The following is a 72,089-nucleotide window of genomic DNA, read 5'->3' on the forward strand; positions in this document are numbered from 1 at the left end:
GTGCCACATGTCAAGATAATGTCACGTGTCATGCACGCATGTGACACCTCTCCTTTTTTTCAAAAACATATTTTTGAAAAAGTTAATTTAGTAATTTAGAGAAATAGAATATAGAATTTTAAATAATCAAATATATATAACTTATTAAATAAAAGAATTTAAAATCTCTAATTTTAAAGGATTATATTTTGGAATTAGATCAATAATATTATTATTAAAGTTCATATTATTCAATTTTAAAAAATAAGTTTTTAAGTTTAATATTTCTTGAAAATATTTTATGTAGAATAAACCTTTGAATAAAATTTAAAAAAAATACATTATTAAAAAAAGCAATTATATAATTATAAAATAAAAGATATATTTATATATCTAGTAATGATAAATATTTAGACTTGTTAATAAATATTATTAATAATATTGATTTTTAAGTGGATAATAGATTATCTTTAATTATATTTATATTTATCTTAATTATCCAATCAATGTTAGATAGGAAATCTAATGAGATTTGAAGTGGATAACCTATTTTTCCTATATAATCTTTGAGATCCTCTAATTGTTGAGACCGTTGATAAGCCAAAAGTAGGAGCTCTACTCAATTGGCAAAGTATTCAACCTTTCTCGAATAATTCTTGGGACAACTCCTCAAGTGATTGATTGACTAAACTCTTGGACAAATAGAGATCTTTGCTTTCTATTGAAGGCAGTTTTCACATTCGAGTCTCTTGAGGATGCAAAGATTGGTAGAATACATTATCAAGCTTTAAAAGTTATGCCATGGATAACCTAGGAATCAATCTAGGAAGCAAGCTACAAAAGATAAAAACTTATAAGAGCAAGACATTAGCTCAAGGTGGATGATGGACAACAAATGATGGTTTGCTCATTAAGATGCCTTGCACCTCTCTACTAACATGTCTATTTGTCCATCTGTCTCAATGAAACTTTCCTTCAACGGCAATGCCTTACCGGTTTGGTATGAAGAGGCATCATATACAAGGAAGTCAACTTGCCCTTAACTCAATTGAGTGTAAATTAAGATGGTAAAGAAAGTTGAGTATCTAGATCAATCAACTAATTCAATAACTAATTAGGCAACCTAAATCAATAGGTTAGAGCTCGATTTAATAGGTTAAGATTAATTAGGTTAATCAATGCAATTGATTAGTTGCACTAACTAACCTTGATACCCTTTGTATTTTGAATTAAAGTGGGGATTGTTTGCAAGCCATTGTTTTTGCTATGGGGAGATGGGTCATTTTATTTCAGAGTGCCCAGAGGAGGTGAATGCTTAGCCACAACCAAATGTGTCCCAGGGTCCGACTCATAAGGATACATTAGCTCCTGTTTTACCATCTGGTTTGAATATAGAGAACAAGTAGCAAAACAAAGTGAGCAAGTGGTAGATAAAGGTAAACAAGTTTTGGCAGTTACACAAGTTAGAGCTTGGCTTGTGATGGCGAAGAGAGGCGCTCGCCAGATAGCTACTTCTAGTGGCAATCAAAATGTGGGTGCTGGTCATGGTGCCTCTTCATCATTTCGTCTTAGTGCCACAAGATGGACTTGAGAGAAAGATAACCAAGGAAGGGTATCACACTCTTGATATAATTTGAGACCTCAAGTTACGAAAGAAAATCAAGTGAATTTTCCTCTTCTATTTGATAAAAAAGGGGGGCTATGGTCTTAGCTTGGGACAAGAAGTATTCGGACTAGTGGACAAGAAGTATCCGGATGTCAAGGGGAGATAGGATACATCACCTAGTGATGCCCGTACTTTAGGTGAGAAGGAATGGGTGGATGTTTTTCTACGAAGAGTATGGGAATAGATGGAGAGAAGGAATTGAGGATCCTGTGCATAGGAAAGAGAGGTCGATGGCAGCACCTCTCATTAATTGGCTTTCTATTTTGATGGATTATGGAGATTGCTCTTTGGAATGTAAAATGTGTGTGTTCACCATCGAAGAATTATCACATGTGGTGTACTGTGTTTCAAGGTCGATGGGATATATTTTGTGCTATGGAGCATAAGCAACATTCCATTGCTGGACAAGTATATGATTACAAGGAATTTCGTGTGTTTTATAGTGGGCACCCCACTACACAATCAGGGGTCATGATTGCAATAGTTCCAAAGTCCGAAACCATTTAGTTGCACCTTGTTCAAGTGTGAAGCCAAATGCTTTGATCTTTGTAGGATTGTCATTTACACTCAATGGTTCACTTACTTACTTGAAAGTTTCAATATGATCGTGGGCATCACCCGTGCCATTGAACTTTGTCATTGCTTTTGACACACTCCAAACCTTGGTTGTTGTCCTATCTTGCTCACGTTCTCGAACTAAAGGAGCACACAAGTGAAGTTTGGTAGATATTTTTCCCTACTTCCTACTACTACCCTAGCAATAGCTTCGACCATTCTTATGGCATCATCGGTTGATAGCATCCGTGCTCTGAAGGAGCTGCATTGCCTCTAGAAACTGGTGCATCTATTCCCTCTCACGCATGTACATCCACAATTTGAAAACCACATGTTTGAGCAACGTGGACTCTTTTGATAGCGTATAATGGGTGTACGTTCCCAATTCTAAGGCACCAATCTACTCAACTCATGTCCTCTACCCTCTAGCTGATTATTCTAGACACCTCTACAATCCTCAACACCCTCTTGACCTCCCTAATTGGTACTAGTTGTCACCTCCAGTTGTCCTCCCAGGTTAGCTCCTCACCTTTAGAAGATCTGACCATTCACCTTTTAGCCTCACCTGACCACAGTTGACACCCAGGTGACCAAAACAGCTCTTGACTGACGCATAACATTTTGATTCTGCCTCTGAAATCCTCCACTTGTCCTGATTCAGAATCCTATTTTCCAAGGTCCTCAATTGTCCTCTTGCATTAGCTGACCACACATACACTATCCCAACAACTCCCAATATGATCGTGGGCATCACCTGTGCCATTGAACTTTGTCATTGCTTTTGACACACTCCAAACCTTGGTTGTTGTCCTATCTTGCTCACGTTCTCGAGCTAAAGGAGCACACAGTGAAGTTTGGTAGATATTTTTCCCTACTTCCTACTACTATCCTAGCAATAGCTTCGACCATTCTTATGGCATCATCGGTTGATAGCATCCGTGCTCTAAAGGAGCTGCATTGCCTCTAGAAACTGGTGCATCTATTCCCTCTCATGCATGTAAATCCACAATTTGAAAACCACCTGTTTTAGCAATGTGGACTCTTTTGGTAGCGTATAATTAGTCCCAATGTGGTAGGTAGTCCCATCGTGTGGTGGCTAGGTGATAGCCTCTATACACCACTACTAGGCACACACGAAGAGAATGTAAGAGGAACAAAACTAGGGGGCTCTCAAATCCTAGCTCCAGCCATCATTGGTTATGCAGGATGTCCGAGGGAGTTCATTATTGTGAAGTGGAGTTTATGGATGAAACATTATGACTTGTGGGGCTATATGCGCCTAATGGTGTTGCACAACGTTGTCAGTTATGGGACGATTTATTGTGTTTGTGCAATGCTAAGCCTAGCTTTGTGTTGGTCAATTTTAATGTATGTGAATTGGTGGAGCATGCTTCTACACCTCACTCTATCATGGATGGGCCGGAGAGGCTCAGCTGGAATGTGTTTGCCAATCAAGTTTTGAAACAATATATGTGGTCATGGCTGCACCCGCATGAGAGAGGATTTACATATGCATCTCAACAGTACATGGGTACAAGAGCTTGTCTGGACCGAATGTATATTTGTCAGCATGATTTGTTTCTACCAAAGATATTGTCCATGCAAGCATAATCATATTTTGTCAAATCATTTCCCTTTGGTATTGGAGATGCATAGCCATTCTGTGGATGCTTATAGGCCATTATTGGGAAAGACTCCTCTTAAGGTTAACCAAACTTTCTTGGAGCATACTATTTTCCATCAGTTTCTGTTGGGGTGTCAGCTTGGGAGTGCTGTATGTTACATATTCAAAAGCTTGCTTGCCAGTATGGGATTCATAATGCATCATATTTTAGGGAGAAGTTGCAGAACCTAGAATCGTTATTGGTTGATTTGAACCAAGTGTTTCAAGAGGAAGATTCTTGCCCTCACACTAGATGGCTATTGATTGGTTGTCCCATAATGGATTCTGATTGTCAGCAGTCACATACGTTCTTTGCTCGTTTGCAGCAAAAGCATGCACGTGAGAATATTGTCATGACACAAGACAGGCAAGGAGTATTGATAACTAATCCTTCTTGTGTTCTAGATGCGTGTATGTACTTTTATCTCCATTTGTTGGGTCCGCAAGAGGTCATAACTCCTGATGTCATTGTAGCTAGAGAGTCTTTGTTTCACTTGGTTCATCACCAGGTATCAGATGTTTCTACGAATGAATTGGAAAGATATATTTCTGAGGATGAGGTGGAAGTTGTGTTAACGCATTTACCTAAAAGGAAAAGTCCTGGATGGGATGGGCTCCCCAATGAGCTTTTCACGAAGTATGTTGATGAGCTGAAGGCCCCTCTCGCTTCTATTTTTAAGAAGTGTGGAATGCAGGTATCATCCTTGCGAGTTGGAAGATTGGGCTTGTACATTTATTGCCGAAAGTTCCATCCCCAGTTAATCTACATCAATGGAGACCAATCACATTGATGGGGGCTATGTATAAGATATTTGCAAAGGACTTGGCTAACAGGTTGCAGTGTTTTCTTCCTACTTTGATTCATCCAAGGAAATATGGATTTATTAAAGGTCGGAATATTTTGCATAATATACTGAATGTACAAATTGGAATTGATTATGCAAGGGCTTCGAGGCAAGAGGTGATTATGATTCAACTAGATATTTAAAAGGCTTATGATCACATTAGTTGGTATTCTCTTTCACAGCTTATGCAGGCGATGGGATTTGCCTCACGTCTTCTTTGATTTATACTATTAGCCAACATGCAGTGTCTAGGCTTATGATTAATGGTGGGGTGACTGAGCCCATTCATTTGACAAGATCGATCAGGCAGGGATGCCCACTTAGCCCTCTTTTGTTTGCAATTGTTACATATCCGATCTTATCTTGACTAAATAAGCTAGTGGAGGACGGTGAAGTTGCAGGGCACAATATGATTCTTTCATGTTCCTCAAGGCTCAAAGAGATAATGTTCAGAAGGCTATGGTTTTTTGGGATACTTTGGTTTTACTTCAAGATTATGCATTAATATGCAAAAATCTGCTCTGATAAGCTGTACCGAGAGCGATTTTCTTGGTTTGGGATGGAATGGGCAGGTCATACAAAGGGGATGCATCACACAAAGGGGATGCATCACATGCCACTTGGGTTATCCGATTGGAGTTGATGTTGATTCACAGGCTTTGTTGGTATGGATTTCTGTAAGGATAAATGATAAGTTTGTGTATTGGAAATCTCAGGGTTGGCCTATGCATGTTCAGCTCAAAGTGACACAATCCATTATGATTAGCATGGTATCTTTTTTATTGCCTTTATTGCCATGGGCAAAGCTTTCAGATATAACAACCAGTTCGATTTATGCTATGAAAAAGAGCAGGAAATAAGCTAGGACAAACATGGATTTCTTGGAAACATGTTACTACTCCAAAGAGGAGTGGAGCGGCAGCCCTATTAGATGTCAGAATACATATGGTCGCCTAGGAGATGGCTTTTATTGCAAGATATGTGTGTATCTCAAGAACCATGGGTGGTAAAGGCTAAGGCCCTCATAGAGAAGGTGTTAACCCATGGCGGACATTGCGACGTACTATATTTTACGTCATTAATTTAAATATTCTGAGTCATGGGCTGGGCTTGTCGGCACCATATGTTAAGGATGAAGGGATTGGGTGATCGCCGATGAGAGGCGCACCTTGGATATCAGTAGGATAAGGGTTAGGGTCGGCCGGCCATGTATGGGGGCCCAAGTGTGAACGACCAAGTCACCTATAAGAGTCAAATGTAACCCTAAAATCCTCATTCTCATGTGTTGTGAATACAAGAGTGCTCTTGCCTTATCTCTTTGGTTTCCTTCTCCTGCGTGTGTGTGTGTGTGTGTGTGTGTGTGTGTGTGAGAGAGAGAGAGAGAGAGAGAGAGAGCGATCGAGCGCACTGTGTCGCGGCACGGCGACGGCGGTGAGGCGGTAGAGCGACGACGGCGGCTCCTCCTTCACGGCTGCGACGCGGGAATCCTTCAAGGCAGCAGTTAAGCGGTGAGTGACACACCTTTTGCATTCTGTTTTGAGCTTGCCTTCCTGGTTGTATGCTTGCAGCCATTTGTGGCTCGCATACGGTGTCCGGCAAGTCCCCAGCTACGACCTGTGCGGCAAAAGCGCACATTTTTGGCGCCGCTGCTGGGGAGTTGCCCTGCACCAAGCTCCAGTTTGTAGCTCGAGCTGCTGCGTGAAGATTAATTTACACTGTAGGAAAGGCATCTGTGTTGCTGTTGAGGTGTTTCTGTGGTTTTCAATCTCTGTTTCTGCAATTTGTCTTATGTATTCCTGTTTCTTTTGTTATATTTTCGCTCTGCGTGTGGGCGTGCGTTCTGTTATCTGGTTTCTGCGTGTGAGAGGGATTTTTGAATCCCCAGATCTGTGCTGTGTGCGCAAACTGCGCCGCGGCCAAGGCTGAACCCCAAGGAAACCCTAGAAAACTTATCTCACAAAAAAAAAACAGAAAACAAAAAATAAAAAAATTATAAAAAATAAAAAAGAAAAAATTAAATTTTATTTTCAAAGAAAGAACCGAACGTGTGGAGAGGAAAGATTTTCTAATTGGAGAAAAAAAATTTGAAAAGAAAGAACCCCAATTGACCCACGACCCTGGCCCCGGCTCTCGGTCTCGGTCTTTTGATATATATATATAGGAGAGTGAGCCTCCATAGCTTTCTTTCAAGTGAGAGCTTATGGGAAGTTGTGCCCTATATGTAGCCCACTCCCCAAGGAGTAAAGTGAGCATGTGGGATAAAGCCCTCACCCTTTCCTCCACAAGCAAATAGGCTTTTGCCCCTTCCCCCCAAGGGAAACGGACTGTTTTGAGGACTACAGGAGCTCTAGATAGGTGAACACAGTGCTGTAAAGCACACTAGGACCCTTTGAACGATACGCTCGTTTCGAGCTATCATACGCCCTAGTCCAAGTTCGACCGTAGGTAAGGGGGTCAAAAACGGGTTAAAAACAACACAAAAACAAGTAAAAACGGGGTGCGAAACACCTAAGAAACCACTTGTGTGAGTTTCAAGGGTAGTTACCAACGCACGTAGGGTACCCACGTCACATGCATCTACGCTCTGGTCGGGTGCTAGAGCCTGAACCACTAGAAAGCGTTTCAGTCTACGCAGGCTCACACCATCCCTCCACGTTGGCATCTTGGCCTTCGGCTGGAACCCAAGGGAGTGCAACCCAAGATCCATGAATAGTGGATAGTGACTCATCCTCTAACTCAGAAGCCATGGAAGGGCACCCTACCAAGAACCCTAAGGAGACAAGCCAAAACATGCCAATGTGGGCCCCACAACCCGGATCTAGCATGTTTAGTCGTCTAATAGAGACCTTTAGTAGAGCTACACGCTCTGAACATGCGACAAGCGAAGTAAATGAGGAAGGAGGGGTAGTAGATTCGCCATTCACATCTTATCTAGACCCTACCCTCCCAAAGAGTGTCCATGCGGATATTCTACCCACTTCGTTTAATGAGGGCCCTACTGAGCTACCACATTCCGATGCTCTTCCTAAAGTAGAGGTCCCTAGAAGCCAATCCATAAGAAGTGACATTGCGTCCACTTCAAGAGAACCATTTGGCACACCAAGTCTAGATGGGATATTTCTCAATGAAAATTGGGAATATGATCTACACACAGAGACTCTAACGGACCTATACACGGGTTACACATACCATGTAGGTTGGTTAGAAGTCCTACGATCCACATCTAGCGCCACTAATCTAGAGGAGCAACAGCAAATGATATGTGATGTTATTCATAGAATTCTCCAAATTGAGAGGCAAAATAGGGGAGTGGACCTAGTTTCCACTGGCCCTATGAGGTTTTTGGATACGGGCAAGGCCAAACAACCAACCCTATCACAATCGGTGAGTCCCATAGACCCTTCATATGTTGTTTCGCCTGGAGTCTCAATGCAGGTTGAGCCCACGAGCAGTAACTTTACCTTTCCAACCTTGGCTCAACTTTCCATTAGGGAATCCACAATGCCTACCCCAATGATGAGCATGACAGAAAGTGCACCTGTTACCACTGTAGTTAGTACGACACCACTACCTAGTGGAACAGTACCTACAACAGTGCATGGTAGTGCCTATCGGCCTTATGTACCTATTGCTACTCATGCCCATGTAGCTCCTACGCCTCCTAGTATGCCAATGGCGTATGCTCCAAGACTGCCTTATCACAACCCTTATCCAAGAGGAGCTAGGCCTAGCTACATATCATATCCTACGTCATTTGCCAACATACTCAGACCAACGCCAACTCCTATCAGCTAGGCTATCCCAGAAGTGCCTCCACCAACTATGCCTGCTCACTTAGGTGATCTCACAGCATTTGCTCAGACGATCGGACGATCCATTGCAGAAAACATGCGGGGCATGCCTGAGAGAGAACCTAGAAGCAAGGCAGTACAAGTGGCTAAGCTCACTCAAAACTTCAGTGGTAACGAGGATGTTAGGAAGCACATTGAAGTCTTTGAACACGTGTGTGATTCCTTGGAAGAGCACAATGAGCTGCATAAGTGTAAAGCCTTAGGCTTAACCTTAAGTGGGAAGGCCGGAGATTGGTATCGAACCTTAAGGGTTGAAGAGCGCACTCACTACCCCACTCTCAAGAGATTGTTCTTGAAAGAATACATACGTGAGGGTGTGCTTTGGGGAGTAGCATCTCAACTCCAAAAAGCTGAACGCGAGGAAGGGGAGTCAGTGAGAGACTTTATAAGTCGATTGAAGCATCTAAATTCTCGCTGCACTCCCGATGAACGCTTCAATAACAACCAACTCCTCGATAGATTCATCCGAGGATTGCGCCACGAGGACATTTACAATGGCCTAGTCATTAGAGGTCTTACAACGTGGGAAGCAATCACTGCCAATGCAATCCAGTTAGAAGACAACTTGATGATTGCAGGTAAAAAGGTGTCTTCAGAAACAAAATCCGTTAGTTCGCAAGTATCTGGGCACGAGCCAATGACAGTAAAACCTATTGCCAAGGAGCCCAAGATATCTGAAATGTCTGTGACCGACCTTACTAAGGCTCTCCAAGAATACTTTAGGGGTAATCGAGCTCCTCAGAATAGCCATATGTACCCAAGGAGAGAGCAACAATGGTGTTCGGTGTGCTTAGGACCACATAGCACGAGTGAATGTCCCACATTTAGAGTCAAATTCAATGGAAATTGCAATGCATGTGGTAAGTATGGCCATCAATCTAGAGATTGCCTAACACTTAAGCGAATGTTGGCAAACCAGGCACCATTAGCTTGGTCAAACACACCTCAAGTACCCGTGCTAATGCCTGCACAACCTATCGAGCAACCGTCACAGCACATAGTTCCAAGGAACCCGAATGTAGTCCAGTCTGTGCCGTTACCACCGCCAGTGCTAGGACCACAACCTCCACATCCAAGGATTACCCCTGTAAACCAGATGGGTTGTGAGTCACATAGTGCATGTGGGGATTATGAAGAGGAGATAGACCCCACTGCTCCATACGGGATTGATACATTTGAAATGATTCCCCAGTACTACATGGAGGATCATTTCGGGCAAGTTAAGCCTGTATATCAAGCGGCTGCTCTCGCCACAAGAGGGCAAAACCTTAATACCATGGCGAGGAGACCACCTCTTCAATGCTACGATTGTGGTGGACCGCATCGTGTAGCGGAGTGCCCTAATAGGCTACAGAAGATCGCCACTCAAATGCAACCAAATCAAGGGAGCACATCGGGAATGCCGGTACTTACATGTAATCGTTGTGGCATAGATCATTTGATCGCTCAATGTCCACATAATCCTAATGCACCCAAGATTACGCCATTGAATTTGGTTGAGGTCACCAACCAAGCACGAGGAACCACACCTGTTGTACCCGCGAATGTAGTTACACGGTCAATGCTTCAAAATCAAAACTACATTCTTGAAGAGAGGGATACTGCATCAATCGCTCAGACAAAGAAAAAGAAAACACGACGAAAGAGATCGCTTAATGCCACGAGCTCCAAGCCCAGTTCAAAGACCAACATAGGGACAGGAGACGACCCCGTGTATATGAATGATCCTAAAGATGATTCTGATTCAATAGAAACCATGGGGACCAAAGCCACTACCTTAAGGGAGGAACCCACTCGGGAGCTCAATGAAGGAGAATCAAGCGAGTACATAAATAAGGGAAAACAGAAGGAAACTTCCTTGGCCCCACAACCAAGTCAGTTAATGCCCTCTCGACCACCCAAACTGACTGAGACTCCCCAAGACAAGCCACGTGGGCCAAAAACCCTCAAGAAAAAGATTGGAACTTACCCAAACCCAGTTGAGGAGATTGAACAAGTGCAACACTTAAGGGATTTGGTGGAAGAAACACAAAGAGAACTGGAGTCAAACCCGAGAAAAATCAAAATTCCAGACACAGTGTTTCCTACGCAAGTTCAGCCTCACAGGAACCATAAACCGTTAGCTATACCGAGTATCATTCGAGAAGAAAGTGAGGATAGAACATCAGGAAGTGGGCAAACACCCTTTTTGCTTGAAAGAATGTTTAGTGAGGGAATACCTGACCCCATCGAAGAGGAAGTGATTCCATCTTCACCAGTCCCTAGTCAAGGGGCGACGTCTCGAAAAGTACCATTGAATGTGTCTAAGCTAATGGATTTCATGTCCTCTGAGATCAGAACCACGATCATATCCAAATTATACGGAGATCCTGAGCTATTCTTAGCTCTTCGGGCATTTCTCAATGGAGAACTAAAGGCGGGGCTACCACAATTTGCACATATGGATAGACCCGACACGCTTCAAGATGAAGGGGAGCATTGGGATCTACAACCCAACTTTGATGAAGATTCGGTCGTGGAAATACCTGTGAACAAGTTGGGACAGTACTTTGAAGGTGACGAATCTAATGCCACCCTCCCCATTACTACCAAGGGATTAACTCTATAGGGAATCCTTGATGGTGGTGCTGGAGTGAGCATTGTGACTAAAAACTGTTGGGAATCTATGGGAAGCTTCGTGTTGCTACTCAAGAGGGTTGGGATGGTAATCCCTTAGCAGAGCGTCTGTATATCCTTGAGCGACTAAATGAAGAAAGACAATTGGCTGTATACAATGCCCTTGTGGAGAAGGATAGAAGGAAAAAATGGTTTGATCGCCATCTAAAGGACAAGGACATCAAGGTTGGGGATAAAGTCCTGATGTATGGAGTGCGAAACGAAAAGAAGAAGCTCAAATATGCTGGTAAGGGACCATATAGAGTATGTGAAATTACCCCGCAAGGTACCATCAGAGTGGAGACTCTCGACGGAGTTGAAACCATTGGATTCCTTAATGGGAGTAAATTCAAACGATACTATGACCCCCTGAGCCAAGAGGAGTTACATGCAATCCATCAAAAGAAGGTAGCTAAAGAACAAGCTGAGCTTAAAAAGATACAAGCGAGAGTTGAAGCCAAAGAACGTCAACAGCGTGCTAGGCGAGAACGAGAAGCCAACTTGGGAATTACGGAAGTATTTTTCGAGGAAGCAGAGGAGGATGCACTGGAATCTGACCCACCTCTAAGATACCCAATTGAGTTACAGAGTCCTTACGGGGAGGTGCTGTATAATGCATTATTGGATACATGAGCTCAACACAATTTGCTATCATATGGCGTGTGGTGTCAACTGGGAAAACCACCTTTAACCAAGAGTTCTATCCAAGTTCAAGGAATCAACAAGAAGAAAACCCCTGTCTCAGGAATTCTGCACACTCCGATTGCCTATGACAAGGGAACCATAATTCAAAGCTTTTTGGTTATGCCTGCTGGTACCATGGAAGGGACTGTAATCTTAGGGCGCAAATGGATGATGGCCACCAAGTGCAATATCGATTGGGCAACCAGACAAGTCACAATGCAAGAACCAACACTAGGTCTGACCGCTCAAAATCCCGCACCTAAGTCATCCACTCAAATATTAGATAACGAAAAATCACAAAGTCCAGTGGCAAAACCATCTTCGATTGTTGGCCACCCCTCTAACGCTTCAATGCCAAGACAGGCAAGGTGGTCCCTAAAGCTTCACTTACTATGCCAAAGAGTACATACAAATGGGTCCCCAAAGCTTCGTTAACAGCTACTTCCCCTGCTCAATCTCGTTCAGCCACCAAGAAGCCTCGTAAAAGGAAAGCAGCTACCTACCCGAGAAAGGGCAATGTAACATCGCGATGGATCCCTAAAAAATTATTAGTAGCCCAAGGGTACTACGAGGGGAATGACCAGATTTGGGTCCCTAAACATAAGCTGAATCCCTCTACATCACCTGTAAAACCTTGCAAACCAATTGTTGCCACCCCAACGATAATTCAAGATCGTGGTAAGGGAAAGGTAACAGAGTGCTCCACACCACTTCTTCCAGAGTTAGTTTGGATTCCCAAACGATATCGATCATTACCACCTAGCTCAGGAAGGGGGGAGCCACATGAAGCTTCTAGCTCCTCATGCCAGGCACACGCTGATATAGAAGTTTCTACATGCTCTACACCTACTCTTGCCAACACCCAACAAAAAACCGATGAGTCTACGTCTCCCCTTGTAATAGTATCATCGGAAACCATTTTCTCCATTCGTCAATGGGAGCGTACACTACCATCTCTGCAATTGGATGTGGCCACAAGGGTCATAAAAAGCTATCTGCCCACATCACAACCTATGACCCGCTGGACAAATCGGTTCCAAGAGGCTGCAACATCATTGCAAATAATATGATCTACCCAAGGAAAGGGGGAACATGTACTCACGCTCGACATTCTAATGCTTCCTCCTTATAACCTTCTCCCCTGACCATGTAATTGCCAAATTCAAGGGGATGTATATATATAGCTTCATACATTTTTTTTTTTAAAAAACAAACAAACAAAGAAAAGAAAAACCAAAAATAGTAAAAAGAGCAAGAGCACAAAAACAAGAGAAATATCCGTATACAATCAAGAACTAGATTGTCCTGTCATAAACCTACTGATGCTATATCTGTGTTTGCAGATATGGCAGATGCCCGATCATCATACACTTCATCCACTCCTACCTTTGGTGAGAGGTATCATTTGTACCTTTCTCAGATATTCCACATGTGCTATCCTGTAATTGAAACTAAATGGGATCATATAGATATACTAGCCAGAGAGGAAAATGTTGAGGAATTAGAATGGCTAATTCGCCTATTGACCATGACTGACCCCTACTCCGTAGAGGACATATCCCCGATAGCCCAATACTTTCCTTTTCCACAAGATGACTATCCTCGCATGGTTACATTTTTGATGAGTTTATGTGGATGGGAAAATGAAAAGGAAATATCTGACAATGATGAATGGACGGATGAAACTCATGGCACTACTGAGGTTGACTTTATTTGTTTGGATGATGCGGATAGAGGCTTAGCCTTAGGGCTAGAGCCAGGACTCTACAACATCCTCTTACCGTATCCTCAGTAGTAGTGTGGTGACTGGTAGTTAGGTTAGCGTTTTCAAGTTTTTCACACTAATGTGCCTCTCGAGGTATAGTGCTTGTTAGTTGATTGAACAGGTTGAAAAGTTTGAGGTGGGTTCGCTTTCAAGTCCTGAGACTGCCGCAACGTTCATCAAAATATATCTACATCAAATTGCAAGCTGTCTCGTCAAATCAAGGAGATCTCCAATTACAGGTGTAATTCTTCCATACCCACTCTCTTTCGTTTTTACTATTCAATTAATTCATAAACTATAAGGCATGACCACATGGAAATTGTCAATGTACTACTTAGTTTTTGAAGTTGCTTGCATGCTAGTGTAAATCATTAATGAGCTTAACTTTATTGGAAATATTCCTAGGCAGCATGATATCTTTAGTTAACCTTGGAATACGATTGTCTTAGGTCTAGGGTCAAACCATCTTAATGTTTGACACTTGGCCATGTGTGTGTTGACCTCTAGGACATAGCTATTACCCCTTTGTCGAAAGGATACAAGACAAATTATAATTCAGGAGCAAAGATCAAAAGAAATAGATTTTAAAAAAAAAGCCTACAATAAATGGCAATACAAGTCTATGATGTGCTTTAATGTTGGCCTATCGCCTTATTGATACTTGGTAGGCGAGGAGTATTCTACTCCAGACCGATGCCTTGGTTGGTAGGGGGTAGCCTTGCCTAAAGTGAGCTAATAGATTCCTGGATAATACCTTGTGTTAAACATGGTACCAGGATCGATGTTAGTCTTGCCTTAGGAAGGTCGCCATTGTATGTAAAAATTGTCACGTGCATTTAAAAAAAAAAAAAAAGCAAAAGGCTCCTGTAACTCTGATGTTTCTTGTGTCCCTAGACGCGTGGTATTAACTTGTTCTTAGAGTAGACACAGTGTGGTCATCTGTTTATTTATTAAGCTTGGTTATTTTCCTTGACTTAGGCCAGTTATAAACCTTGATTAACCTTTGACACCTTGCTAACTCTTGAATTCCTTTCAATAATTTTAAACTCCTATTAATTTACTACACTAGCTCACTCATGTGACCCTTAAACTAAGTTCTCATAGCAACATCCATTGTGGTCTCACATGCTTAAATTTATCAGTTTATATCTTTTGAATTCCAGCATACATTCACTCTACTTCCCTGTTTTGCAGACGGTCTACCACAACAACCCTCTCGAGCTTACCATACCATAGCTTCCGAGGACGGAATCTACATCAGGAAGGGGGGCATGTTAACCCATGGTGGCGGACATTGTGACGTACTATATTTTACGTCATTAATTTAAATATTCTGAGTCATGGGCCGGGCTTGTCGGCACCATATGTTAAGGATGAAGGGATTGGGTGATCGCCGATGAGAGGCGCACCTTGGATATCAGTAGGATAAGGGTTAGGGTCGGCCGGCCATGTATGGGCGCCCAAGTGTGAACGGCCAAGTCACCTATAAGAGTCAAATGTAACCCTAAAATCCTTATTCTCATGTGTTGTGAATACAAGAGTGCTCTTGCCTTATCTCTTTGGTTTCCTTCTCCTGCGTGTGTGTGTGTGAGAGAGAGAGAGAGAGAGTGAGAGAGCGATCGAGCACACTGTGTAGCGGCACGGCAGCGGCGGTGAGGCGGTAGAGCGGCGACGGCGGCTCCTCCTTCACGGCTGCCACGCGGGAATCCTTCAAGGCGGCAGTTAAGCGGTGAGTGACACACCTTTTGCATTCTGTTTTGAGCTTGCCTTCCTGGTTGTATGCTTGCAGCCATTTGTGGCTCGCATACGGTGTCCGGCAAGTCCCCAGCTACGACCTGTGCGGCAAAAGTGCACAGAAGGTTGCACTTGTGCATGGTAATACCAGGATTGATGGTACATGGTGGGATGTAGTGAATGGTTCCCAACAGGTTCGAGTGGTGGCTTCACCTCTCCTTTCTCATTTGATTATCTCATGAAAGGAGGTGTTGGCACACACTAAATGGAAGTTGCAGTTGAATTCTATGGCAAGTGAGGTGTTGGCTACTTCACGACTTTTGGAGTGGCTTGACAAACTTGTTGAGCGGCCAAAATTCAATAGAATGGCTCAATTGGGACTAGTGAGAATTCTGGATGCTTTGTTGTCACATAGAGGCCGCTTATTGGACATACTCGGTTCTTGAGGTCACCCTAGCCAAATTGTGCATACAAGGTTCTACCTCTGGACATCTCTTCTGCGCAGAAACAATATGAGCATGAAATCAAAAGTGAATCTTATGACAGTACCCCACCGTGCACTCAAACGTGTGCATTTTAATTTGACATAGCATGCAACACATCACAATTTCCCCTAGGGGTTTGTTGACATTCCACATCAAGTATTGCTTCACAGACTTTCAGATAGCAATGCTGGATGTAGACACTATATGAGCAACCATTTAAAAGTGAAAATGGTGAAGGGTACCACCTCTTTCCAGGGAAAAGAGCGCTTGTGTACACTCATGCCGGACAAACTCCACAAGGTTATCCCATAAAGACATATCCACGTCATAGTTTGCCAATCCCAATGGTGATAAATACCTCTAGCATCTTGAGATTAGCCCGACTTGGAGAGTTGAACATGCAGTCGCTACATCAGGCGCATGAGAAGGACATGAAACCAACTAGTTATCTACCTTCTTCTTCTTCTTCTTCATAGTGCAGGAGGTCTTAGAGTTGCCTACAATCAACAAATATCAATTAGCATAAACAAGAACAAATTCTATAAAAACAACATGAAACATATTACTTGAAGAATGAGCTCGTCGCTTGACTCCCTTTAGATTCTCCAAACTAGCCAGACCTTCTGGAGGCATGAGGATGTGAGGAGGGATTTTCTCTTAGATTCAAATACCACGCTTCTACAAGGCACACCTGCAGGATTTACAAGCATCGACACGACAACACTCACAGGAGGTCTGTGAGGTAAACCAAGGAGGGACGTAACCACACATGCAGGAACAGACTTCACTCTTCTACGAGTACACTAGCATGCAACTACAGAAGGAGAGGACTCTGACATGGTGAAAATGGCATGCAAACCAACGATCAACAGTTCTATATATATGGTAGTGAAATGGACAGCTGCCCCCCAAAGATAGCAACATAAGAGCGAGGCACTGACAGTCGAGGGAAAGAAACCACATCATAAACATAAAATTCACGAAGAGCCCAGAAGAAAACCATGCATAGTGTATTCCATACAAAAATTGGCAAGCCACAACATCGACCATACACACGACTGCATATCCAGAGAGCTCCAAACGAAAGCCGACGGCCATCTAGCAGCATCAAACGCTTCGCCAAGTGGGCATGGTGAACAACACACACCACCCATGTCAAAAGAACATGCAGACGACATGACCATGACGGCCTCGACAGCATCGAGCACACACAATGAGGTGATATCCAGAGAGCTCCGAGCAAAAGCTAACAACCATGTAGCAGGATCAGACACTTCTCCAAGGCGATATGGCAAATAACACGGACCACCGACGATGCAGTTAGCCTTCTCTGTGATCCAACGCTTATCTTCTACCATCATATGGTACACTTGATTTGTCATACGTTCGACAAGTCCTGAGGCTTTCTAAATACCCAATCTAACCAAGGTTCCTGATCCTCTAACTGAGGAATATCACCAAACGGTGTAAGTGCTACCCTCACCTTCTCCCATAACTGTATATATCCATCTGGAACCCGAAAATATTGGCGGATTTTTCAAAAAGATGACGCCAGTGAATATGTTTGAGTGCTTTCATACACATGGAGAATTATATTCTCAACAAGTGGTCAATAACACGTGGAGTTACCCTGCTCAAAATGATGACGCCAGTGAATATGTTTGAGTGCTTTCATACACATGGAGAATTATATTCTCAACAAGTGGTCAATAACACGTGGAGTTACCCTGCTCAAAATGATGAGAAGTGAGAAGTTTTTTCAAAGTGCACAGTGGATAATCCCAAAAGCTTGTAACAATATGGATTTTGACAGAGCTCGCGCCGTTTGGAAATGTCTAAAGACTCCAGAGTTTATTGACATCTCGGACATAAGAAAAGTTTTCTTTCGAGATCACTATATAGAAGATGAATCCGCAAGGTACTTTCTGAGGACATCTGAAGAGAAACACGAGGAGCCAGAGCAAGAAGAGGGATTGTTGGAGGAGCAAAATGATGAACTTGCAACCCAACCAAAAAGGTGATGAGGCCAATCCAATACTCATTGAAGAAAGCCCACATGTAGATCCAAATGAGCCCTACATAAATTCGTCCAAGGAGAAAGCTGCAGAATTTTCTGAGAGCCGTCAATCGAAGGTGATGATTTCACAAGTGTGCCTCCACAACACGATCTCGGTGACTAGGCCTTCATGTAGTTGTTGCGTCTATGCAAGATGATGGTGTCAATAAATAAAATGAGTGTGTAAGAAATAAATGTCTTCCAAGTGCGTGGCTGACAACCTTGTAATATATTGCAATGAAATATAGTTTTTTTTTGCTGTAATACATTGCAATGAAATATATAAAAAATTTTTATGACGTTCAAGATTTGTGAGTCAGCAACCTTAGCTTTAGCGTGCGTGCGTGCGCACGAATTAATATATGCACAGAACGAATTTTGTCAATATATATGCACAGATCCTTTAAATTGTTTTCCTATTTCCTTTACTTCCTCCTTTTCTCCCTCCATAAATCAAAAAGCTAATCTATTCGACATCCTAACGTTGGCAAAGAAAAAAGCTACGATTCTGCAAATCGATAACGAAAATTTCCCTGAAATTCGAGCACCACCTGTCCTCCAAAAGTTCCAAAAAGACATTTTACAAAAACGACCTTGAAATTTGATGACAGCCATTAGTAGTCATACTTCTATTTATTGAAATATGTTAAAAACACACACGTACGCGCGCGCAGTGTCAGAAATAAACTTTTTTTCCAAACCAGTGAGAAGAAGCATGGATGACCTTCGAGCAATGTCACAAATAAACTTTTTTCCTAACCTTCAAGTCCAACCAGTTTTTATTCAAAAAAATGCATAGATTAATCAGTTTTATAACTAAAACTTCAAAATTTGGAATCTTTAAATTTAAAGTTAGGCAAAATTATAACCGTTTTTTTTAAGCCCTAAAAATTACACTAAAGGATGTTTTTTTTCTGACACTGCCTTCAAGCTCAACCGGTTAAAATAATGTGAAATAACTAAAATTTCAGATTTTGAATCTTCAAAATTACAATCAGTTTTGCCATGAGAATTACACTAAAGGACGTTTTTTTTTTTCTGACACTGCATGTGCACACGCGACACACACAGGGGGCTACAATAGCCTCATGCAAGGGCTTACCAACCAAAAAAAAACTCACAATTAAAATGAATTATGAATGTCTAATGGAAAGGTAGTATGTGAGTTCAAGGCTCTGAGCAAAGCACATCATCAAAGCTTTGTGTCTTTTGACTTTGCAGTGAGATTTAATTTAATATACAGCAGCCAAAGAGTGTTCTTTTTTCAACATTCACCTACATATCCAAGTTCTCTTTGTGTGATCTGTCTTTTCAATATTCACCTACATATCCAAGTTCTCTCTGTGTGAGCATTGCCTTCAACTTACCTATCTCTCTGTTGTGCATGTATTGGATGGGTCTTGTATGTTGCCATGGCCAAAGTTGCCGTCTTGAATGAAGTAATAACTTAGGATAGAATTCGGTTCTAAGTAGATTCCACCAGCATACATAACCATGGCACATGCCAACAGTGTATAAACTGCCACAGCATTCTGTTGGTGTATTGTAAAACAGAAAACCCTCAAAGGTTTCCCACGATTTCGAGCTACTCATAGCATCGCAAGCATGGAAGGATATGCAATATCAAGCAGAATATGCCTTATGTCTGCTTTTGGTGTTGTGACAGAGAAAGCAAGCGTGATATGCCTTCTGTCCATAGCCGGTGGTCAGTCTCATTTTTACACTCTAGTTCCATCACTCCATGGTCTGTCTTTATACCAAAATACCATCTTCTCTCTCCATTACCTTGAGTATCTCTTTCCGGCCAAGAAGGGATGTTACTGTCAACATCTAGAACCAAACCTGCTTGCCAAATTTTAAAAAAAAGGTTTTTTTTTAAATTAGCACACCTTGCCTCTTTTTTAATTACACCAAGAGACAACAAGCTGCCAGCATCATCCCCCAATTCACCATAAAAGAAGACCCATTTTGCCTTATCTCATTAATCATCTTACAACAAGCTTCCACACTTTATACCTTCATCTGCAGGTAAGCAATTTTATGCACTAGGCACAACTTGGGTTTGTACTATTCACTTTAAATCATTCGCAACCCCAACTGAGAAAATCAAATCTTAGCTCCTTCCAGAATGTGAGTTGAGTCCAGGTTTTAGACTCAGTAAGTTTTTCCTAGCATGTATGAGCTACTCCTGCTTATAAAATGGTGAACCACAAACCTCAAAAATAGATCTCCAGTCTCTCCCAGAATCTCCTCTGAATGGGGGGTGTAATGTCATATGCCTCCCAGTGAGGCCTAAGAGTGGGAACTCTGTGGGTGTGTCTAAGCATGAGCAAACTGGCATTAGGCAGTGTAGCCAAAGAAATCGGGTTAGTCACATCAGTCCATTCCCACTCACCAAGGTCCCTCTATGATATTCGTACAGTGGTGGGAGAAACTCTGGCAGTCGTAGAGGAGAGCCAGATACTTCTTCTGGCTGTTTCACACAGTAGGTTGCCCACCAACCAGTGGAGATCTATTTTTGTCGTGGACCTCTCTTCTCCTAGATGCCTAGCTCCATCCGACACAATGTATCATTGCTTATGGGAGTGCAGAGGATCATAGAGGATATTTTTTATCTATAGCCCAGCTCTTGGGTAGATTGAGGAGTGATCCATTACTTGGAGTGCTATTGCATGGTTGATTCAGTCTGGCCCATATCTTCTTTTTGAGGGCAGGGGAGAAGAGCCTATTGTACTTGTCATTGCTCAAAGATGTTTGCTTCTGGATATTGTAACTATTTGGCCCTCCTAACTCTATTCACATGATGAAACCCTTGCCCGGACACCAGACAGGTGGAAGAAGGCATGGGGACAGGGAACATAAGGTTTGCTCAAGAAAAAGCACTAGTCTTGGTCAAAAAGCAAAGAAAAGAAAAAAGTCAAACTGGGTTGACCGCGAGCCTTGACCGCGAGCCAGGAGCAACACTAGTAGCAAGAGGAGACTGAGCTGGACCAAAAAGCTCAAAGCCGCTTTTTCAAAAAGCAAGGACCTAAATTCAGAAAAGCAAAACAAAAGAACTTTGACAAAAGATGAGTAATATTTTATCATAAAAAGCAAAAGGGAAAAGCAAAGGCAAAAAGGTAAAAGCAACAGCCTGGCTAAGCTTTTTTACAAAAAGCAAGGCTTCCCTAAGGTAAAAAAGAAGCATGTAACATCATCATTGAAGGGTGGTAGCTATCATCAAAGCTTGAAGGTCATCTTCTTCATCGTCATCCTCAAGATCGTGGAAGTGTGCAAGTAGATCATCATCATCCTTATCAACACCATCATCACCGGCTGCTGGTCGTATTCCTGAATACTTGACCTATATGGTCCTACTATTGCAGCCGCCATCAACTGCTACTTCCACCATCAACTGCCACTTCCGCCGCCTGTAGCCTGTCTGTACTAGTCACGCTAGCACGCTGCCCTGCTGCGCATGTGCACTTGAGTGCTGTAGTCTAGGTCGTTGATCCATCACTCATGAGACCGCAGCCATGTCATCAGAAGAGTACCATGATTTTTAGCAATTCAGACGTTTCCTACAGGATGAGGAATTCCTAGCTTGGAGAACCAAGAGGGAGCAAGACAAATGAAGGGCTCAAATGTTTGAAGATTTCATCAAAGATAGAGCCGCCGAAGCCAAAGGAGTTGAAGCTGCCAAAGCCTATCTTTGTGCCAAAGGAGTAACCATTGCGGAAGGATCTAGAGCCACAAGGTCTGTTTCTCGTGGAGGAGACAAGGAGGCTACTCATAGGCCTGCTATCTCAGATGCCGCTTCATCAGGACAAGCAAAAGAAAGGAAGGCTAGGGAGCCTATATCTACCAGCAAAGTGGACTTCAAGCCGGGAGAGAGGAGCGTGAAGTTCGATGCTTTTTATGGAAAGTGGGACACTCAAAAAACTTATCTTTTCTCAAACAATTCAATGACACTTTTGGAGGTGAGGACGTTTCTGAAAAGTCCAAACTTCGAATGGTTCACATGCATTTGAAGGATGCCACCTTGAATTGGTGGCTAAAAGTGGTACAAGAAGGGACCGAGCCAAAGGCATGGCCCGACTTCGAGGTTATGTTCAACAAGAAGCTTCTACCCGCAAATTTTGAAGCAGATGTGCAGAAAGAGTGGGATGAGGTAAAGCAGAAAGTTGGTGAGAATGTGGCATCTTACCTTAACAACTTTTCAGTAGTTTCTTTGAAGTTTACTTCATATACTCCTACTCCACCGCTAATGGAAATGCGAAAGTTTGTGAATGGATTACAACTAAAGCTTATGCAAGCAGTTTATATGGCTAGTCCGAAAACTTTGGAGAAGGCTCAAGACAAAGCTTTGCAAGCCGAGGCTCTATACATGCCTTGGATGGACGGCACGACAAAGAACGACAATCGGGATCCACCTCAAAAGAAGTTTAAAGACCGATCCCCATCAAGAGCCGAGTCTCAAGAGAAGAAGGATATGAGTGGGGACAAACCTCCACTCTTTTGAAGAAGATTGTCCCTCAAGCAACGTGAGGAGTACTCCAAAGAAGGGAAGTAAGTGTTTCCAATGTGGAAAGAAGGGACATATGGCTGTAAATTGTCCCAACCTACCAGAGCAAGAAGCCAAACAGAGAGGAAGATCATCAGATTGACATCATGCCAGGAAGATCGTCTAGAGGTTGGCAGTGGATGCTAGTTCATTGCAAGTTTTGACAAGCCGTGGGATCTTTATGGACCAAAGCTGAAATAGAACCCTTTGAAGCATTGAGATTTTGTGTAACAAAGGATTTGAGGCCAAAAGTGATGAAACAATGCCATGCTCTACTTTAAATGGGGCATAGAGGCAAATCGTTTACAACTTAAGCTTTGGAGAGCTTTTTATTGGCCTAGCATGAGAGAGGACATCGAGTTTTATGTTCAAGAATGTTTGGTTTGTTAGAAGATCAAGTTTAATCGACAAAAGCCAACAGGATTGCTGCACCCATTGAATGTTCTATGGGAGGGTATTGTTATGGATTTTATCTATGGATTACCAAAGTCAAGATATGGGAATAATGATATATGGACCTTTACCAAGAAGATCAACCATGTATGTCATCGGTTGGACCTTTCAGATCATTGGAGGATACAAAATGCCCTCCATGTCAATTTATGGATACCTTACATAGGATTACCCCTAGAGGAGCCTGTATTGGAGGATCCAGTAGGGGTGGAAGAGCCAAAACAGATTGTGTTTTATTCTATGAGAACTATTCACTATTGGATGTGAAATGGATACTAGAAGAGTACTTCAAGGACTATGCAGATATACTTCAAGCTTATGAGGAAGTGGTTCAAGAGGGAGGGATTGTACCTCTAGCCCTCTTCATTGTATATATATTGGAATGGAATTGATCATTATCTTGCTTATACAATGGTTACTTGGACATGTTCTAGTTTGGGTGGAAACGATGCCAGATAGCCCAAGGAGCAAGACCCGTATTTGGGTGGCAACGATGCCAAATGACCCATTGGACAGGCTTTTGTGCCAGATATCTTGGACTTCATAGTCAGGCGTTCGTTCCGACCAGATAGCCCAGATGAGTATTGATGAACAGTTAGGCGGTCATTGCGACCAAATAGCCTAGGTGACTATATTGGACTTCACAGTCAAGAGGTCATTGCAACTAGATAGCCCAAATGATTGTATTGGATTTCGTAGTTGGGCGGTTAATGCGACCATATGGCCCAAATGACTATTGATAACTCTCGGGCAGTCCTAGTGACCAGATGGCCTTGAGAATAACACCGGTTTCCAATGACACCAGATAGGACAATCCATGAACAAGAGGATCTTTACTTGTGCACTGCATATTCATGTATGTTTGAATTTCTTTGACTCTGTGTGCTATTTTTGATGTGTGGACAATGCTTGGATTTATGGCATGTGATGGTCCACTAGGCTCTAGACTACTTGGCTAATACTTGGAATACCCAGTAGACATGAATGATGCATAGCTTCTCTCTAGTTTTTGCAGGAGGTAAGTATGCGTCTATTTTATCTAACACATCTGACAGGCCCTGAAGAAGTACCATCAAGAACAAAGCCATTGGTCAAATATAAGACATAGAGATGTTGCCAGATGAGCAAATGACACCACAGATATGGGGAAAGACCAAATGCACAAGCTCACCAAACAGGGCTAGTACTTGGAATATATGGATATACTTGGAATATGCTTTGCTGCTATTGCTGAGACACCTGAGTATGCTGCCTTATAAACCTTTGGATTGTTGGCCAAAAGCAAGCAAGGGGCATTACACTATTGCTGAGGCACCTCAGTATGCTGCCTTATAAATCCTTGGATTGTTGGCCAAAAGGAGGGTGCATCACATCCTTTCTCTTTGGTATGGTATGCCGGACTTATCAACTACACGTGTGCCTGTTTCACAATGGCTTCCTAGCTTTGCCATGCTACTTGTTGCCTGCCCTCGAGCTCCATCCTTACCTCTGCTCCTGCGTTACCTTGCCCAGTCCTGAAAGTCAGCAATCATCTTACCTTCTCTCTCCAGCTCCTTTTTATGTAACTTCTGGGCAGCTGAGAGAGTGTTTTTTTGCGCTTTATGAGTCTATCTTGTAGTTGGTTGGTTTTGGTTACTTATCTCCTTTTTGAGTGTTTTGCTGGTTTCATTGTCCTCTCGCTTTCTACACTTTCGCAATGACCATCAGGCATTACAGTGGATTCAGACAATGCCAAGTGCACAGTGGAGTGACCGTCAACACCGCTGGAGTCAAATCTTCCAGCAATTTGATGGTATAATCGAGTACCTTCCAAGAAAGGCCAACCCAGTGGCCAATGCTTTGAGCAAGAAGGGACAAGTGACTTTGATTCAGACAACTAGACTCGACCTCGATGGTACGGGACTAGATGACATGAAGCATACGTACACGGATTCCGAGGAATTCGATACACAGTGGGAATAGGCATTGGATGCCACAGGACCATGCCACTTATTGATACACAATGGTTGGCTTTTCTACAAAGGCTAACTTTGTGTCATGAAGTCGTTCAAGGCAACTCTTCTCCATGATGCCCATGATGCCATCACTGGTGGTCATCGGGGCATGAATTCGACTCTGGAGAAGTTAGGAAGACAATATTATTGGCCAAGAATGAGGCGAGATGTGTTTGCACATGTGCAATAGTGTGACATTTGTCAGAAAGTGAAAGCTCCTCGTGGAAAGAAGATGGGTTGTTACAGCCTTTTGCCAATTCCCAAAGGACCTTTTCAAGATATATCGATGGACTTTGTCACGAATCTGCCTCCCAGTCCGGGTAAGCATAATACTCAATGCTTGACTATTGTTGATAGATTTAGCAAATTCGTTATGCTTATCCCACGCAGGGCCAATGTGGCTGCCGAAGATGTTGCCCATCTGTTCATTCGGCATTGGTACCCAATTGGCGGGATCCCTAGGACCATAGTGTCAGACCAAGATGCCAAGTTTACCAGTCATTTTTGGAGGACATTGTTTAACAACTTTGGTACTAAATTGAATTTTTCCAGTGCATTTCACCCACAGACTGATGGCCAGACAGAAATCTACAACCAGTTGGCCTTTGATGTGCTGAAGAGTTATGTCCACGATCAACAAGGTAAATGGGAATCATATTTGCCTTTAGTTCAAGCTGTCTTGAATGATTCCTTTTCTTCAGCTATTGGCAACACTCCATATGAAGCAGCATTTGGAAGACCATTCCAATCGCTATTGACCAGAACCTTGTCTTCAGTACCTGAAGCGAACAGAATAACGAAGTCTTACCAAGAGATTTTGGAATCAGTGAAGGACAGGTTGACTAAAGCACAGGAGGCCTACACTCGACAGGCCAACAAAGACCGAAGGGATGCGAAGTTCTCGAAAGGAGATTGGGTTTATCTTCGGATCATGAAGCAAAGACTGATACAGATGCACAAGTGATGCCCGAAGCTATCATTCGGGAGCTCCGGACCTTTTCCCATCCAGAGAAAGATTAACAACGCTTCAATGAAGTTGAAGCTACCTCCGAGCTGGACTATGCATGATGTGTTCCATGTCAGTTGGCTAAAACCGTATGCAAGTCCAATTCCTTCAGAAGTGAAAGACGAAGCGGAACCAGATATAGTTGACGAAGCTGAAGTGATGGTTCTAGAACAGATCCTTTTGCACTGCTTCAAGCATGGCTTAGGCCAAAGACAAAGACAGTTCCTCACAAAGTTTCACGACCGAGGGACTATCCGGCTTTATTTACGGACAATTTGGAGGCTATGGAGCTTCCGTCAAGTTAAGCAAAAGGGGATGTCATGTGCATCCCGCACTTGGATGCCATGTAGACATATCTGTACAAGAAGGTGCAGGACCTGGACTGGAAAACTAGTCCCATGTGAGCCATGTCCGGGACCAGTGAGCCAAGATCCCACTCTATGAGTTCAAGGTCAGGTGTGCATTGCCTTGCACATGAAGCAGTGCCACTCCATACTGTGAGTCTCCCTCTAGAATGATGTCAAGTGATCTGAGTATCTGATCTGCGAGACCAAGTGCCGGACATCTGTAGAAGCATGTAGGATTGCATGTAGAAGGGGCCAGCAGCCCATAAGGCTACCCAGGGCAGAGCTTTAGAACTCTTGTTGTGGGCATGGGGGAGGTGTGGAACCACCCCCAAGGGGCTATCGGAGGGCCCCAGACTGTGCCCACCAGCAGCCTTGGCTTGGGCTGGAGGGGCTGTCGGCCAGCCCTAAGGTCTCTGGACAATCAGCCGACTAGGCCCCAGGCCCTAGAGAGCCTGTTGGCCAACTGTGGGACAGCCCAAAGGCTGCCCAGCAGCCAGCAGGTATGCTTGGGGTGGCCAGACAGCACTTGGTGTGAAAGCAATGGAATATCTAGCATTTAATGCTGTTTTCCCTGGTCGTGGAAAAAACTGCTACTGGCTGACTTGTTTATGCTGGCCGACTTGAAGCATGAGAGGGTATAAAAATACCAGCCTGAATTCAGGTTTGCCATCTCAGTCTTCACAAAGAGTTGGCATGTTCTAGGGGCCAGGACAGCCAAGGCGAGTGCTCCAGTCAAGGTGAACATTGCAGGTCAAGATTCAGTCTTTATTTACTGATTTGCATCATGCTAATAAAGCAAATACACCATTCGCGGTGGGGGCCCTACAGAGGGTATTTGGGACCCAATATTGTGTCCTCTTCTCCTCTCTCTCTCTCTGCCCCACAGAACAGTTGGTATGATGATGAGTGTCGTGAGACACAGGCACAGTTACAGCGTGAGATTGCCATTGGGACACACAAATAGACAGCTAGGATGATCTTTCGACGCCTTGTGCAGAGGAAGAAACGAGCCTACCTGGCTAAGTTAGAGTACCAACTCTTCCTGGGAAGGACAACAAGAGGGCATGGAAGATGTTTCAGGAGAGACAGCTTGGTACTCCGATTACTGCACCTAAGGCATGGCATGCTTCTGCTAGAGAGCTATATGATGCACCAGGACCCCAACCCCCCCTCCACTAGGAGCTAGACTGGCTAGCAGCACTTTTTTTACTATGCGGATGGTGCTTTCCCGGCAAGCTGGACAGAGCATACCATTGTACCACTCTTTAAGAGTGGGAACCCCATGGTACCGGGCAACTACAAGACGATCATGATTGGTCATTACTTGGCCAAACTATATGGCTCTATATTGGAGTCGGAGCTGAGCCGCTAGGCAGAGAGGCATGATCACCGAGCATAGAGACAGGCCAGCTTCAGGAGAGGATTTTCTACCTTGGATCACATACTGACACTTCGGACACTTATTGAATAGGGAAAAGCACATAAGAAAGGATATACTGTTGCTTTGTGGTCTTACACAAAGCCTTCGATACCATACCACGTGCCAAGCTTATGCACATATTGCATGACATTGAGGTACCTACGGATATGCAGTGGGGGATATATGCTTTGTATGAGTCTGTGATAGGCAGAGTCCGAGCTCTAGGCGGACTATCCGATATGGTGACCAGCACAATAGGGGTGAAGCACGGATGCCCGCTATCACCCACCCTCTTTGGACTATACATGGATGTGGTCTCCAATTATGTAGACAGATTGGGAGGCCCAGGGGCATGCCTGGTAGGGGTGTTGATACCCATCTTGTTATATGTAGATGATATTGTTCTAATCTCAGACTCTCTGGAGGGATTACAAAGACATTTGGATGCATTACAAGCATTCTGTGAGGATAGAGATTTGACAGTGAACCTTGGGAAAACCAAGGTAATGGTGTCACGCATGGGTGACGAGATCAGAGCATCAGTTCACTTTCCGAGGGAAGCCAGTTGAGTACGTCAGGTCGTATGTCTATTTGGGAGTTACTTTCAGAGGACCGCGTTTCTCCCTGAAGGAGGCAGCAGCAACTAGATTAGCTCGAGGGCATGCAGCCTTGGGGGCACTTGAGAGGCAATGTGCACACATACAGTTTCAGGAGCCGCGCACCAAATTGTGGCTATTTGTTACACTTATCACACCGACCCTCCTGTATGGAGCTTCAATTTGGGGCCCCAACATAGATCATAGATCTGAGAGAGGGACGGATGAGGGATGGAGGCATATGGAGAGACCACTGATTATGATGATTGTCCGCATGATTCGGAGCAAATCATCGGTACCACATGAGATTGTTCGGGCTAAGTTGGGTGCCGCACGAGTAGTGACCGAGGCCCTATTCTAGGCAGTTACCTTTTTACAACAGCTATGGGAGCTCCCTCAGCAAAGTACTCCCGATTGGCATTGACCTCATCCATACAATTGGCAAAGGATGTAGATACTCATTGCTCGTATGCTCAGATGAGATCATGGATGGTTTGCGGATAGAGGCACTCCCACCCTTCCAGTTAGCTTGGATTGTTCACTTTTGGATCTCACCCGCTCAGAGCAGAACCGCATGATTAGGATGGATATCATCAAAGTGGACACAGAGAGGACATGGACTAGTCCCCTTGAGCCCTTAGGCACGAAAATGGCTCATTACAAGAGCCATTTTCTGCACCCCTCACCAGATAGTTTTATCACCCGCCCAACGCACATGGATGTACACTTATCACATGGGATACCTTGTGCCATTGGACAGATCCGGACCTCATCACACCAGTTGCGGATTGAGACAGGGCGATGACCACATTTGTCAGCTATGCTACCAGGAGGCAGAGTCAAGAAGCACTACATTTGCCGATGTACACTCTATTATGAGATCCAAGGGAGATATCACTGCCTCTTCTGAGAGGGTTTTGGGCCATTCCACAAGGTCATGGAGTTTGAGGATCAAAGATGCCTGGGATTGTTCCTACTTCAGTTCAGGAGACACAGAGAGACCCTCTTGGCAGAGAGGAGACTGAGCCATGATGCACCTAGATAGAGGATCCTACCAGATTTCTTCAGCACCAGCACCAACAGCCCAGCCCACACACCTCCTGATACCTCGTCCATCGGGCCATCAAGACACCAGCCACGCTCCCAAGGAGTCACCATTGATAGAGAAGTTGTCTTATGTCGTGCTCGTCGGCCATGCTCACCAGGGTCCCGACCACGACATCCTCACCATCGCCGGATCACAGCCATTATTGCTCAGCATCAGAGGCGCCTACCTTGCTGCTATGACCTCTCCATTCTAGACAGCCCCATGGCGGAGATATCTGATCTGAGGAGAGGGCAACACTTCAACTGATCAGCATACATGGATCTACTTGATATACATTTTCCAATATTTTCTACTCGGTATCATCTAGGAGTCTTACTTACAGTTCTTATAACTGTAAGATAGTCAGTTTATTGTACTTTTCAGTTTCATTTGGTTGTTCTCTTTGATGAGACACCAACTTCAGATATACTCTCAATTTTGGTCTCATAGGCCATCATGGCCTCTTAGAGATGTTAATATATCATTTCATTTCTCTCTCTCTCTCTCTCTCTCTCTCTCTCTCTCTCTCTCTCTCTCTTTTCTGCACATCTTCTTCGGTTTGTGCGTTATTATCGTCGTGAAAAATTGCTGAATTCTGAGCATTGAAGTTACCGATTCGAGCTCTGGCTCTATTGCTACCTTTTTCCCTTCGGCTCTCAGGTTCCAAAACTTTTAGCCTCATCACTGCTTCTGGTATCGCCTGATGTACCCATTCCGGATCCTTCCTTTTCTCCATAGTGTTGATTGGACTCCGGACCCTTGCCGTCATCGGCTTCAGATGTTCCTTCCCACAATCCGGATTCTAGTCTTTTGGGAGAAGCAAAATCCCTTGCTTATAGGCAAGTGTGGGGGCATCCATGACAGCTTTCTGCTATGCCGCATGCGGTATCTTCGTTGCAAACGATTGCTAAATTCTGAGCATTGAAGTTACTGATTCTTCCACCAAGCTTCCGTTGTTACGATGCCTAAACAAGAGGGAGGATTGTGTTAGCAGTCATCTCCTGTCTGTATGTTTACACCAGGGCCTCTGTTGTGGTGTGCCCGCCCGATTTAGGTGTTTTCTCATTTTTTCCCTCTCTCCATATTTTTTCCCTATTTTTACCAGGTGTGGGAGGCTATCCTGTGGTTCTGGGATTGATCTAGGTGATGGCCGACTTCACATGTGTGCTGGCCAACTGACAGGAGCTGGCCGACTGGGATTTTCAGCAAGTCAGCTGTCTTATGATGCTGTCAGCTGTCCTTGCTACTGGCTGACTGGATCATAGGGGCCATAAAAAATGGCCCCTTGCCCCCACACATGTTGTATTCAGTTTCCGGGATTTTCTTGTGTATATATAGCAGAGTTACACACCTCTCTCTCTCCTTCTCTATTGCTGTGTTTTTCTGCAGTGCAATTGCTCTTGAGTTTTCAGATTTTGTCTTCATCTCCGCTGCATATTCTAACAGATTGAACATCATTGACTTGCAGGTGCAGTTTAAGGCTTTACTTTGTAAGCTGGTAGTCAAAAGGGTTTCTTCCCAGCAATGAGCCTGGAAGGCACTCTCAACATTTATGTCCATATGTGCATGGGTATACATGTGAATTTGTGTATGTTGTAGGTGCGTGAGTATGTATAGGTTGTTAGAAATCTAGCATGGTATCATACTAAACTAGAACATGGAAGAAGACTGCAAGAGAGATGAAGCAAACACTGAGAGATATATTTCCATGATGTGACCCCTGAATAAATAGGGCCAAGTACAAGACCATGAGCAAGAGTGTTTATGGGGTAAATGTGCAGGTGCCACATGGCACACACTCAAGACTCAAGACAAAAACTAAGACTAGACAAAATGTAGACTAGAGAAATAGTACACCTAGTGTGCACTTATTTCCAACACCCTCCTTAAGTGGACACTAGGAGGAAGACAAAAAACAAGACTAGAAGACTGACATAAAGACCTATAGACTGAGAGACAAGACAGAAGACATGACAGACAAAGATCCTGAGACACCCTCCTCAAGTGATATCCTCATATGGGTCCACAAGGGTAGGTACAAAAGTGGATCATAGACAGACAAAGAGAGAGACTGTCAGATAGTCATAAGAGAGTCTGACAAATAGAAGATAAATGGGGACATAGACAGAAATGCCAAGAGAATGTGGGTAGCTAATCCACAAAAGAGAGGCATATAGGCTGATAGACAGAGTGTCAGAGACATGTGACAGGATAGACACACATGGTAGACACATAGACAGAGAGACTGACTGATTGTAGATAGACAGAGAGATGGACCTTGATTGATAATCCCTCCTCAAGGGCAATCCTCCTGCTAGAGTGGGTAATGCAAGGGTGCCTCTTGGATAGGAACAAGATAAGTCCATGTAGACAAATAAACATGATATTACCCCATTATCTACATCATTGGTGATCAATGGTGGTAGATAGTATGAAAGCATAGACAGATATGTGAGAGATGGGAAGGTCTTACCATTCTTGGCAGTGTCTAATCCCGTACAAGATAGAGAGTAGTTCTGAAAATTAATTTTGAAGAATAAACTAGAACTGAAAATATTGCAGCATAGAAAGATAATCCATTTTGGTTTTACCTCAGGTCTTCCACCCTTTCAGGGGTAACCCGAGAGAGAGACTGCTGCAAACAGTGAGAGACTGCTGCAAACAGAGAATTCTGCAAATAGAAAGAGATGAAGTACAAAACCACGATACCCAGAGAGACCGGAGAGAGTAGAGGTGCAGAATTTTGGGGCAGAGCTCGTGGGCAGAGAGAGCAGATAATGGCGTAGAAGAGGACGGGGGCCAGGAGCAGCAGCTGTAGAAGATAGCGTGCAGATTTTCAGCAAGCTGGAGAGGTGCGCGCAGTATTGGCTGGGCAGACAGAAGCAGCGCGGGCAGAATGGCGGGGCAGAGATTGCGCATGAGCAGGAGCAGCACCTCGCCATGAACAGGCCCGTATTAGCAGCTGGAGAAGTGCGCGCAGCAGCAATGGCGGGGCAGAAGTGTGCAGCATCTGAAGAGGTAGGCGGGCAGAGTGCAAAAGAGGGTGCAGCCTGTTGAAGAGGTGGCGCACAGGTCCAGACCGAACTGAGCAGGAGCGGCAGCACCATGATGATCCTCCGCAGCAGCAAGAGTGAAGAGACGGGGCAGATGTAGAGGTGCGGCCAGAGGCTGAAGGGAGATGCCGGAGAAGGATAGCGGGGAGAGGTAAACTGAAAGGAGAAGATGGAGATGACGAAGCTAGGGCTGCAGCAGACTGAGAGGAGAGGAGAGGGGATCTACATGCTCTGATACCATGTTAGAAATCTAGCATGGTATCATACTAAACTAGAACATGGAAGAAGACTGCAAGAGAGATGAAGCAAACACTGAGAGATATATTTCCATGATGTGACCCCTGAATAAATAGGGCCAAGTACAAGACCATGAGCAAGAGTGTTTATGGGATAAATGTGCAGGTGCCACATGGCACACACTCAAGACTCAAGACAAAAACTAAGACTAGACAAAATGTAGACTAGAGAAATAGTACACCTAGTGTGCACTTATTTCCAACATAGGTGAATGTATGCTTTATTATGTATGTAAAACCACTGCCAAGTAGGCAGTACCGACCTGGAATACATATCCTTCCAACGCCCCTATCATTGCCCAAGTGATGCCCATGTGACAACCTCACCACTATTATGCTCTCTTTTATATGGGCAATAGGGCACCAAAATCGACTTTGGGCCCGATCAATTAACTACTTGCTTTAGAACCGAGTAGCCAAGCTGCTCCACTTCCAGCAAAGCCACCGTAGAAAAGCAAACGCTTGTGCGCCCAATGTGGTTTTGAAGCGCTGAAAAATGGAAATCCCAACTGTACACAGCACCTAACCCAAAGAGAGAAAATGTGCTTATATATGAATTACCGTGAAAGGCTGCTGATTGTGTGCCACCGGCTGTCTTTGCAAGAGTTTTTTGAAGTGGTTTGAAAATTCAATCTTCTATAATTATGTGTATAATTATGATAATTAACCCATGCCCGCCTCCTCTCTCTCGTTTAGGTAAAGTCGGGTTTGCAGGAAAACAGCCCACCAAGACCAAGCGCTCATGGAGCAGTAACCAAGTGCAACAGTCGGTGCAACATCAACAATTTCAATGACCCAGTAGTAGCGTTTGACGCATCTATAGCAGCTCCAAGTAGCAACTATTTTTGCACCTATAGCATCTATAGCAGCTCTACCAAGCAACTGTTTCTGCACCTCCTCTATGGGCAATAAAGAGTGTAGGCAGCTACACAAGCTCCATCACGAGCCCTGGTCAGCATCTTGAAGTAGTGCACATCAACAGCTAGAAGCCTCAAATCAGTTGGGCTAACAATCAATAGCAGAAGATCTACAGTAGCTCTTTTCTCAGCAGGAAGTGGCACACTTAGTTTACTATGTTCAGTGCGCTAAGAAGAGCAACCAATGCTGTTTTTCCCTTGGTGTCATTTTCACGGCTCAAATCGAGAAAAACAGGTTGTGATTTTGCCTAGCCTTGAAGCACACACAGGGTAGGGAGCATTCACAACCAGATTGTTTTTCTGTTTTGGGGAAAACTTCTCTCTCAACCTGATACACAGGGGCCAGTCATAAACACACACAGTACCCTACAGGCAGCTTACTGGATTCTCTCTCTCCTGTGAGGAAATTCACAGGCCGTCAGTCCCTTGTGCTCATAGCTGGAAGCTTTGCTCACTTTTCACTAGTTTGTTTGGGTTTATAGATGGGTTGACAGACATGCATCCACTCCTAATCCACCTCATGATAACGTGAGATCCCGTTCTAGTGGGACAGCTGCGGATGTTGACACATGACTTCACAGCACGATGTATTACATAGGGATTTATATTGCATGAGGATGTATAGCATGGTGATGTACAGCAGAGTCTGCAGGCAGATGGTGATGTATATGTCAGAATACGCAGCGGAGATGATGACCAGATCTGGGAACACAAGAGCAAAAGGCAGTGCAGAAAATCACAGCACAAGAGTGTGGCGTGTAGCTCTGCTCTATATACACAAGAAGATCCCAGAGTATGATACAACATGGAATGGGGGGCTGGGGGCCTATTTATATGGCCCCATATACCAGTCGGCCTGTGCTACAGGCAGCCGACTAGTCCTGAATCTCCACGACCAGCATATGCAGCCAGTCGGCCAGCACTGAGGGTCCACGACTTGTCTAGTACAGTCGGCCAGCTCCAGTACACACATGCTGATACAGTCGGCCAACAACTGGATCCTCCTCCCAACTCAGGGCTGCCTCCCAAGCCACAGAAAAATGGGAAAAAATACGGAGAGTGGGGAAAAATGAGAAAACACCTCATAAGGGCGGGCACACCCACAACAAAGGCCCTGGTGTATAAAAATAGACAGGAGATGACTTCTAACACCCCCTCTCAGCTCCTGGCTATGAAACCAACCACAGGGAGCTGGGGTGCCACCTGAGCAAATCCTAAGATAGCGACTTCGTGAAGAGGTCCACCATACTGTCCTACGTCGAACAGAACTCTAGCAACGATCTGTTCACGAACAAAGTGCCTCTGGATGACCATGGGTTCCTCCAGTGGAAGCCAAAACCTGCAATGCAACCTCTGCATCCTCACCACCTCACAAGCAGCATCACAAACAGCCCGGTACTCTGCCTCTGTCCGCGACAAGGCAAAAGATGACTGCCTCTTACTGCTTCGTAAAACTGCTCCTGGGCCTGAAGTAGATCTCCTCATGTCCGGATCTCCTCCCCAAACCGAGTCACTCCAACCGTGGAGTCGGACTCCATCCAACAATCCCCCTCCTGTGTACAAGAGTCCATGATCCTTTGCATGCCGCAGAAACCACAGGAAACGCAATCCTGCCTCCCAAAGAGTCATCCGCAACCATGAGCTCAACTGCCTCATCAGTAAGCTCCCGTCCAATCTCGTGTCCATCAACCAGATCAATGAACCATTCTGCTTCTGAGTCAAAGAGGCATCACATTGCTCACAAGGATCAACACCTATTACGGTGCAAAAACAAGTCCTGGAAACCTGCTGAAGACCATGCAAGGCCTTCTGAAACCTGTCAACCACCCCTCTAAATCCGGAACCACAAAGCCTGGAGAAACCACCTCCTTCTGCAAGTAATCAACTGCCACCTGCCTGGCTTTCCGAAAGGCCCTCGTGGAAAGAACATCCTCATCTACTGGAGGTTCTTTGTCCCGAATACGACGAGACATCAGAGCATAAGTGACCTGTTCAGTTTCCTCTGACTGACGAACACAAGAACCACCAACATCAGTACCGGAGAGTTCCTGCCATCTACTGGCAAGCTATCCACCATCTGGTCCCGGAAAGCCTGCACTTGCAGAGCGTATCCACACTTAAGTGGCCATTAACAGACTGCCACTCATCACAAACCTGAGGACCTGGGAGAGAGAGTGCTGAAAGCTTGTAAACTCCATTCTCCACTCCGCCTTCCCAAACCACTTGGCCTGTTGCTTTGTCCCGGAGAGCAACAAAATGCTCATCAAACTCCACCCGTACGCCAGTCTTGCAAACCTGATGCACTGACAACAGATGAAAACCAAGTGCCGGAACATACAACACCTGGGAAGAATGCTTCCCCCCTCTGCCATCGGGAACTATCTCCATCCTGCCCTCACTGTTAACTGGGATAGTGGATGTATCCCCAGTAAGAATGTGACCAAAATACTTGCAGAGATCCTGTAAATCGGAACAGGAAGGAGTCATGTGCCTGGAAGCACCACTGTCTAGAATCCACTCCCGAGCATCCGTTGTGGAGAATCCTCCAATCTCCTCCCTGCCTGAAGAAAATGAAACATCGGTGTCTACCACCTCGAGGTGCACAAAAGCCGGAGTCTTCATGATTGCTGCTGAGGAATCTTCACCCTTCTCGGTCTTCCGCTTGGGACGCTGCCTCCAATAGTGGCCGTTCTCGCCACAATCATTACAGGTCCTCTCTGCCTTTAGTTTCTCGCGGTCAGTAACGGACTTCTTCTCAGAAGACTTCTCCGACGAAGCCTTCCCTTTGCCCGTGGTACGGCCTTTCGACCGTTGGCTAGTTAAGGCCTCCAAACCTCCACCGTGAGGAGGGTTCGTGAATCGTTCCTCCTGGTCCAGGACCATGGACACAAGCTCCTCCCACGTGATGGTGCTCAGCCTGCCACCACTGGTAATCAAAGACGAGTAAAGCTGAAGAGCCTGCAGCTTGTTAATATGCTCCCGCATCGTCGACGACTTTGCAGGGTTCATAACCCGAATCTGTACTTCCAAGAAAATCCTCTTCATGGGTGATACCCTGTTGTAAAGAGAGGCCAAATGCTGCCAGATACCTCTAGCCAGCATCATATGCTTTACATGATTGATTACCTGCGGTGTGCAGTTGAGAAAGATAAACGAACGGACCCAGGCGTTGACACGATCCTACATCTGTGTCTGAGCCTCCCGGTCCTTTCGGATCGACGGTAACTCCCCTTCCTCTACTTCTGGCCATGGAACCCCAACAACGACAAAATCTGCGAGGTCGCAAGACTCCAAAACAGATTCCATCATAACCTTCCATATGTCGTAGTTGTTCCCGTCCAATTGACGGTCCACCGGGAACGTGGGGAGTGTCGGGATCTTCACATGCCTCTCGGCCATCTCAAATAGATCTGCCATTGCGGGGATGTACTCTGAAAAGGGTGGGTGGGTGGGAACAAAGAAGAACTAATACCTGCAAGTGGCTGTCCAGCAAATCAGCCCGCCGTCCTCTTGCTTCTCCTCTTTCCGAACAGTCCCGTACGGTCCACCAATCAGCAACACAACAGTCCCCCTCTTGCTCACACAAATCCCAAGAACTATCTAGAGCCTAGGCTCTGATACCATGTTAGAATACGCAGCAAAGATGATGACCAGATCCAGGAACACAAGAGCAAAACGCAGTGTAGAAAATCATAGCACAAGCGTGTGAGAGATAGAGGCGTGTAACTCTGCTCTATATACACAAGAAGATCCCGGAGTATGATACAACATGGAATGGGGGGCTGGGGGCCTATTTATATGGCCCCATATACCAGTCGGCTTGTGCTACAAGCAACTGACTGGTCCTGAATCTCCACGACCAGCATATGCAGCCAGTCGGCCAGCACCGACTAGTCTAGTACAGTCGGCCAGCTCCAGTACACACATGCTGATGCAGTCGGCCAACAACTGGATCCTCCTCCCAACTTCATCAGTGTTTTTCATCTCCTAGTGCTCCTACCCTTCGGTTTCCTCGCAGAGTCAAGGCGCAACCTAGAGGGTGGCTGAGTTGGTGATTGGTGGGCAGCATTCTTTTGGTGGCTGCGTTTTCCTCATCAAGAGCCTCTTCTTCATCAGCGTTTTTCTTCTAGCAGTGCTCCCACCCTTGCGTTAACCGCAAGGCGCCAAGGTGCAAGCCTAGTTGGCTGCGTTTTTTTGCTTCTTCAAGCATTTTCTGCAACGGCTGGTGGTGTTTGGTCTGATTTTTGTGTTTGCGTGTGGTGCAGCCCGACAAGTGGCTTGAACGGATCCTCTTCTTCCCCAGCTTCCCTCCCCTTCCAGTGGATGCTTTCCAGTGCGTTTTGGTGGACTGTTTGCTGCTGTCCAGCCCCTTCGTTCCTCAGTTTTTCTTAGGGGGGCTGATTGTGAGGGAAAAAGGACGAAAGGACAAGATGTACGAGAGATCAGAGCAAAACCACACACCGTGAAATATGTGAGTAAATATATATATAATGGTGAGTGCAAATATGTACAAGAGCCCTTTGATGTGAGGTGACTTTGAGAAGAAAAGATCGGTGCAGAAGCAGAGATGATGTCGGAGCTCAAGCACGGTCGATGACGAAGGCTCGCATCGATGTGAGGCAAAGCACTCCGAGTGGTGGTCGGTATCAAAGGTTTGTGTCAGTGGATGCAGAGGCACTCCGAGGTGGTAAGGGTAGCCGAAGGTGAGGTGATGCAGGCTCTGATGACAAGGGTGCTGCTGTACCTAAGGTAGTAGATGAAGAGCAGAGAGGGTTGTCGTCATGAGCAGTGGTGGTCGAGCAAGCTCTGATGACAAGGGTACTGCAAGACTGATGGCCAAACAGAAATCTACAACCAGTTGGCCTTTGATGTATTGAAGTGTTATGTCCACGATCAGCAAGGTAAGTGGGAATCGTATTTGCCTTTAGTTCAAGCTGTTTTGAATGATTCCTTTTCTTTAGCTATTGGCAACACTCCATATGAAGGAGCATTTGGAAGACCATTCCAGTCACTATTGACCAGAACCTCCTCTTCAGTACACCTGAAGCGAACAGAATAACGAAGTCTTACCAAGAGATTTTGGAATCAGTGAAGAACAAGTTGGATAACACTGATGTGAAACGTTGAAGTCAACCTGATGTAGGCAGCCTGTACCAGCAGATGTAAAACGCAAATAATAGCAGAGAGGGCTGTTGTCCCATGGTGGCGTGTAGGAGAGTGGGCTGCTGTCCCGGGTAGTGGCCAGATGGTACCGGATATGACAATGAAGTGGTACACCAATGATGAAAGATAAGCAAGGCTATATATATTGAGGGGGGGTGCTGGTCGGTCAGCCTAAGAGGTGTAGGCCAACAGCCAAGACAAAAAAACCCCCAAATAAATCATAAAATACCTAGAAAAATACCCTTTTTAGGGCTGGGAAAATTATTGTTTTCTCACACCCCCTCTCAGGCCAAAAAGGGGACCATGAGAGAAGATGAGAGAAAAAAATGGATGCCAAGGTCCCACACACACACAATGGCAGAAGGAATGTATCCCCGTCTAGAAACAAAATCTAATAAAGTCAAAGAGGGCGACCGTGATGGCAAAGGTGGTGAGGATGAGTGGATGTACATGGGTTGATCGTCTCCCAAAGTAAGATCTTGAACGGGGCTCTCCACTGAGTAAGAAGTCCCATTCCCTATGTGGTATAGATCAGAGTTTGGAGAAACAACTTCTGGTGAGAGAAATTGGTCCTCTGTGAGTGCGGGTAGACAATCCATGCTGTGCTCTCGCAAGGTCTTCAATCCCTTTGCTCACGATAGCTCTGATACCATGTGAGGGCAAAAGGGCGAAAGGACCAGATGTACAAGAGATCAAAGAAAAACCACACAGCATGTGAAACGCTGAAGTCAACCTCATGTAGGTGGCCTGTACCAGCAGATGTAAAACGCAGATGATAGCAGAGAGGGCTGCTGTCCCACGGTGGCCTGTAGCAAAGAGTGGGCTGCTGTCCTGGGTAATGGCCAGATGGTACCGGATATGACAATGAAGTGGTACACCAATGATGAAAGATAGACAAGGCTGTATGTACTGAGGGGGGGGTGCTGGTCGGTCAGCCTAAAAGGTGCAAGTCAGCAGCCAAGACAAAAAAACCCCAAATAAATCATAAAACACTAGAAAAATACCCTTTTAGGGCTGGGAAAAATACTGTTTTCACACTGATTGGTCCTCATGCTCTTATCCATTGGATGTGCTTGAGAGAAGTCTTGGTCAAGGTTTTCAGGCGGTTTTCTTGCAACGGTGGTGTTTCTTTCGCTATGGATATGGCTCCCCCAAGTACAACAAAGGAGGATAAGCTTGATGGGACAAATATGGTCGCCATAGCTTTACAATGCCATGTCACTACCGATCTTTTAGATTTTGATGACTTGAGCTCCCTCCCATTGGAGGAGGAATCAATCCTCGGACCTCATCACATAGGGTAAGTTAAAAGTTTTGTCTCTTGATCCGGATCCCACCTTAGCATCACTGCAAAAGAAGATTCGGAGTCGTTGCTACTCGTGTGGGAAAGGACTTTTATCTAAGGACTGCTTGTCCAAGAAGAAGGACAAGGGCAAGTGTTCATCCAAGAAGAACGGCAAAGACAAGACACATGACAGTGATTTAGATGCATCTAGTGACTCATCTAGGGCTCCCAAGGTGCTTCCGGCTAGGGAGGACCAGGATGGTGTTCTTCTCTAGTTATACAGATAGTTTCCCCCCATGTGCTTCCAGCTAGAGGAGGCTTGTGGGTGGGCAATCAACAGCTCCTCATTTCTGGTGCATGAAAACCATGAGTCGAAGTTCCAAGTATGAAATAGGATAGCTATGGATCGGTTGTGTTCCAGATTCATTGCTTGGTGTAGCAAAGACTATGGACTGGATGTGTTCCAAGTTCATTGTTCGAGGTAATGGGATGTGATGTGTTCACAATCCGTTGTTGGTGTGAATGGAGTTCGCTGCACACACTGGTGTGGGAATTCGTAGCCAAGCAGATTTCTTTGCTAAGGTGGCATTGTGTTTTGAAGAGACAGGAGTGCATCTTCTACAGTGTATTCAGTATCCGGCCGGTACTGGGGTGTCCATGGTCGCATCTTCTTCATTAGTTTTCTTCTTTCCGACATTTGCACACTATGAGGTGCGAAGGGGGTGTTAAAATATGCATGTGTGCGAATAGGTGCTTGTATTGAGGCATGGGTATTTTTCTCAGAGTCGTGGGCTGATTATACAAACGTGTCTTTTATGATGCCAGTCGGCCAGCTCTCTTGCCCTCCAATATAAAGACCTCCTTTCCCTTGTTGTAATCAATCAATGCCAGTGCATATGTACTTTCACCCTTTTGCTGGCTGTACTACCCTTGTAAAACCTCTTTGCTATGATAATAGAACTTGATCATTGCCTACACTCTCTCTCTCTCTCTCTCTCTCTCTCTCTCTCTCTCTCTCTCTCTCTCTCTCTCTCGCTCGCTTAGACGCCACAGAGAGAGCCTATTGAGGGACAGGAGGGCAGTGGGCCGCCTAGATAGAGAACCCTCACAGATTTTTTCAGAGCCAGCACTGTAACCCCACCAGCCTCTACTCCCCCATCTACAGGCCTACCTGGCAGACCACCCTCTAGAGGAGTCACCCTGGACAGAGCCATTGCCATCTGTAGAGCGAGACGCCCACGACCCCGAGGATCGCGTCCACGACTCCCTCACCATCGGTAGATTCGACCCATCATTGCCCGCCACCGGAGGAGTTTACCGCGACGATTCAGCGGTTCAGCTTTCAGCTCTTAGCTCTCTTAGGATGTTACTATTTTCTTTCTTTCTTTCAGATTTGTTATGATGAGACATCATCATCATCAGTTGTACCTTGTTTTGGTCTCATGGGCCATTTCGGCCTTTAGGAGACGTTAATCTCTCTCTCTCTCTCTCTCTCTCTCTCTCTCTCTCTCTCTCGTTTCTCTTTTATGCTTCTGCATGTGCCCACTATAACAGTTATGACCATAGACGCATTAGACAGTTGCACAACCGTTTCATGATATCTAGGCAGTGAATATTGTTTTCACTGATATCCATCTGCCTTGGCAACCGCAGACACCTACTCACAGACTTCTGGTTCTTATGCAGGCTGCTGTCCATGGATGGATCTGAAGCTAGTGGAAGTATAAGGGCCCTTTCCCATGACCAAGTTTACTTGGCCATGGGAATAAAACTTGGCCTCACCTTTTGTGGCTGCACCAAAATGGGTCAAGTTACAAAATGTTTTCAAAACTTGGCCTCCACATCACTTTGGCATCAGAGCGACCAAGCATGTGAACAAAATTGATGTGTTGCTACTTAATGCAAAATGTGTGGCTACTTAATGCAAAACGTGAAACTTGAATGCTTCCACAGCCAAGTTAACTTGGCCATGGGAAACCCATGTAAGACAAATAAAATCAAATACAATAAACTCAGGTTTAACCACTTACGCTTTTTGTTCTTTGTGATGGCCCCGCCCATATACTTGCTCTGTGACTTGACCACGACCTAGAAATCAAAGCAGAAACCGGACGCCGTGCATTTTGTATTATAATCAACGTGTAGAAGTGTGGCATTCTACACTGTTAACTGTGAAGATCAAAAGATTTGAAAGAAGCTTTGTTAAGTTGTGATTTACAAATTATTGGTTTCTCGAACAAAAAATCACCTGTGAGTCTTTGTTGAGATATAGACACACTATTCTCCAATGCAAATCCCCTACAGAGACAACAAAATAATCTTCTCTTGATTAGCGCTTTTACATTGATGTATTTCATATCAAGGTTAAAGACACAGGGAGTCCTTACCCTTCCTTGTGCGCTTGAGAAACTCACAACCTTTCCTCAAAAAGTCAGGATTGCAGTACTCAGCCTCACTGTCCTCAGACGCTGATTCTCTAGTAAAGTCCAGCGCGGTATTGTCACCTCTCTCATAAGGAATGCCTGTCGAAACGCTCTGAGTATCCTTCAGAGTTCTTGCATTTACCGTTGCCGCTCCTCTTAGAGCTGCCAATAAACTCCACAAACATGATTTGATAATGAGCCATATCAATTTTCGAAAACAGTACCGAATCCACTGTTTGGGGGCGGTGGGTGCGGGGGGGGGGGTGGGGGGTCTCACATATTGAACCCTCACCCCATAAATATTGAACGCAAAAATGCGCGTGTATGCACATGTATATATATCTTTGAAAATGCATCTATTAACCTCTTCAGGTTGAACTCGCATGCTATCTTACATATTTTTGTACTCACCCCCCTAAGAACTCACCAACAGGCATGGTAAATCTGGAATGCATACCAGTGGCAGCTGCAGCAGTCAACGTTATTACATCACTGGGCGTCTTCACACTAGCAGCAGAGCTTATGACAGAAGTCATATGATCACGATCAGCCCCCATGCCCTCTGCTACCTCTACACACTGAGCTGCCACAAGTGCAGTTGCAGAAGCAACCGCCATGCTTGTCTTACTCTGGCCTTCATCAGTTGCAGAGGTGGCTGTTGCAGCTGCAATTGCAGCTATGGCAGCCGCAACACCGGCAACAGATACAGCTGCATGCACTTGTGCATTAAGGGCACGATTTACCTCCTTTTTTCTTTCCTTGATATCTTTCAACCATCCTGTCATGGAGATGTCTCGCAACGAATTCCTCACTCCACTAAAGCGATGGCAAAACTGTACATCACCATCAAATTTTCATTAGTCACAACAATGTTGGAGAACCACTCATGGGAAACAAGCACAAGCATCTTATAAGATCTCTAAAATGCCATATAAACACCCATATGTTTGTATGTATGCACATGTGTATGTGCGTGGATACATGCATGCGCATGTGTGTGTGTGTGTGTGTGTGTGTGTGTGTGAGAGAGAGAGAGAGAGAGAGAGAGTGAGAGTGACTAGATATTAGGATTTCCTGGGCTTCAGATGCGTTCTCAAGTGCTTGCTGGGGGTGGGGACAGCGCCCCTCGCAGGGGCAGGAGGGCACGGCGGTTGCTTGACTGTTCGCCATGGTCTGCAGAGCGGGCTGGAGCAAAGCTGCTAGAGGAGGGTGGTGGTTCTCTGTAGAATGGGGTGGTATATCACTTCCATCTCTGGTTTTTGTTTGTTAGTTATGGGAGGTCAATCCAAGATTATGGTGGTAGTTAAGACAAGGCAGTGGGGACCTAGAGCGCCTTTATCCTCCTAGAGAACTAGGGTAGTCTGGGGATTGGATAACTCAAGATTCATGGCCATGTGCACACCTTGAAAAACTCACCATGGTGTATAGCCAAATTGCATGCCTTGCAAGGCATAACCACATGCATGCCCAAGCTTTGAGAATTGGGGCTCCACTCAAAATTAGCCCTGTGCAACACCCTTGCAGTGTGTAAGCACAGTTGGTGTTTAAAGCCTCAAGTATTGACAGGATTGTTTTGGGCTCGTGATGGATATCGCTTTGGGCGCATTGGATTGGGTCCTACAAGAGGCCGGTGGGATCGAAAAGGCAAGGTAGGGGAGGTCAACTTCTAGTCCAGTACTGCACAGACCCTGTAGACATGATTATAGCAGCTTTACTGATAGCAACTTTCCCACTGGAGTCTATTGGAGGGCCCCCTCGGACCATGGGGCACCCCATGGATTACTCCTTTTTCTGGTGCCGGTCTCGGTGGAGTCGAGTTCCTCCGGTTATATGGTGGTCCCCCACTCTGATCCTAGCCACGGTTTCTCCTTCCCTTTGAGTTGTCACCCCCAGCCGCAACTGGGACTGTGATTCAGTAGCCTTGTGTCATGTGCACACACATTCAGTAACCTTCTCACAGAGGCTAACCCTAAGGAGGCAACAAGATAAAGAAGAGAAGATCAGAACAGAACCAGATTTTGGAGCATTTTCTGTGGAGTATCTTGTTGAGGGACACAGGGAATATTCTTGTCGGTTGCATCATTATGTGAATGATTTGTCCAAGAGCTGGCCAACCAGCAGATGTACCTTTTTGTACTAGATGAAATACTGAATTTCCAGCTCTCTCTCTCTTTAACCTCCGTTTTGGCTGCGTTTTTGCATCAGCATGTTCTACATGGTGTTTAGGGCTGAAAGAAGACTCTCAGAGCTTCCGCATGTAACATTGGTATCATAGCATCGGGAACTGCATTTATGAAGAATATGCCCAGTCAGCTGGCCGACCAACAGTCGGCCAGCACTCCAGTTGTCCAAGGGCCTATATAAAGGCACTAGTGCTCATAGTTAGAGTCATTCAACTCCTCGTTGAGTTAGGTCTAGACATAGACTAGGGTTAGGGTTTGTTTACCTTTTCCAGAAGGCCACCATAGGCTACAGGGAATTATGTACCTTTTTGTACCATATGAAATACTGAATTTCCAGCTCTCTCTCTCTCTCTACTCTCCCTTATGTCTGCGTTTTTGCATCAGCATGTTCTAGATGGTGTTTAGGGCTGAAAGAAGCATCTCAGAGCTTCCGCATGTAACATTGGTATTAGAGCATCAAGCTCAGCAAAGCTAAACACTGATTCAGTCCCATATGAAGGTGTACAGGTCCAAGGTACAGGAAAGTGCAAAGGCACGAAGCCCAAGGCAAGGAACACAAGACCGGGAAGAGCTTCCAGGAGGTTGTTGGTGGTGTTCCACAAAGCCCAAAGAGGATGGCAGTCCTGTGAGCCAGGAAAGGCTTTCGGGCAACGGTCCCAAGGGAGGATGATTCTCCAAGGGAGGATGATTCTCCAAGGGGTGGAGTGAGAGTGCCAGACTCATTTCTCAAGAATGAAGACTAAGACGGTGTTCAGAGAAAAGGCAGGAACGGAATGGGGACTGGATGGAAAAGATGCATAGTTCTTGATCAGAGTTAGAGTGGATTTGGGACCGGGCCGGGCATTCAATGAAAAGGTTGCCAGAGTAGGAAGGATGACAGGGAGACTCCAGGAATAGAATGGGATGATGACAGTCATCCAAGAAGCAGTTTGGAATCCCGTCATCAAGTTTAGCAGAGGGGGATATCATGTGCACACACATGTACAAGCATTTTCTATGGAGTATCTTGTGGAGGGACACAGGGAATATTCTTGTCGGCTGCATCATTATGTGAATTATTTGTCCAAGAGCTGGCCGACCAGCAGTCAACCAATCCATGGGATATTCTCCATCCTATAAAAGGCAAGTTTGGTCATTGTTTTAGTCATTCAACTCCTTGTTGAGTTGGGTGTAGACATAGGACTAGGGATAGGGTTTGTCTACCTTTTCCAGAAGGCAGCCCATGGCTGCAAGGGATTATGTACCTTTTGTACCATATGAAATACTGAATTTCCAGCTATCTCTTTCTCTCTACTCTCCCTTTTGTCTGCGTTTTTTGCATCAGTACGTTCTACATGGTGTTTAGGGCTGAAAGAAGACTCTCAGAGCTTCCGCATGTAACACCTTGACCATCTGGGATCAGGCCATCAACTTCACTCACCATGTCAGCAACCTTCGCCTGACCAACACCATCAGCAAGTGCTGGCCGCTGGCTAGGATGGAGCTAGACAGCTCCTGCCACAGAATGGAGGATGGATCCTTTGAGACGGAAGGGATTCAGGCATATCTCTTCGTCTTCCTCCATGTAGCTTCTCCATGTCCCCGGATTACAGACAGGTTACCTGCACTACGAGGAGGTTTGCCACCCTCAGCCCCAGGCCCAAGCAAAATGAGCCTATTTGGATGGGCGGATCCATACCCACTTGGAGCGCCTCCGTACTCGGAGGGACTGTATATATTCGCCCTTCAAACCAGTTTCGAAAGCCTCATGAACTGAGCGGGACGACTCGAGCTCTCCTCTTAGAAATATGGATAGCATCTTGGAACGTTTTGAGGCCTTGGGGGTGCCCAATGCCGAAAGCAGGCGATGATTGTCCGAGAGGAGCTTCAGCTCATCCTCGTTGGCGACGAAATCGACATACTATTCTTACAGGAGCATCATCTCACACCTGGCTGCAGTCAATGTTATGAGAAGATTCTCCCGGAGCGCAATTACACTCTCTGGTCTCCCCATATGGGAACCACAGAGGAGTTTGTATATCTGTCAACAGCCAACTCCTCGCCCAGGTGGTGGATTTAAGCATCATTACTCCAGGACGAGCACAGCGGGTGATCTTATCTCTTGGGGAGGCCCATGTTAGTCTCCTCAACATCTATGCCCCCGATGGGGCTGCAGACCGTGGTGCTTTCTAGACTCGGGCTCGTCTAACCTCAAAACCAGTTTCCTCCCACCTCGATACACGACGAATCTTAAGGACGAGTTCTATCAACTCTCCCAAAATGGGTCAACGGTGTTGACTTACTCCCTGACCATGGCATCTAAGTTGGGAAAATCCAAGGAGGAAAAGTTGAAGCAATTCCTCATGGGGCTGGATAGGTTTATCGTACAGAGTTTCAAGCCCGTTCGGGCTTTGACTCTTGCTCATAAGCAAGAGATGATAATGAAAGGAGGCAAGCCCAAGCAAGCCCAGAACGGCTCCAAACCCCAACACTAACAGCAACAACAGTCATCATCCCAGCTGGGTATGGGAACATAGAATAGCAAGGATAATAAGGACAACAATAAAGATTCTTAGAGCAACTCAGGTGGTAAGAAAAACACAGATGTAAAACTAAGAAGACACCTGAGGTGGTGAAGGTCAAGGACGGCATTACTCAAGGTTCTCTCCAGCCAAAAGAGAAAAAGTGATACGAGGCAAGGAACCAATGTTTCTTTTGCCATCATGTGGGGCATGGTAAGGAGGACTGTACCAAGTGGTAGGTTGAGGAGAGCTACCAAGCCGCCATCCTCTATGGTGGCCATCGCCAGGGCTACACCTAGACCTCCAACCTTCACTTCTTATGGTTTTCAACTTTTGCCCACTTTGAATCTAGTGCCTCCAATGTTATTTGATGATATGTAGAAGGGCGAGGCTAAGGAGCCGATGAAAGCTCTAATGCGCGCCTACGGCACAAAGGCAAAGGAACAACAATTCATTGTCCTCTTCGACATGGTCAAGTTTGAGGATGCCATCTCTCTACAATTGGCTGCTAAGATGGATTGTACATTAGTACCATACCATCTGGTTGTGGACAAGTTTACATGAGCTCTCCGCATCCATATCACACACTCTCTTCTTACGAGAATGGTGTCACCTTCATTGGAGGCCAATAAAACTATGGAGACATTTTTCAAGGATTATTGAGCTCGTGAAGGAGTGTCTATCCAAATCACAAGAACCTTACACCAAGTAAGCGAACAAGTCTAGAAGAGATGTCAACTACAAATAGGAAGATTGGGTGTTTCTCCGCATCATGAAGCAATGGTTGAAGCAAGTGGCCAGGCATTGTCCCAGGCTCTCTTTCCGAAGCTTTGCTCCATTTCACATTGTAATGAAAATCAATGATGTCTCCATGCAATTGGTTCACTTATAATGGCACCATGTGAAGTGTGCGAAAAGTTTGAGGCATCTGCCTAATTGTCACTTGAAGTTACCAAACAGTTAGACTATGCATGATGTCTTCCACATCTTATGGTTGAAGCTTTATTGTCACATGCACTCTGCACTCAGTGCATGGTGACAAGATGGCTCATCATCAGAAGTGCAGCAGTTGTACAGTTTTAGAACCCAATAGGATGATATTTGTCGTACGCCGTGACCCTATTGTACATCCTCAGTCCAGGATAAGTCAGGCACGAGCTACGTAGGTCATTCCTCAGCCTTAGTGGGTCAGTCAGTCAGTCAAGTCCCTTAACCCACTTGGAGAGAATCATTCATGCATGTAGAGTCAGTAGAAGCCTTACGGTTTGCATCAGAAAGCACTCTGCATCCTGCATAATATGCATTCATATGCTTGTGCATCATTTAGAACATCCCCAAAGCCTTAGGGAATTTACTGGGATTTATCTGGTATTTTTTCCATATTTATTAGTATTTATTTAGCATTATTTGCATTATTGGGTATTTATAAATATTAACTTTATTAAATGACCAACCTCCAGTTAGTATAAATAGGCTTGCATATAGAGCCTCTTTTCCTCATTCAGTCTTCATTGTGCTAAGAGCTCTCCTTCTCCTTGCTTTCAGCCCAAGACTAATCCAGCCCTAGAGCCCACAAGCTTTCTTCTCCAGCCCCTTGAGAACCATAGCTTCAGCCAGCCCTAGGCGCCTGCCTTCAGCATCATTCAGCCCTGAATTCACCACTCAGTTCAGGCCCAGACTCAGCACCCCATTCAGCTCAGTTTAACGCCAGATTCAGCCTGCACATACCTGCGTTTTTGCACAGCCGTACAGCAGTTCTCTGCGTTTTTGTTCCAGCCGTACAGCAGCAGCCCTGCAGCCCCTGTTTTCTCATGCGTTTCAGTCCACAGCACCTCTACACTTCAGCGTTTCTGTCCACAGCAGTTTCCAGCCCTGAAGGTTTAGTCTACAGCAGTTTCCAGCCCTGAATCTGTTGTTTGCATCAGTGTCCAGCCTTCTGTGCATCATCCACACATGCAGCAGTCATCTGGCGAAGGTAACACAGCATTCATAAGTGTTTTCTGCATTCTAACATAGTGTAGAATAGTCCACCTTCTTCTTCTGTCAGCCTCAGGTGTGCAGCCCTTCCTCATGCCCTTGGGAAGAGTGCATAGGCTCGAGATCAAGTCATCGAGGTGTTTCTACAGCAGTGTACAGATCAGCCACTCTCCGATCCTCCGAGATCTTGCGTTTGGCTTATCTACAGTCCACAGTCATTCTCTCTAAAGAAATAAAGCAAATACTATCTCGTTATCGGGATAGGGGGACCTTAAGTGGGTAATTCGGGACCCAATCTGGTGTACAGTTCTCATATCTCTCTCTCTCATCTCTTTAAAGTTTGAAGTATTGAAATGGATTGCTAAACTCACGAAACTCAGGATACAGAAGACGGTGTGAGCATTTGTGTGACAGGATCATCCAATACAAAGACTTCCGCTGCACATCACATTTATGTAGGACCATTTTTGTAAGAGCTTTTGGATGAGCAAATGCCTGAAGTGGTTAACGAGAGAGTAGTAGTTGAGCCTATGCAGATTCTCCTCCACAAGTGAAAGCATGGTTCCGATCAAAGACTCACACGGTTCTACACCAAAGTCAAGGACCAAGGCACTCATGAAGCCATTTGGCTCGATGAAAAGTTTTTCCAATTGTACCCTCGAATTTTGGTGGACTATTTGGAAGTCTTGTAGCTGCCACCAAGCGTAGGAGGGAATGCCATGCAGTGAGGTACTATGTGACACATTGGCTCATCATCAATGCTACATTTGTACATCAATAGAATCTTTTAGGGATTTATTTGTCATATACCGTGACCCTGTTGTGAGCCGTAGTCCAAGGACATGTCAAGCACAATCTATTTAGGTCGCATCTAAAGTCTTAGGTGTCGGTATGTGTCACTTAACCCACTTTGAGAATAGAGCATGTAGGTCATCCTAGGGTTAACAAGCATTGTAGAAGCATTAGGCATCATAGGCATAGGCTTAGCCACAGGTGGGCTCCCAGAAGAGCCACCGAAAACCATGAAGGGCTAGCCATGTGCCTTAGACGGTCGGGCCTGAGGATATCTTTGGCATTTAGCCATCAGTCCCGCATCCCCTAAGCAAATCTAGGTGTACATATTGGCTTTCAAAGTGATTTCTAAATTGTCTACAAACCATATTATGGTTCAACCAATGTTTCGTCTACCTTGTCCTTGCGTTTGGAATTCCATAGTCATTCATTGTCAATAAGTCATTGGTAAAGTCTATGCACTGTGAAGTTCTCCAAAGTAATAAGAGAAAATACTCCTGCTAGCGAGAAGGGACCCTTGAGTGGGTAGAACTGGGACCCAATCTGGTGTCGACTCTTCATCCTCTCTCTCTATAGCTCTATCTCCTTGCTCAAAGAATCAAAGCTCTCTCTATAGCTCTAAAGAAGGCCTTGTTGTGTGTTACATGATCATACCGACAAGGCCCTCGACAAAGTCACAATTTTGACTACCCCATCAACAGGACATTGTGCGCAATCTCAAAGGACCTAATGGATGGTTGAGTCAAACCCACCTCAAGTTCAGACGATTGCCTTGGACTTTTACAGTTCGCATGGTTGAGTCCATAGTCACATGGGACGCGAAACGGGGACGGAAAAGATTGAGAATGGCCATTCCCTGTGACTATAGAGTGACCTAGGACGGAAATGGGAAACGGGAAGATGCTGCCATCCCCAACATTCCCCCGAGTCTAAAAATGCCCATTCCCTGTGACTATGGTTGAGTCAAACCCACCTCAAGTTCGGGCGATTGCCTTGGACTTTTATAGTTCGCTCCTTGCCATGGACCCTGACTCCCCTAACGTCACAGCATGCCAAAGCATATGGCAGCACACAAGGGCAGTTGTGCCGGCGGATGTGAGTACCTTCTTGGATTTTCCCTACTCTTGGAGGAAGTATTGCAGGATGTTCCTCACGGGAAGTGCCCAAGTGAGGATGGGCCTACCAGTCTCCATCTTCTTGCTGCATTGGGATCACATGAAGGCTAGCTTGCAGAGTGCCTTCAATGAGATAATGGCGTCTAGACTCTGGTGTCATGCCCAAGCCACTTTTAGAGGGGTTGATCCATCTCATCCTCAAGAGGGAGGGACCAATTGAGGTGCGCCAAGGGAGACTCCTGGGTACTGCCTACAAAATTCTTGCCAAAGCCATCAGAGACACCTCTAGCCATACCTCCCAAACTTTATCAATAGTATACATAAAGTTTCATGTAGAATAGAAGCATTCTCGATAACATCTTCACCTTTTGAAAGGCAAGAGCGTCAACCAAGTTTTTACCTAGCAGTGCTCCTCCCAGATTTCGAGAAAGGCTATGACAGAATGGACTCGGCCTTTCTCGAGTGCACCATGCTCAACCGCATGAGCGCGTGGGGTATCGAGTGCACCATGCTCAACCACACGAGTGCGTGGGGTATCGACGGTACTATACTCATCCCCCGATCAGGGCGCGAGGAGTACCCCCTTGCCCCCTCTCTTTTTGTTGGCGGAGGCGGCAACTTTCTTGGAGCACAGGATACAAGTCTCCGAGGGCTTCAGCTGCCCATTAGGACCTTGAAAGAGCTCTTGGATCAGAGTTTGCTGAGGACAGGCAGCTTTCCTCCCAAGCGATGAGGGTAACATGGAGTGGCTGAGGTATTATGCCTTGCCTCAGGAGCAAAGATCAACTGGCACGCGTCTTGCATCCTTTGGGTCTCGACTCCATGCCCAATTGAGGGATGGATCCTCCCATACGATATCTTGCGTGCCACGTAGGCATAGACATCTCCCCATTGCAGGAGATTGCCTCTCTTCTAGTGAGCATTCAGAAGAATGCTTTTGTACTCGAATTCCATGCGGCTGGGCAGGTGGTGGTTGCCAACCACGTTCTCTTGGCCACCATGTGGTACATTCCTTCTCCATTGCAGAAGATTGCCCGTCTTCTTCTAAGCATTTGGTAGAATGCTTTTGTACTCGAATTCCATGCGGCGCTTTTTGGCTGGGCAGGTGGTGGTTGCCAACCATGTTCTCTTGGCCACCATGGGGTACATTCCTTCATGCTGGGCGTTCGCGAGTTCTTGCATAGGCCAGGTATTTGGAACTTCCCTTGGGCCAGATATGCTTGGGTCCAACCCAATCCTTTGGTGACTTGTCCTCCTTCAAGCAACTTACTGTGTCCAGCCATTTCTCCATATTGGCTTATTCCCATTACCCCACTCTTCCGCCCAAGCACACAAGCTTTTCTTTCTTTGAGTCCTAAGCCGATCTGAGAGAGAGAGGGGGGTATTAACGTCGGGCATATACGACCAACGTGAGAAAGGACTCAAATGGCTGGGACCGAGGGCACCCCAGTTGATCGAAGCTATCACGGCACTCCCCAGTTATCAGCCTAGGAAGATCACTCTCTTCCTTTGGCAGACGTTCACAGGAGGAGCGATCGGCGGAATACAGGTCCCAGTGTGGTTTTCCCTCGAAGTCGTAACTACCTTTGGTATCGAATTCTATCATATAAACATATATATGTTCATATATGTATGTATATACATGTATGTGTATACATAAACATATACACATATGTATATATATTTACATATGTATATAAGTATATACATATATATACATGGATACAAGTATATATGTATCTGTACATATATGTATGCATATATAAGTATATACGTGTATATTATACTTATATATAAGTATAATATACATATATACATGTACATATATATACGTATATATATATATATATACGTACGTATGTATATATATATGTATGTATATACGTATATACATATATCTATGTATATATGTATACATGTATACATATAAACATATATATGTATGTATATGTGTATATGGAATTATGCATGATGTGTAAAAAGATTTGTATGATGTTGTAGGATTTGTATGATGTTGTAGGATTGTTTTCAAAGGAATACCTCTGTGAACTTGTTTAATTAAGGTGTCTGAGTAAAAAAGGCAATTTTAATTATGGGTGTGTGAGTTCACATTGGCTCTATGGGTGCTAAACCCATGAAATTGCTAAGCCTACGAAACTACTCTAAGTAGAAAAAGAACCAAATACTAGAAAGTGAGTGGCAGTGTGGACCCAAGTTTACCTGTACTCTCCAAAACGAGACAAAATTATATTTTCAAAACAAAAAACTTTGTAACTAAAATATATAATAAATTAATCTTTAAAATAAGGGTAATAAAAATTTTCCAACGTTTTTTTCATAATTCTACCCGGCAAAAACACACTAGGTTGCCGTTTTTTTTCAAGCATTAGCCCTACTAAAGCTTTTCTTTTTGAAAGGATAAGTTGGGTTTTGTAGAGATAGCCTAAAAATGAGAAAGCTTTTTTTTTATCGATTCCCATACTAGCCTTGCTACCACTACAATTTAAATGCATTCATGAAGGGAACTTCTATGAAAGAAGTGCTAAAAGATGGTTCTCCATTGGCTTCATCCCCATTGGAACCGTAAGTGCAAGTCTCGCCACATATAGGTGGCTCAGGGTTGAAGGGCCTACCCTAGCCTTCAATTTGAAGGCCATAAATGAGGCTGAAGGGCCTACCCTAGCCTTCAATTTGAAGGCCATAAATGAGGTTGACTTTTAAAATTAGTTTATATCTAAAATTTAGAAGAAAAAAAACAAAATAGTGAATAAATTGTAAAACCTACCTATCATAGATTATAGGCCCATTTCTCTGCTCATTAAAATTCACAACATCAGTGCTGGTCTGTATATTATGTAAATAAATTGAATGATAACCTCTTTGCTAAGCTAGTCCAAGTCTTGCAAGTTAGGATAAGCTGAGCTAGGTCCAAGTCATAGGGATATTAGCACATACTAAGGCATCCTAACAAGTTTTGATATGTGACAAGTTTACATAGAGAAAGATTTGAAGACACAGTATCCTAAATTTGGTCCCAAAACTAGGAAATGGTACCAAAAGAAGAAGCAGCATGTGCATACATTTGTGGCTTTAATTGAAAATCCCTTGGGGCAGGAGACCAAATGTGAAATTTTGGACAAAAGGAGACTATTTAGAAAAACAGATTTTTAAGGGATGTACCTTTGTGGCATGTATGCAATTGGGGTACCATGTTTGTGGCATGTATGCAATTGGGGTACCATGTTTCATGGGAGCACTCATCTTTTGTTTTGGAGGAGGAGAAATGGGACCAAAATTGTAATCTACTTAACAATGAGTGGGAGCAAGATAGTTATGGTTGGTGTAAAAAGAGTTCTTTTGTATATGGTAGCTTTGAGCTTATAAATATAAATATCCTTTATTCCAAAAAAATTAGCAACTAGTTGTGAGCTAAAAACTTCCAAATCCTATGGGTTCACCTCACAACCTTGTTCTTCATTTATTTCTGAGAAGTGAAAATCAGTTGCCAACTATAAGCCCTAGGTGGAAACAGGCCTTTTGAAGAGCTTTTGAAAGGAAACCTAATTACTTGTCCTTTTGCTCATTGGTTAGTAAATTTTAAAAAAAATGGGAGCACCTGACGCCTAAGGTCGACCTGTGAGAATGGGCAGCTCTTTAGTGTGGTGTCCGCCTGTTGTGAGGCACTGAGGTCACCCTTGTTTGGCTTCCGTAACTTGTCTTTGTGCATTTTATGACAGAACATGCAACTAACAACGTTGTGCTTGATTAAGTAGGAGTTTAGTGATTCATGAGGCTGTAACGTATGCAAAGACAGAGAATTGAATTGTACCGTAATTGCATCCCCCTGCGCAGAGAGGTTTCCCGGGCAATTTCCTATGAAATTTACAGAGTCAATGCTTTGGGAGTTCCTCCTTGAAGCTGGCAAAAAGTCCTGCCAAAGGAGGCGGCGTCATTACAAGACAAGAATGCAAGAAAACAATGCTACATAGCAAAGAAACTGTTGCAAAAGTAGAGAGCAAACAAGTCCATGAGAAAGCACTGCCAATGCAGAGCGTGCACGGATAAGCCATTCAAACTGCTTCTGAGGGTGTTACCGACTGCTGTGCCATTATGCGCTCCATGACAATCTGTGCAGTCGTCGTGGAAGCAAAGGTGAATGGAGCCGTGACAGCAGCTGCTGGTGCAGAGTAACCTTCACTAGCTTGATGTTGCTTCTCCCCCCCCTCTGTTGTTCTTCTTCTTCTGGCATCAGAGCAAGGTGTGATAGCCTTGGCCACTTCCCAGGCTGAGATGCTCCATGACCTGGAGAGAAACTCCATGGGCTCTTGCGGCATCTCCGGAGGCGGAATGGGAGACTGGCTTAAGGGCAGACACATGGGGGCGTCCTCCTCTATGTTGTCTAGAGGTTGAGACAAGGGGAAATGCACAGAAGAGTCTGTGAAGAGGGACTCTCTGTTAACCATGGTAAAGAGTTTAGGGGGACTGTGGCTGCTTCCTGGCTTCATGCTGTAAGGGCAAGAAGAGAAACAAAAGGAAAGCTTAGGGTACGGCACGTGTTAGTGGCACCTCATGTAGAGAGGGGAGCTCAGCAAGCGAGAAAGAATGATAGAGATTAGGATATACTGGCTTTGCTACGGTGAGGTGGAAGCGTCTTAGATAATTGCAGAGTAGGAGGCTCTGTGTGTGAGCTGAGAGTTGAAAGAAAGGGCAGGGCTTCTTTTGTTTGGCCCAGGGAGGTGGTAATGTAACAGTGAATGCTAATAGAAAGAAAGGCGGAAGAAGCTATTAGACAATTTCATACAATCATGTAATATTGCCTGTAGGTGATTTGTAGTATTGATTTGTGCAGACTCCAAACTTGTATGGTTGCCTGTGGGCTTTGCAAAATGCTGTCTGAGATTTGCATGGAAAGAAGCTCCCGAGGCCATATGAACTTCGAAGTTCGTAGGAAAAAATCTTCGGATATGTATTGTAGCGAGTGCTGAGAATTTAGTAGTACTAAAAGTTATATAACAAATTATAAAATATGTTGACGCGTGCAATGGAGTGAACTGCGACTCGCGAGTAGTAGTATATCGCAAAGGTTTTTATGTGCCTTGAAACCGGCAACGTTTTTGTGAATGTTCTTTTTCAAAATCCGGGTCCTGACTCCTCCGGGCTCCCAATAGCCAAAATAAATTTAAAAAATAACAAAATTTGCGAGTGAAAAAAAAAACAAATAAACGTTGAAACTTGAAACGGAATGTGGTGTGACAAGGGTTTGTAGTGTAATTTTCTCGGCTGAAATTAAAAATTTTGGTTAAAATTTGTTAAAAGGACGTTACTTCCCTGCACCAACTCATCTTCTGTTTCCTGATGATCTCATGACATTAGGAGTATCTTCATCCATATCATCCATTTTATCAACCAGAAGCTCATTAAGTTCTTCAATCTCACCCAACAACATTTCAGTGGTTTCCTATAGAGCACTACCAATCTGCATCAACAAGCAGTTTGCAACGCCCTCAATTTTAAGCGTTGAAAAAAGCATTTTTTAAGAGAACCGATGTCATTGTCATTGCATGAATCTGTCATCGGCGGCGGGTGGTGCTGCGTCACGTCGCTCGAGAGTCGACGCGGGCCGACAGGCCGTATGATTATGCATGGCAGTCCTTTCTCCAGCTCTACACGTAATCCCGCCGCTGCAGAGATCTGAGAAACCCTAGCAAGTAAAACAACGCACGACAGACAACAGTCCGGAGTCCGGACGTCCAGTACTGTGTACACACCTAGAGAACGTGAACCATGTCTTGACTCTTGACCAATTTCACAAGATTTCAGTTGGTAAATTCCAGTTCAGTTTTCCAAGTTCTATTACCGTCAAGCACGTTTGGTCCATGTGATTGGCTGAAACCATAAGGAAACTAAAAATAGTGCATGGGCTACCGGAATAATTCGTCGCTGGTAAATGGTAGCCATGGCTGCGTGTACAAGCGGAACGGGACGAAGAGGCGGCAGCTGGGCTTGCGACAGCAATGATCTTGTCCAAGCTCAACAATCCATGCGTGTAGAGGTGACTGAGCTTCTCCCACGACTCCAACGAGGAGAAGTTGGTGGAGCTAACGCACATTACGACCAGCCCAGCAACGGCGTGAACCTATGAGCCGGCCCAAGCACGTCCACCAACCGGGCACACAGCGTTGCACTCTTCTTGATCCATCGGGACATCAAGTCCTCCAGCCACTGGTATGCTAAGCTGGGGAATTTTGGCCTTGCTCCCCAACTGGATTGCTAAGCTAGGGAGGGGATTTCCGCCTTGCTCTCTTCACTTCCACCGGACATACAAGGCCCGGCCGTTATTAAAATTTTCAGATTAGAATTTTTTTTTTTTTAAATATTGAAGCTTAGTAACATAGGGTTTCTCTTGGAGCTGTTCACCCCAATCAAGTCTTTTGCCTTGATGTTCATGTCTAGATCAACATCACACCAAGTGCTGTCCATAATTCAAGGTGATTGTACTATTTTGTGCCATGTAAACCCCAGCCTCTAAAACAAAACAAAACTTGTAGTATTTTTAGGTAATTGAAAGTGATTGCACCGTTTTCTCCCATGTAAACCCCGGCTCATAAAACAAAACAAAAATTGTCTGATTTTTGGGTATTGCTTAATCATTTAGGAAATTCTCTATCTACTTTTTACTCTTGGTGGCCAAATCATTAATTTTGGCATGATTTTTCAATTCTAATTGTGCAAACAATTTTTAATTTTGGCATGATTTTTCAATTCTAATTGCAAACAATTTGCAAGCCACTAGTGGCTCACCACATAAGCACATTGTCACATGCTCTATGGTTTTGTTATAATTAGCTATAATCCTTGAATTTCATCAATCTTATGACCTTGGGAATGGAACATTCCCCTATTATTATTGCCCGTCCTTGCAATACGTTGTGTATGGTCTTTTTCGCTCACACACACATGCATAAAAGAAGCATAGCCATGGTAATAACAATTAACTTCACTTTCTATCGACGTTAGATAACATGTCTATATGCAAGGTTTTTTTGCAAGGATTCATTTGTATTAAAAAAAAATCTAACAATTGCAAATCTAATGCGATCTTTGATATTACTTTATTGGAGAGTAATTGCAATCAATTTCTCTTGTTGTAGTCTTACATCGCTACAAGCCACCAGATCTCATTTTCACTCTGTACACTAATATAATCTAGATGATCAGGTTTTATGGTTGGATCCAACGCGCTATTCATCAATGTCAAGCTTACTTTCTCAATCTTTTGCCCGTTGACAATTTCACTCTCATCAAGCTTTACGAAAAACTTCAACTTACCTCCACATTCAAGCAACAATCGGCATATTGTAAAATTTCACCATTGCCTCTTGCAATTTGTAAATATCCAGCACAAAGTTGTTATTCGAGTGCAAGTTGAATGGCACGTCCTTCGCACCTTATTTGAATACTTGTGAGTGACAAAGATGTCTAGGCTCGCCAATCAAATAAAGCACATTTTTATTCATGACATTTCTTGCCTTTTTTACATGGTAGGGGTTTGGCAAGGGCACTACCTTTTTTTTTTAAACACAGTACTAAAGCTTGAATCGAGTTTCTTACATATCATTGCGTATGATTCATTACTAATGCCAATTTTGTCACACGTGCCTTGTGCTTCACATGATGTGATTTCTTTCCTGACATCTTGTAATTGCCCTTCTACAATTTTATCAACCAACTGATCGGTGCTTAGAATGAGAGAGTACCGACCTTACGGTATCTTTTGTGAGGATTTTTACAATATTACATCATCTTCCCTGTCGGTTGGCTTGGATTTCTTTCATCGTCTAGTTCTCTGCATAAACACGGGGTGTGTATTGCCCTCCTGTTTTGCATAATTCAATGAGAGGTTTCCTAGGCCTTCTTCATTCAAGTGCTTCCAAAGCTGTAGTTATTTCATATTTCACCGTCTTCTCTAACATCATTGATAGCCTTTTGTTTTCGGTCTCTAGTTCTTGCACCTTCTTCGTGTTGAAATATACAAGTGAATAGGGTGTGTGCGAGAACAAGCCCTTAGCAAGAGGCTGTAAAAGAGAATCTGTAAATGTGAGAGAAGCTATGAAAAGGTGAGAAGTATCTACTAGGAGAGAGAATAAAGGGTAGCATGAAGAGATTTACGAGGTGTGGAGATATTCTAGGAAGAGGTGGAGAGAATCAAGCAAAAGAGGTGGAGTGAATCAAGGAGAAATCAGTGGGATTAGATGCTTGGATGTAAACCCTATAAATTGAGGCATTGGCCTAATGAGAATTTGCTGGTTTTTTATTATCCATGCCTACATTAAACTATCAGTTAATTGCACTAAACATAGTATCAGAGCCTAGCCTAGAATCCATCAAATTTATGAGCCCATTATCTTGCTAATAAGGATTAGTAATCATTCTTTTAGTTGTTTTCAACTAAAAGAATGATTACTCTTTGCACCTCCAGCTAGTGGAGAGACTTGATCTCCCTCCAGCAGGAGCAACATTAGGGCAAGTGCTTCTAGGCAAGCATAGCCAACCTCCTCATCAAATCGGCATGTCAAATCGCCAAGCGAAGCCCACGAAAATCGTAATTTAGCAGGCGCCATTTTTTTGAGGAAAAAATAAAATATCTTCTTCTCTAGATCAAATTGCTCTAATTCCTCTTGGCCCTACTAGTTTTCAAGGGTGCTCTACAAGCTAGTGAAGACAGATTTTGATTTGATCAAGTCTACACAGTGAGATCCAAGCTCTTCATCAAATCTACATGTGACTTTGGTAAAACAGAGATTAAGCATTCAATGTTTGGTCAAATCTTGTGTTTCTTGGCTTAATCCTCTACTAGACTAATTGCTATTGATGGCCTTGAAAGGATTTGAGCTCATTTGAACTCTAAGGCCTCAGATCTGCATACTCTGTTTTCTACACACAAAATAGAGGATTAATTTGTTAATCAGTGATTAATCAGTACTAATCACTAACCATTAGGTATCTGATAAGATCCCTATAACTTCAGATTGCAATTCGGAGATGGTTTGATACTCCAACCATTCTGTACAGATTTGTTACCCTTGATTTAACCCACACACAAATTCAAGTTATTCACAACCAGAGTTGCATTTAGGAATGTGCATAAGAATGAATGCTATATGCATTATGTATTGGGCACATTACATCATTGTAAAAATGGGATCAAACACTACCCTTGTCCAGAATAAGGTAAGAGGCAAGAGCTCCTGCATAGATTTGGGTTTGCATGCATATTGACACAAGATAAACATCAAAAGCCCAAAAGAACTGTCAACCACTACAAGGAATCGGGCTCATACCCGTGCTCCTAGCCGCTAAAAATGACTTGTGGAAAAAAAGTAACGGGCCCGTGTATTAGCGCGTGTATCATCGCGGCCAGAGACATGCGTGTAAAAGTGCGTGTATAGGAATAGTCAGACGCGCTGATACACGGGCGTATACACACGTTCTGTCAGTTTAGCTGCACTTAGACGCGCTGATAGAAGGGTGTATACGCGCGTTTTGTCAGTTTAGCTGCGCTTATACACGCGTATTTCACAGATTATCCGTGTATATACACGCGACTTTTAAAGATTTGACGCACATATATACGCGTATTTCACAGATTATCCGCGTATATACACGAGACTTTTTGCAGAGTTGACGCGTCTATACACGCGAACAGAGAGTTAAAAAAAAATCCAGAGAGTGCTATTTGGTACCTGAATGCTATTCCAGCATTCCAGCACCCAGTAACACTCTCTGGATTTTTTTTTAGGTGCATTGGACCATCCACGACGAGGAAGATTTAAGACAAGAACGACATGAATGCATACATTGTCAATACACGATTCAAGACAGACGTGAATGCAATACTATCGATTCACAATTCAATATTACTATCAAAAATTTATGTATACACATATATACAAGGGAGTCCATATGTCGAAGTAGCCCATGGCTTCAGTTACAAAAATATATATACAACCACATCCTCAATATGGAATGTGATACTATAAGTCTGAGTACTACTCAGACCCAGATCAGATGAGCTCACATCGGTCGGAATGTCCGATGAGTAGTACTCACGTCCACCTCTACAGTGGCGGCGAGTGGATCATCAGCAGCTTGTGCCTATTCAAGTAATATATAGTATATAAGTATATATATATATGTAATTCAATAAACCAAAATCATTCGTTTAGAGTTTTCAAGTACCTGTCGACCGTATGGTCTCATGGCCATCTCAAACTGCGCGTCCGTAATACGTCCCTCGGCTCTGAAGATGGCCCACGTGTCACATCTGCTATGCCGACGAGCATACCCAGTATCGTGGGCTGTGGGCTTCCTCCCCGTAACCCGTCGCTGTATCATAATCAACACAATTTGTAAGATTAAAACAATCATAGAATCAATGAATTAAGTAAACAATCAAAGAAAGTGGCAAGATACTTACGAACTCTGCCTCCCATGACTCGACGCCGCCAGATCTGTAATGCGAAGATCCAATGGTCTCCATCTGGATCCGTCGTGCCTCCACATGCTGCCTGCTCTTCACGCCACCCTCTACTCGTTTCTTTGCCTCCTTCCACTCGCGTTTGTGCGCAGTGGTGTGGCAGGTTTCTCGACAGGATAGCCACCCACTGCTACATTTAGCCCATCATCGTACGCGAGTTTCTTAAGGTGATATCTTTTATTACTTAAGATCTCCCTTATTCGCGTCCTTCCCCATACATCCGAGAATGTCGCATGTGGGGGATTGGGGTACCGACTATGTACAGCTTCTATCACCTCCCCAACTAATCGGCTATTTTGATCTTTAAATCTAATAAAACAATTTCTATACAAGTTTGATACTACCCCACGCATGTACTCCATTACCTCTTTCCCTCTCGCATCCATCACTCCCGCCCCTATCCGTCACATCATAGCAGATCACTCCCTCCACCTCTCTCATCTCCTCCTCATCCTCACTGTCTCCTCTAACTCTTCTCCCTCTATCTCCTTTCTCACCGCGTGCCCTACTACCTCCCCCACCAAAGCACCCACCGCATCCTCCACTCCCACTCTTCCTACTGCTGGGGGTGGAGTCACGACTGGGGGATTGTCTATGTGACGGTGATTGTGAGCCCTGACGTGACGGTGGCTCTGAGGGAGTCCGTGATGGTGGCTGTGAGCCCTGACGTGATGGTGCCTGGGAGGGTGTACGTGAGTGTGTCTGGGATGGGGTATGTCTCCTCGGTGGGCGTGGAAGAGGAGAAGCTGCATGCCGTCTCGTCAGACTCGTAGGCATAGACGATAGTGGAGTGACCTGGATACTCACGGGTGGGGTATAGATACCAGGCATGGAAGGAGGGGGATGGGCATACATGTACTCTATAAGCTCAACTGGACCAGGATGGCACCCAAAATGATTTAGCATCTCCATCAGCCAATTGCTGTACACAAATGGATCGGATGAAAAACCTGGATCCATAAAGAATCTGCAAAAATAAAAGTATATACATGATTGCATCAAAGCACAAATGCAAGCTAGCACATATGATTTTGTGAAGGCAAGCCATATGCAAATGGGATCATCTCTCTGAAGAACCTGGATAGCAAGCATGGATGAAACGCTGTCACGTGTATAAACCCATCAAAAAACGCGTGTATACACCCGTCAAAAAATGCGTGTATATGCCCGTGAAAGTCTGTGCAGACAGCATACACGCATTCCTACACGCGACCTGCGAAAAAAAAAATTGAAAGCGAACGACCTCCGACAAATCGTACTTATAAAAAGCTCACTGTCGCCCACTGTCACAATCGTTCACCAGATGGCAACCAGAGAAAGAGAAGGACAGAAACAAACGCATAAAGGAAAGAGACAATAGCATAAACAAATGGAAGGAAAGAGACAGGACAAAGGACAAACTGACTCACCTCTGAAAAAGTGAATCTTCTTTTTGGCTGGTTTCCTTCACCCGTGTGTGCTCCTTATCTGCTCCTTACACTTAGGTTTAGTGCTCTGTTAGAAGAGGCGGCGCGACGAAGGAGAGCAAATCTTGAGTTTGAAAATGTTTATTTAGAGAAGGCGGGTTATTTTTAGATATGGACAGGTCGTCGCGTGTAAAAGCGCGTGTATTTTCGCGTTTAGAATAAATCAGCCGCGTTTATACACGCGATTTTTAGGATGTAGCCACGTTTATACACGCGATTTTTAGAATTTTGCCGCGTTTATACACGCGAAGAAGAGGATATAGCCGCGTTGATACACGCGATTTTTAAGATGTAGCCGCGTTGATAAACGCGATTTTGAGGATATAGCCGCGTTGATACACGCACTTTTTATAGTTTAATTGAAAACCGATTATGATTTTGTGTTTACTCTTTTGTACATAGGATGTCATCAACCTCCTCAAGCAGTTCTGGTGAGGATGAGACAATGCGTCATCATAATCGCGATGTGTGGTTGGGACAAAGGATCAAGTGTATGTGTAATCGATGTCAAGGATGCATTGTACGAGCGCGTCGAATTACCTTGAATCACATCTCCATGTATGGAGAATGGAATCAAACAGGTTTAGAGGTGAGTAGATGTAAATTGATAGTATTCAAATGACTCATGGTATCCAAATTAAATTAATGGAGTACAATTGTAATATATATACTCTAATTGAAGCAGGATGCAGTACCACACCCTAACATGGTGCCCTACGCGCGGCGAGAGTACGCAAAGCGTCGACGAGATGATGCTGGAGCTTTGGGATCTATTGTTAGAGATGAGTGGGAAAGGGATGACAATAGCCCTGCACCCCACGAAGTTGTGGAAGAGGAAGTGTTTGATGATATGGTGCGGCATCTTTTTAGGGATGATCCCAAAGGTATGGATGACGATGATATGGAACAAGAGCATCTTTACAAGGCTTCATCGACACCAGTTTTTGAAGGGTGCACATTCTCTATTTTACGTGCTTCACTTGAACTACTCAATATACAAACAGTTTAGGGATGGAGCAATGCAAGTCTTGACGCATTATTGAAGTAAGCATTCTAACTTGCAAATTTGAATTAGTGGTTTAGGGTTTAGGGTTTAGGACTAATTGATGATATTGGATGCAAGCTATTATCAAACATGCTTCCAAAGGAAAATAGACTACCCACCTCAAGAGACATAGCGAGGTGCTATGTGACATCTCTTGGAGGATTGGATTATGATCGCATACATGCATGCATCAATGATTGCATTCTCTTTCGTGGGATGCATAAGGAGGCTCGACATTGTCCCACTTGTGGTGAAGCAAGGTATAGAACAGATGTGAAGAGTTTTGATGTACCTTGTAAAGTCTTGCGACACTTTTCTATAATTCCTCGCATCAAACACATGTTCAAGTGCAAATCCATAGCAGAGCTCATGTCATGGCATTCCTCACATCGATCAGATGATGGCATGTGGAGAATTCCCGCAGACACTCCTGCTTGGAAGCATATTGAAGATGAGTGGCCCAGCTTTAAAACAGAGCCCAGAAACTTGAGACTTGGCCTAGGCATGAATGGAGTAAATCCATTTGGTTTCAAAAGCACCGCATACAGCGTGTGGCCAGTTGTGTTGGTGAATTACAACCTTCCACCATCAATGGCGATCAAGAAGGGACATCTTATGTTATCCCTTCTAATTCTAGGGAAACATAAAGTCAAGCATATGGATGTTTATCTCGAACCGTTGATTGATGAGTTGGAGGAACTATGGAGAGGTGTTGCGGTGGTGGACATTAGTAGGCCTCCCTCCTCTCGACACTTCGACTTAAAAGCAGTGTTGATGTGGACAATGCATGACTTTCCAAGATACAGTGATTGTTCTGGTAAGAATTCTAATTACCTCCCTACTCTAATACTATTGGCTATATTAATTAACTTTATTATTCTAACTTTTATTTATATTTTAACAGGTTTGAAAACATCGGGTAAACATGCATGTCCTGTTTGTGGCCCTCCGTTAGTACATGAGTATGCTGACGGTTTGTGTAAGACCATATTCGATAATCATCATCGATTTCTCCCGTCAGATCATCCTAAATATGTTGCTAGTAAGAGTAACATTCCTCCACAAACACTTCGTGCAAAAGATTGGAAGCGTATTTGGGAGTCTACAAATATTCTTCCTCCAGATGGCATGAACAGGTATAGTAATGTTTTTCAATCTTGTTTTGTGTAGTCTCTAATTGGATTAAAGATCACATAGAGCAATCCCTTGTGTAGATACTCCATTTTTTTCAGCTACCATATTGGACCCATCTTAAGATCAACCATCTTCTTGATCCCATGCACATCTTCAAGAATGTGGGATCTGGTATTTGGGAACATGTTATTGGTAAAAGAGACAATGTTAGCGCACGGGAGGACTTGCGAGTCGCAGGACGTATGCGTCAAGCTTGGCCACGAGAGGAGGGTGGGCACGTTCGTCTTTCGCCTGCACCATGGATTATATCAAAGAAAGAGGAGAAGCAGGTAAAGCAGGCCATCACCACTTTGCGTACTCCCACTGGATGCATGAGATCATTGAAGGGAGCCTTTACAACCACTAAGAAAGAAGGCATTAAGCAACTATATGGGTTGAAGTCCCACGATTGGCACAAGATGCTCCAAGTAAGTGTTTTCCAAGTCTTGTACGTTGAAATTAAATTTTGTAATGCCATAAACCATATATACATGTGCTCTTATGTGTGCAGTTCATACTACCTACTAGCATCGACCATTGTGCAAATAAGAGTTTGAAAAAATATATTTATAAGATGGGCGAGCTTGTGAGGTATGTAAAACCCATGTCAGATCACCCTTCATTATACCTTGCAAAATGAACGTGCATGAGGTATAACGTACTATTCATTTATTTTTCAGATATGTTAGTTCCAAAGCAATTGACCCAGCCACGTTGGATGATGCGTGTGTTATGGCAGTGGAGGTGGTTTGTTTGGTAGAGGAGACTTTTTCGCGAACCATTCTCACAAGTCAACTACATCTCATTGTGCATTTAGTGGATGAAATTGCTTTATGTGGCACTGTGCATGCACGTTGGATGTTCTTCCTAGAGCGCTTCATGAAGACCTTAAAAGACTTTGTGAGGCAAAGTGCAAGGCCCGAAGGAAGCATGGCCGAGGGTTGGTTGATACAAGAGTCTCTTGTATATATTTTAAAATTTCTTGGTCAGGTGGACAGCTCTTTGCCACGACTATGGAGCAATGAAGAGGACTTGAGGATGACCTCTATTGTTCCTCAAGGAAAAGGACAGAGTAAAGTAATTGACAAAACATTAATTGATGATCTCAATTTCACTTGCATCCTTAATAGTGATGTGATGAGCAGATGGATTACAAGATATGAGGATGCAAAGACAAAAAGGCAAGCAGAAAGAGCTCTCTTTTCGGAGGCAACATGGCTCTCGTAAGGCGTACCCTAAGCATCTAGCAACACTTCCGAATGATATCCATGTTGATTGGTTGCATGAGGAAATGGAGAGAGCAGAGAGCGACGAGGGGCTGCATATCATGGCGGAAGAATGGGAGTATGCACGAGGATGCATGTTAAAGGTACATAGAACTAATGTTTTGCATTAGTTGTAAGTGATTTGCTTTTAATATTTATTCACATTGCTTACACAAATATTGCTTCTATTTTGGTCCAGTGCACTATGTTCAATGCTATATGGTGTGAAGGCAAGCATTTTCGAACACAAAGAATTGATGAAAAGAGGAATACACAAGATTGCGTGTCATTAGTAGCTTTGAGGGAGATAATGAAAAAATGGATGATTATTGTGGCACAATCCAAGACATATTTAGGCTTGTGACTTTCGTCGCTTCTTTGTGTATGTTTTGGATGTCAAATGGCAAATGAATGTGGTGGAAAAAGGGCCTAATGCAACGATAAAACACCATGCAAGTGGCTATGTAACTATTGACTCTACAAAGTTTTGGCAAACAAAGAAAGATAGGCTCGTATTGCCACAACAATGTGAGCAGGTATGCATTTTTTTACTAATGTGTTTCATGTACATATATATCTAAGCTCGCGTACCCCTTGACTTTTGATATGCTAATTAATTACTGCAGTATGTGTATTTGAGTAGGTTATCTATCTGCCAATGGTGCATGACATTAAATGGTAGTACGTCATCCCTATTGCACCACGTTCCAAAGTGATGTATAATACATTCACTGATATGGAGCATATGGAGGATGTAACAAGCCGCAATGAAGATGATGTCGAACATGCCAATGAAGATGTTGTGATCGATGATCAAGAAATAAGAGATGATCATGATAATGAGGATGAGCGTGCCATTTCTCATGATCATGAGAATGACCCTACCATTGAGGATGATGGTGATGTTGATGAGGATGATCAGGACATCGATACCATTATCAATGGACAGAATATCGATAGTGGAATAAATTTAATCGTAGCCTTACAAATTGATCAAATGGATATTGATATTGATCGTTTGGCCAAGGATGGATCTTATTGAAGATGAGATCGAACCCTAACCAATCCATCACTGTATCGTTCTAAATTGATGACATTTCTATTGTATATGTTGTCTTTTAATTATCTCATGATTTATTTTTGAATATATTTCATTGTTATAAATGCATGTAGTGGGATTGTGTAATGATATATACTGTAATGTACTATGAGATGGTTTAAAGAAAATAGTTTTTAATTTTATAAAGGAATTTAGTTTTTCTAAATAAAGCGTGTATTGATGCGTGTATTGATGCGTGTATATACACGCGCTTATACACGCGCTGGTAGACGCGTTACTTAAAGTTTAATACACGCGAATTTAGATGCCAATATACACGCGCCCGATACTATTCAAATACATGTGCGACCATACATGCGCCCGTGACTTATCGCGTGTACGGAACGCGTGTATGGCAGCAGTGTCTTGTAGTGAACAATACATTAAAACATGTTGCTCACATGGAGCAAGAACTGACGATCAAGCTCATGGCCCCAACCATGAAAGAAGAAGAACATCTCTTTCCAAGAGGAAGATCAACACCTAGAAGAAGAGCTAGACGAAGCATTGAAGGAAGACATGGATGCGTGAAGAGAAGCTGCCACGACAAGAAGACTGAAGACAAGAGAAGATGTGAGGCTCCAAGAAGTGAGGAGCCATGTGAAAATCTGAGAGAGAGAGAGAGAGAGAAAACCCACACCCAATGTAACCTGCCCCAATAGAGTAAAACCACCTCTGAGCCACTGATGATGTAGGCCATGTGGTAGATATATGTGTGATCACTTTAGTCAAGGTCACGACCACTTGTAGTAGCCTTGGACACATAGAGAGAGAGAGAGTGTCAAGGACTATGAGTTTAGGAAATTGAGGCACTGGTCGCAGACTATCAAGTAAGAGGGAAACTTGGTATAGGGTCCAGGTGTGCTAGGATTATTCACTTGAGAGGAGGTGTTGAAATATACAAGTGAATAGGGTGTGTGTAGGAACAAGCCCTTAGCAAGAGGCTATAAAAGAGAATCTGTAAATGTGAGAGAAGCTGTGAAAACGTGAGAAGTATCTACTGGGAGAGAATAAAGGGTAGCATGAGGAGATTTAGGAGGTGTGGAGATATTCTGGGAAGAGGTGGAGAGAATCAAGCAAAAGAGGTGGAGTGATTCAAGGAGAAATCAGTGGGATTAGATGCTTGGATGTAAACCCTATAAATTGAGGCATTGGCCTAATGAGAATTTGTTGGTTTTTTATTATCCATGCCTACATTAAGCTATCAGTTAATTGCTCACTAATCACATCTTAATTATCATCTAATCTCTTTTCTAATGATGTTGATTCTAGCATTTGATCCATGCCTACATTAAGTTATCAGTTAATTACTCACTAATCACGTCTTAATTATCATCTAATCTCTTTTCTAATGATGGTTATTCTAGCATTTGATCCACCATAGCTCATCACATTGCTACAAATTTAACACTTCGAAAGTTCTACATTCTAAACTTGTTGAGTATGAACAACATTTACCAAAGCTTTACATTCATTCTCCTTGTTCAAATACATAACAATTAACTGTGATATATTTCTCTCCTTGATCATTAACAATCTCTATGCAGATCAATAAACACTCTAATGTTGATTTGCAAGTCTCTTTGTGTAGCCAAGCGATCCTCCATTGCCCTCACAAAACATACTTAACCAATGAAGTTAACCCAGAAAAGTTGGGTGGCTATTGCGACATGGGATCAAGTGAGTAAATTGACCCTTGAACGCACAAATAAACATGCTTTTTTTCATGATGCTCTCTGCATCTCTAGCTCGAGGAGGTTGGCATTCATTCTCTTTGTGTAAAGGTGCATAATCTTTATCCAAAGCCAGATGTATATGCCTTTTGTTTTCATTTCTTCCAAAGTTCCATAGAAATGAAAGAGAAACGTCCACAAAATATAACATCAATTAGTAGAAGGAGAGTAGAAGATACATTTCTGTTGAGTCTACAAGACAGAGACAAGACATAAGTAGAAGATACATTTCTGTTGAGTCTACAAGACAGAGACAAGACATAAGTAGAAGATACATTTCTGTTAAGTCTACAAGACGTAAGTAAAGAGTTTCTTGAAACAAAAATGAAACACCATTATCGTTTTTTATTACCTAGTTTGAGCTCCTTGCTCCACATCTCCAAGAGAATTGCCATGTAACTCTGAGTATGATGGATCCATGGAGGAGTATAGCAGAAAATGGCACCAGAATAATAACCCACAATATGTAGTATGCAAAAGAATTTTAAAAAATGGCGGGAGAGGAGGAGGATCATCATGTAAATACAAAATGTTTGACGAGAAGAATGAATGATGATTAAGGGGAAAGGGCTCATTGAATGAAAGAAACAATGAGTGCAAAGCTCACAGGTTTCATTGTAATAAGTAAATGCAAAAGATGGAGTTATTACATGCGATTTTGAGTAGATTTATAGGTGAAAACGGATATTTGAATAAAGTAATTGGTGGATCTTTTTAAAAAATATTAAGGAAGATCCAAAGAGGAGAGAGCGTGCCAATATTATAACATTAACTTTGGCAATTTTCCTTGATTTGTGAAAGAGAGATAGGGGCCTTAAGAGACCCATTTAAGAGTCCAAATTTTCCCTAATGGTAGCTCATTACGCTAGCATTGAACAAACTAAATAAGAGATAGAGATTATTGCTAATTATATAATAATCTAAATAGGCAACATAATGACACAAGGAGTACGATAATGGAGGTGTAAACTCATGCATTAGATGTGAGCCTCTTATATAGGCTAGAGTATAAGAGATCAAGGTATGATTAACCCATACCTAACAAAATCTTAAAGTGAGCACCCAAAGCCTAGATTTGGTTGCAACCTTGATCCTTCTTCCACTTGCTCTAGGTGCCTAAAATATTCCCTCTTAGATACTACATTGCCCATAGTTTACCAATTCTACTAAGGCTAATAGACCATTCAAACTTATACCATTGTCCCCAATGTCACATGGATGATATTTTGGTGTATTGTTTCAACACCCTCCCTCAACAAAATATCCATGGCTACTAAGATGACAATGCGAGCTCTAGTTACTGTTTAAAAATCTGGTTATGATGACCATACAAGTGCCAATAGGTCTTATTCATGGTGGTTTACAATGCCAAAGATGATGATAGATGCTAGGAATCTAGTTATGCTTACATTTCACTTAGGATAGACGTGTGACAACAGGTAGTCGGTCTAGAAAGCCCAATGGTCCTCGATGTAGTTAGCCTCCATCGAGGCTTCTTCTTCTTTGTCTTTTTTTCCTTCTTCACTTGAGTTGTCTATCCTTGCAAGAAGAGCTTTATGTGTCTTGTTTCTAAAGAAACAATCTTTTTCCTCATGCCCTAGTTCCCCACAGAAATTGCAGGATTTCTTGGGGAAGTCCTTCTTTTGATTTGATCCTTTGAAGAACCCTTTGCCGGACTTCTTGTAGCTTCCTTTGTTGAAGAAAGCACCATCTGGAATTAGCTTGCCTCTGCTTGAGTTTTACATCTTCTTCTAAAAGGGATGCTTCCACATCCATCAGCTTTGGTGTGCTAGCAAGTTAGTGACAGTGATAACAATGTTACCAAACTCCTCTTGTGGGAACTAGCTCTTTAAGAGGACAACTATGATCATGTCTTCTTCAATATTCTTCTTGATCCTAGCTAGCTACATATAATTTAGGTGAGTCGAAAGTGACTCTCCTAGATTTAATTTAAGCTCAAAGAATTTTATTAAGAACCTAATTTGGAGTTTTTTTATTGTGCCCCAAAGAGAGTGTCTAAGGTATTCCACGCCTCATTAGACGAGTCCTTTCCATCTATGTGATGGATATAAGTGTCACTAAGTCTGAGTCTTAAGGCTATGATAACCAAAGCCTTCTCATCCTTGTTGATTCATAGGGTAGTATCTAAACCTTTACACTAATTTTTGATGAAATGCTAGAAACTAAAAGCCCCCATGATCATAGAGGTGCACGTTAGAACACAAAAACTCAAAAAAACCTTGACTTTTGGCATTTTCATAGTACCAAGGTTTTTAATTTATTAAGCTTTTGGTTTTTGACTTCTTGCCTTTCCTCTTGGGCTTTAGATGTTTTACAATAGAAGATTCACATGATGAAGGCATGATTAAACTATGTTAATCAGGGTTTAATCCTTCAAGGATAAGGGTTAGTGAGAAAACTCACTATTTTAGGGCGGCAAAACTACAGTACATTGGAGCATGGAATCGAGGCGCTTCCTAAAAAACCAAATCAAGTGCTTCAATCACATACTTTAGCAATCATGGAGGTAGCTGGGGTTGAAGCTTTAAAACATTTTATTAGGCTTAAAACATAGAGAATACTGTAGCTTTTTGAAACGTACACAGAGCCAGCCCGACTGCTCCTGGCCGCCATTTGCGAATGTGAGCATACTAGCATCTTCGCAGCTACCGAAAACCTCTG

At 43.8% G+C, this 72,089-nt stretch overlaps 1 protein-coding gene across 2 annotated transcripts; it reads right to left on the reverse strand.

Moving 5' to 3' along the window:
- Positions 1–18,945: 18,945 nt before the first annotated feature.
- Positions 18,946–56,010, reverse strand: LOC147633107 (VAN3-binding protein-like). Of its 2 annotated transcripts, XM_086806097.1 has the most exons (7): positions 55,184–56,010; positions 54,919–55,020; positions 42,979–43,354; positions 42,486–42,683; positions 42,347–42,396; positions 42,129–42,186; positions 18,946–19,780 (listed from the first exon to the last, which is right to left on the reverse strand). In XM_086806097.1, the coding sequence occupies exons 1-7, from the start codon at positions 55,592–55,594 to the stop codon at positions 19,578–19,580; spliced, it is 1,398 nt and encodes a 465-aa protein (XP_086662223.1). In that variant the 5' UTR covers positions 55,595–56,010; the 3' UTR covers positions 18,946–19,577. The 2 variants fall into 2 exon arrangements, with proteins under 2 accessions (XP_086662223.1, XP_086662224.1); XM_086806098.1 differs by lacking the exons at positions 54,919–55,020; positions 55,184–56,010 and adding an exon at positions 46,383–46,625.
- Positions 56,011–72,089: the final 16,079 nt, after the last annotated feature.

This window comes from Cibotium barometz, chromosome 12 (assembly GCF_041138505.1).
Source record: "Cibotium barometz isolate CiBa-2024 chromosome 12, ASM4113850v1, whole genome shotgun sequence".
NCBI lineage: Eukaryota > Viridiplantae > Streptophyta > Polypodiopsida > Cyatheales > Cibotiaceae > Cibotium > Cibotium barometz.

What these genes read in the sequence shown, in the direction of transcription:
- LOC147633107 (XM_086806097.1), bottom strand. Translation starts at nt 55,594, where the DNA reads ATGAAGCCAGGAAGCAGCCACAGTCCCCCTAAACTCTTTACCATGGTT. An exon ending in CGCAGGGGGATGCAATTACG is followed by an intron (nt 43,355 to 54,918) that starts GTACAATTCAAT and finishes GGTGATGTACAG; the next exon opens with TTTTGCCATCGCTTTAGTGG. An exon ending in GACTGCTGCAGCTGCCACTG is followed by an intron (nt 42,684 to 42,978) that starts GTATGCATTCCA and finishes GTTTATTGGCAG; the next exon opens with CTCTAAGAGGAGCGGCAACG.